This window comes from Mustelus asterias, chromosome 13 (genome assembly GCF_964213995.1).
Source record: "Mustelus asterias chromosome 13, sMusAst1.hap1.1, whole genome shotgun sequence".
NCBI lineage: Eukaryota > Metazoa > Chordata > Chondrichthyes > Carcharhiniformes > Triakidae > Mustelus > Mustelus asterias.
This window is the reverse complement of record NC_135813.1, coordinates 62,217,690-62,289,778: the sequence shown is the minus strand read 5'-3', so window position 1 is coordinate 62,289,778 and position 72,089 is coordinate 62,217,690. Positions and strand designations below refer to the sequence as shown.

The 72,089-nt window shown below is 45.5% G+C and overlaps 1 long non-coding RNA gene and 1 other non-coding gene across 2 annotated transcripts; both read left to right on the top strand.

The window, feature by feature from the left end:
* Window positions 1-26,548: 26,548 nt before the first annotated feature.
* LOC144503137 (uncharacterized) lies at window positions 26,549-40,967 on the top strand. Its single transcript, XR_013499418.1, has 3 exons — window positions 26,549-26,640; window positions 39,979-40,126; window positions 40,904-40,967. It is a non-coding gene; the product is annotated as an uncharacterized LOC144503137 (long non-coding RNA).
* Window positions 40,968-71,114: 30,147 nt separating this feature from the next.
* On the top strand, window positions 71,115-71,304 carry LOC144503253 (U2 spliceosomal RNA). The gene has a single exon (XR_013499466.1). It is a non-coding gene; the product is annotated as a U2 spliceosomal RNA (small nuclear RNA).
* Window positions 71,305-72,089: the final 785 nt, after the last annotated feature.

Genomic DNA, 72,089 nt, shown 5'->3' with positions numbered 1-72,089 from the left:
AAATTCTCACCACAGCCTTAAATGGGAGACTCCTTATTTTTAAACCGTGCACTTTAGTTCTAGATCCCAATTAGAATCACCCTCACAGCGCCAACACTATCAAAATTCCCCAGAATCTTGTACATTTGAAGAAGATCACCTCTCATTTTTTGAAAATTCAATGACTAGGCCCAAACGGCTCAAACATTCCTCATAAAAAAAACACTTTATCCCAGGGATCAGCAAGTGAACCTTAGAACCATGGAATCCCTGCAGTGCAGAAGGAGGCCATTCAGCCCATCGAGCCTGCACCAACAACAACCCCACCCAGGCCCTATTCCCATAACCCCACACATTTACCCTGCTAATCCCCCTGACACTAAGGGGCAATTTATCATGGCCAATCAACCTAATCTGCACATTTTTGGCATTTGGGAGGAAACCGGAGCACCCGGAGGAAACCCACACATCTCTGAGGCTGATGATAAGCAGCAGACTGAGCTTTTCAGTTCAGCAAGGCAATATTACTTGTTCCACAAGCCAGAGGCCCATATCACATGATTCCCATTTCTCCCACCATGACAAAGGATGTGTATCCATCTTCTGGATTCCAAAGACTGTTAAATGTCTCAGCCATTAGGAATCGAAAGGAAGGTTCCAGGGCCTTTGTCTTAGCAGATGATCCATCTCCTTCCAGCTAGCCTAGGTTATTAAATGCACATGGCCTTTGTATAGCTCTCTTTCAAATGGGCTGTACAATCCATAGGTGGCTGTTAGTGGCTCCCCTGAGATAATGAGGTGTGAGTTTTCCCAAAACTGCCAGGTAGCTTCTTTTGTTCAGGAATCAGCCATTTTAAAGTTCTTTATTCAGTTTTAAATTTTGGAAACAGCAATGAGCATATCTAAGATATTTTATAAAACTATACATTGTAAGATCTTAGTCCCTCATACAATCCTCAATCTCCACCAATATAGCACACCCAACACTATGAGCTCTTATAATGTACAGTAATATTTTAGGTGGCACCTAATCAATGCCTTATTGCAAATCCAAATACACTACCTCTACTGGTTGCCCCATTTCCACTATCTAATACATCCTCAAATAACTCTAATAAACTTGTCATTAATGATGTCCATTTCAGAAAACCACATTGACTCTCCTAATTGTACTATGATTTTCTATATATATCCTGCTACTACCTCGTTAATGGATTCAAGCACTTTGCAATGACAGATGTTAAGCTAGCTAGCCTATAATTTCCAGCTGTCTGTCTCCCTCTTTTCTTGAATAGAGGTGTTACATTTGCAGTTTTCCAGTTTGCTGGGACCTTTCCAGAACCTGACAAATTTTAGAAGGTTACAACCAATGCCTTTGTTATCTCTGCAGCCAATTCTTTTCAGACCCCAGGATGCAGGTCATGCGGTCCAGGGGACTTGTGAGCCTTTAGTCCTATTGGTTTGCCCAATACATTTTCTCTAGTGATCGTGATTGTTTACAGATCCTCCCTCCCTTTTGCTTCTTGAATTTAGACTATTCTTGAGATGCTTTTTGTGTCTTCTACTGTGAAGCTGAGTAGAAAATACTTGTTCAACGTCTCTGCCATTTCATGGTTTCCCATTAATAATTCCACAGTCTCACCTGGAATATAAAACTATTCTCAGTAATGGGGACCATGAAACAATCCTCGATTGTGATTAAACCCCATCTGGTTCACTAATTTTCTTTAGGGAAGGAAATCTGCTATCTTACCAGGTCTGGACTACATGTGACTCCAGATCCACATCAATGCGGTTGACTCTTAAATGACTCTGAAATGGTCTAGCAACCAGTCAATTCAAGGGCGATTATGGATGAATAGTAAATGCCGGCCTTGCCGGTGCCACCTCTGAGGAACTTTTTTTGGCTACTCTTTCGCTTTTAATATATTTGTAGAAGCTTTTACTGTCTGTTTTTATAGTTCCTGCTGGTTTTCTCTCATCTTCTAATTTCTCCCTCTTTATTATAGTTTTTGTTATTTTGTTGTTGGCTTCTCAAATGGTCTATCACTTGCCTTCATGGCCTTTTATGCCTTTCTTTCAACTTGATAACATTGTTAACTTCCTCTTAATTCATCACAGATAGTGTTCAAAGAGTTTTTCTCATTGGAATATACTGTAACATTTTTGTAATCCAGCATGGGTGGTGTTGGTTAATGGAGAGTTCCATTCACCAATGACATATAATGCAACACTTGTACAAGATTGCACATGATCTGTACTGCAAGATTCGTAGCCTTTTCAAAACATCTGTAACTGCCCCTTTTCTCTTTTAATATCATAAAAACTCGATTGCGCTTCTCACTTTAGCCTCTCTCTGGTCTATTGGATGCCATCATGGCAGGATGTGGTTTTTACTTCACAACAATGCTCAACACAAAACCAAACACAAATTACAACGGTAGTTGCCAACAAGGACTACAAGTGCCTCTACAGGGCACTTGGCTAGGCATACCAAGGTGACCTGACAGGGCTCAGAAATCTCCTGGTTGCGGGTAATTTCTCAGTGGCTTCTGGTTGGTAAAGTGACGATTTGCATCATGGAATATCAGAAATTCTGGGTAATAAGACATTCCAGTAGGTACAAAGAACAAAGAACAAAGAACAATACAGCACAGGAACAGGCCCTTCGGCCCTCCAAGCCCGCGCCGCTCCCCGGTCCAGGATTGAATCCTGAATCCAGGATCCCCGCCCAATTTTCCAGCCTATCTACATACCAATATCCTATCCACCGAGCTGTCCCTCACAGCTATGATGCTTTGTTCATTACAACCTATTAACTCACCCCCACCCCCCTATTCCAGACCATGTGATCCCCAGGGAGAGGCGAAAACCCAGAGTGAAAAACCCCAGGGCCAATATGGGGAAAAAAAAAATCTGGGAAATTCCTCTCCGACCGCCTGAGGCGATCGAAACGAGTCCAGGAGATCACAATGGCCCTGATCGGAAAATGCTTCCCAACCCTAGTCATTTCCACTTCCATGAACACCATATGAATTCCCTGCCCCCGAGACAGGTTCCCAACTATCCGCAGTCTCGCTCTGTACTGGCACCAGCAAGATGATCATAGAATGAAGCCTTGAAACGAGAAACAAGGAACAATTAGCCCGCGCCGCTCCCTGGTCCAAACTAGACCACTCTTTTGTATCCCTCCATTCCCACTCCGGTCATATAGCTGTCTAGATAAGTCTTAAACGTTCCCAGTGTGTCCGCCTCCACCACCTTGCCCGGCAACACATTCCAGGCCCCCACGACCCTCTGTGTGAAATATGTCCTTCTGATATCTGTGTTAAACCTCCCCCCCTTCAAAGAACAAAGAACAAAGAACAGTACAGCACAGGAAACAGGCCTTCGGCCCTCCAAGCCTGTGCCGCTCCTTGGTCCAACTAGACCAATCGTTTGTATCCCTCCATTCCCAGGCTGCTCATGTGACTATCCAGGTAAGTCTTAAACGATGTCAGCGTGCCTGCCTCCACCACCCTACTTGGCAGCGCATTCCAGGCCCCCACCACCCTCTGTGTAAAAAACGTCCCTCTGATGTCTGAGTTATACTTCGCCCCTCTCAGCTTGAGCCCGTGACCCCTCGTGATCGTCACCTCCGACCTGGGAAAAAGCTTCCCACTGTTCACCCTATCTATACCCTTCATAATCTTGTATACCTCTATTAGATCTCCCCTCATTCTCCGTCTTTCCAAGGAGAACAACCCCAGTCTACCCAATCTCTCCTCATAGCTAAGACCCTCCATACCAGGCAACATCCTGGTAAACCTTCTCTGCACTCTCTCCAATGCCTCCACGTCCTTCTGGTAGTGCGGCGACCAGAACTGGACGCAGTACTCCAAATGCGGCCTAACCAGCGTTCTATACAGCTGCATCATCAGACTCCAGCTTTTATACTCTATACCCCGTCCTATAAAGGCAAGCATACCATATGCCTTCTTCACCACCTTCTCCACCTGTGTTGCCACCTTCAAGGATTTGTGGACTTGCACACCTAGGTCCCTCTGTGTTTCTATACTCCTGATGACTCTGCCATTTATTGCATAACTCCTCCCTACATTATTTCTTCCAAAATGCATCACTTCGCATTTATCCGGATTAAATTCCATCTGCCACCTCTCCGCCCAATTTTCCAGCCTATCTATATCCTGCTGTATTGCCCGACAATGCTCTTCGCTATCCGCAATTCCAGCCATCTTTGTGTCATCCGCAAACTTGCTGATTACACCAGTTACACCTTCTTCCAAATCATTTATATATATCACAAATAGCAGAGGTCCCAGTACAGAGCCCTGCGGAACACCACTGGTCACAGACCTCCAGCCGGAAAAAGACCCTTCGACCACTACCCTCTGTCTCCTATGGCCAAGCCAGTTCTCCACCCATCGAGCCACTTCTCCTTGTATCCCATGAGCCTTAACCTTCTTAACCAACCTGCCATGTGGGACTTTGTCAAATGCCTTACTGAAATCCATATAGACGACATCCACGGCCCTTCCTTCATCAACCGTTTTTGTCACTTCCTCAAAAAACTCCACCAAATTTGTAAGGCACGACCTCCCTCTTACAAAACCATGCTGTCTGTCACTAATGAGATTGTTCCGTTCTAAATGCACATACATCCTGTCTCTAAGAATCCTCTCCAACAACTTCCCTACCACGGACGTCAAGCTCACCGGCCTATAATTTCCTGGGTTATCCCTGCTACCCTTCTTAAACAACGGGACCACATTCGCTATCCTCCAATCCTCAGGGACCTCACCCGTGTCCAAAGAAGCGACAAAGATTTCCGTCAGAGGCCCAGCAATTTCATCTCTCGTCTCCCTGAGCAGTCGAGGATAGATGCCATCAGGCCCTGGGGCTTTGTCAGTTTTAATGTTCCCTAAAAAACCTAACACTTCCTCTCTCGTAATGGAGATTTTCTCTAACGGGTCAACACCTCCCTCCGAGACACTCCCGGTTAACACGCCCCTCTCCTTCGTGAATACCGATGCAAAGTATTCATTTAGGATCTCCCCTATTCCCTTGGGTTCTAAGCATAATTCCCCTCCTTTGTCCCTGAGAGGTCCGATTTTCTCCCTGACAACTCTTTTGTTCCTAACGTATGAATAGAATGCCTTAGGATTCTCCTTAATCCTGCCTGCCAAGAACATCTCGTGCCCTCTTTTTGCCCTTCTAACTCCCCGTTTGAGATCTTTCCTACTCTCTCTGTATTCCTGTACAGTGCTGAATAAAGTGAGGTATGCTGCATCTTTGTTCAGAGTGATGAAATAGCTCCTTAAATGTCTGCTGCTGTTTCTCTATCATCTTACGTTTTAACTTCTTTTCCCATTCCGCTTTAGCTGACTCCATCTTCATACTCTTGCAATTGTCTTTATTTAAGTTTAAGGCTCTAGTTTCAGACCAACATTTGTCACCCTCAAACTGACTGTGGAATTCTATCACGTTATGATCACTCTTACCTCGAGAATCCTTTACTCTGAGATAATTAATTAACCTTATCCTGTTACTCATTACCAGGTCTAAAATAGCCTGTTTCCTGGTTGGTTGTCAAACTTAATTATTTTAAGAAATTGTCCAGAAAACAGTCTGTGTACACATCTTCCAGTTATCTTTGCCAATTTGGTTTGTCGAATCTATATGAAGAAAAATCATCTATGATTATTGCAGTACATCTCTTACAAACCTCCATTATTTGCTGATATAGTGTAGTTACCGTTAGGGCATTTATAAATTATTCCCACCAGTGACCTATTTTCTTTGCTCTTTCTTGTCTCCACCCAAACAGGTTCTACATCTTGATCTTCTGAACGAAGATAATTTCTCACTACTGTACTGATCTCATCCTTTATTAACAGAGCCACCCCACCACCTTTCTTCCTCTCCTGCTGACATGTCAAATACCCTTAAATGTTCAATTCCCAGCCTTGGTCATATTGTAACCACATCTGTATCATAGCAGATTCTCTTTGTGCTAGCAATTCATCCATCTTGTAATGAATACAGTGTGTGATCAGATAAAGAACTTTTAAAGTTTATTTATTAGTATCACAAGTAGGCTTATATTAACACTGCAATGAAGTTACTGTGAAAATCCCCTAGTTGCCACACGCCGACGCCTGTTCGGGTACACTGAGGGAGAATTTAGCATGGCCAATGCGCGTAACCAGCACGTCTTTTGGACTGTGGAAGGAAACCAGAGCACCCGGAGGAAACCCATGCAGACACGGGGAGAATGTGCAAACTCCACACAGTGACCCAAGCCGGGAATTGAACCCAGGTCCCTGGTGCTGTGAGGCAGCAGCGCTAACCACTGTGCCACCGTGTCGCCCGTTCTGCCTTTTACCATTTTTCCCTACTCTGACCTTCTTTGCTGGTGCACTCTCATGTTTGTACTTTGTCCCTTCCTGTCACGTGCTGACCATCATCTCACTACACCCACACTATTGACTTGTCTTTTCTCTTTAACTTTCCAAATCTCCCATCTCCCCCTATTGTTTAGTCTAAAGCCCTCTCTACAACCCTAATATGATTGGCAGACGCACTGGTCCCAGCACGGTTCAGGTGCAGACTGTCCAAGCGATCAGTTGAATTGAAACACCAATACAAAGTGGAGCAAGAGTCCTGAAACACTTCACTGACAATCAGAATCTGTTTATCAAATGGGAGTAAGTTGTCATCTTTTCTTTCATAAGCTATTGGGAAAGGTAATTAACCTATTTTGAACTCTGCTAATTATATCAGATACTAGTAAACCTCCTGTAGTTTTGTATGTGGGGAGTCAAAGCCTCCAGATGATCCAAGGTTAAAGGTTGGCTAATTAAAGTATCATTTGCATGCTGACATCATTTAGAAGTCATATGTTCAGTTCTTAATTTTAACTTTCTATTACAAATTGTGTTGTCTTTGTTTATAATGGAAACTACCTGTGTGAGCTTGTTCCATTCGAGTGAAAAACCTTGCCCCCTGTCCCCCTCTCCCTAGTTTACCTCTACTCCCTGCTGGAATTTTAACTCTAGAGATTTGAGAAATCTCCAGAGCAAGGACAAACAGACAGTCAGGGCATCAGAGGGCATCCGGCCACCGATTAATTCAAACAGCCTGAAATATAATATAATAACCCTAAGTACAATATATAGGCATTTCAACTTTATTTATTGGTGTCGCAAGTAGGCTGATATTAACACCGCAATGAAGTTACTGTGAAAATCCCCTAGTCACCACTGTTCGGGTGCACTGAGGGAGAATTTAGCACGGCCAATGCACCTAACCAGCACGTCTTTCAGACTGTGGGAGGAAACCGGAGCACCCAGAGGAAACCCACGCAGACACAGGGAGAATGTGAAGACTTCGCACAGTGGCCCAAGCAGGGAATTGAACCCGGGTTCCTAGCACTGTGAGGCAGCAGTGCTAACCACTGTGAGGCAGCAGTGCTAACCACTGTGAGGCAGCAGTGCTAACCACTGTGAGGCAGCAGTGCTAACCACTGTGAGGCAGCAGTGCTAACCACTGTGAGGCAGCAGTGCTAACCACTGTGAGGCAGCAGTGCTAACCACTGTGAGGCAGCAGTGCTAACCACTGTGAGGCAGCAGTGCTAACCACTGTGAGGCAGCAGTGCTAACCACTGTGAGGCAGCAGTGCTAACCACTGTGAGGCAGCAGTGCTAACCACTGTGAGGCAGCAGTGCTAACCACTGTGAGGCAGCAGTGCTAACCACTGTGAGGCAGCAGTGCTAACCACTGTGAGGCAGCAGTGCTAACCACTGTGAGGCAGCAGTGCTAACCACTGTGAGGCAGCAGTGCTAACCACTGTGAGGCAGCAGTGCTAACCACTGTGAGGCAGCAGCGCTAACCACTGTGAGGCAGCAGCGCTAACCACTGTGAGGCAGCAGTGCTAACCACTGTGAGGCAGCAGTGCTAACCGCTGTGAGGCAGCAGCACTAACCGCTGTGAGGCAGCAGCACTAACCACTGTGAGGCAGCAGCACTAACCGCTGTGAGGCAGCAGCACTAACCACTGTGAGGCAGCAGTGCTAACCACTGTGCCACCGTGCTGCAATATCATTTGTTGGGGTATTTTGCTTAAGTTACAGATTAAAAAGTTTTTTGGCAGTTCGGACAGCTCTGAAAGCTGCATCACAGCCAATGAATTGAGGGGGAAAAGTCAATGGAAACCATGTGACAATGGCATGATGATAGGAAAGCAAATGGTGCAGACAGGAAGTGTGTGCTTACTAAGCTTTAGTATTATAGATTGATTGCACTCTTCTGTGCTTCATACCTTCACTTAACTCTACTTAAGTCTCAGTAAGCTGAAAGACTCTGGCCCTTGTATAACATTCACCTATTTGAACAGAATGTGTAGCATCATGCATTTAATCCAGGAAAACTGGATTACTTCCAATTGAGATAATTGTTAATCCTCCAGACACACAACTCGGTGAAAGACAGATTATCGTTGAGAATACAGCTTGCGAATCGTAGGAGGGAAGGTCACTTACAGGAACTGCAATCGAGCGAGGACGTTGTTAAAAAAGAAACTTCTCTCCCTCCTCATTTCTTTGCTGGATTGCTATTCCTGTGACTGAATGGAGAAATATATGGCCTTTCTTTTCACATCTACTCAAAAATGTTCACTCCTGCGAAGGAAATGTTTGTGTCAGAAATTTGGCAAACACTGCACAAGGCAAAATCGCAGTTATTTCATTCAATCACAATAAAAGAATCACAAGCGTAGCACTGAACTCATTCACCATACATATAAAAATCTGAGGTAGTATTTCAGTCCTTATTACTGTGGCCTTACCGTGTCTGATTTTCACTCTGTCTTGCACTCATGACCCATGTTTTTCCTTCTGAATCGCTGGGCCTGCCACTTGATCAGCTTTCATAAAAAATGAAGGCCTGAAACTGTGACCTGATCAATAAAAGACTACATCTTTGTGCTCACCAGGTTTGATCCTGATCTGTGGTATCCCAGTTGGAATAACGATGGGGGCACCACAATTCGCTGGAGACCTAGTATGTTATGGAAAGGAAAGTGACCCAAGGCGCGTGCTGTTGGATCCTCTACATAGAAATAATAGAAACCGTACAATGCAGAAAGAGGCCATTTGGCCCATCGAGTCTGCACTGACCACAATCCCACCCAGGCCCTACCCCTACATCCCTACATATTTACCCGCTAATCCCTCTAACCTACGCATCTCAGGACACTAAGGGGCAATTTTAGCATGGCCAATCAACCTAACCTGCACATCTTTGGACTGTGGGAGGAAACCGGAGCACCCGCACGCAGACACGAGGAGAATGTGCAAACTCCACACAGACAGTGGCCCAAGCTGGGAATCGAACCCAGGTCCCTGGAGCTGTGAAGCAGCAGTGCTAACCACTGTGCTACCTTGGAGCTCGGTCTGCAGTGCTAACCACTGTGCCAACTTGGTTGATCATGACAGAAATGCCTCGATTGTTGCAATGACTTTCCGGTGATGACTATTGAACTTCACTTGGGTGAATGCAAGTGAAACTCCACTCCCAGCAAGGAGAGAAGGGAAAGGTAGAAAATTAGAAAAAAAAATTCCCATATATTTCCTCTGTCCACTCTTGGACAATCTCCATTTCAAGCTGCTAGTGAGAGCAAGGCATGACTCTGGGTTGACAGCACAGACCTGTCCTTTCAGCATATTTACTGGATCTGAAATGTGAAACACGCAGTTCCAATATCTACCCAAGCAATCCAGCATTACCTAACTGGAATATTCTATTTGACGGATCACCCAGTGCCTTTGGCATGAATGTTTTGTGTTGTAAATTTCCCAGATGGTTCAGTTGGCGAAAATAATGGAGATGGGTTTTCACATTGGGCACAGTCAGTGATCTAGTCCAAATTGTGCTCAGAGAAGTGTCTTTTTGCTCAGGTTTCTGTTTACGTTTCAAGTTTATTTATTAATGTCACAAGTAGGCTGACACTAACACTGCAATGAAGTTACTGTGAAAATCTCCTAGTCACCACACTACGGCACCTGTTCGGGTACACTGAAGGAGAAATTAGCATGGACATTGCTGCTAACCAGCACATCTTTCGGACTGTTGGAGGATACTGGAGCACCAGGAGGAAACCCACACAGACATGGGGAGAATGTGCAGACTCCGCACAGACAGTGACCCAGGCCAGGAATCGAATCTGGGTCCCTGGTGCAATGAGGCAGCAGTGCTAACCACTGTGCCACCCCAAAACCTGTTGTCCTGCACAAATCTATTTGCATATTGCCAAATGTAAAATCGGCCATGAGTTAAGGTTTTAGAACGTAAGTTTAAAATAAAAATGATGATTTAGAAGTATTCCTTGATATATTTCAGAGTGATGACCTGGTGCAGTTTTATTAATATAGCTGAACATTGATTTATCACAAGGGTAAGCATTTTTGATCAAAGTGTCTAGTCCATCAGCTGTGAATAGCCCAGTTTGAAACAACTGAAATAACTTTTTAAAACTACACAAAAGCATTTCCAGCGTACAAGAATTAGGGAAATTTTAGTTAAAATGCAATTTACCCCTATTAGTCCTTTTGTGCCCAAAAAGAAACTTAAAGAGAATCCTCAAAAGCCCACAAATAGGTATAGTTAGCAGGCACTCGCAGTGGTGTTTATAATTTGATGGGGGTGCAGGGAGATGGTGACCAGCTTTTTAGGTTAGCCCAGCTTCCAGGGCAACGGTTTTCAAACTAATACAAAATATCATAGAAACTCACTTTGTCCTGAATATAATTTGCACTTGAAGCTCCTCAAAACCTGGAGCTGGTTTGGCCAAATTTAGCTGAATTGTGCTGCAAAGATCAGCATGAACCAGCAGAAACTCATCCAAGCGTCCCAGAAGGTTCCCTTCACATTTCCTGCACTTTATTGAGTTGGCTGATCTCTGCTGAGGTAACGGTTGGTACTCTCTCTCTCAATCTAAGGAGTGGAAAAGTCATCAAGAGCTTTTGATTGCTTTCCAAGAAGTCTTTCAGGTCAACATAATGTGTGAACATGATGCCATGCATCATTGAAAAGCCTCCCAACACTGCATTCACTTGTGAGGAGTATCCACTTAAGAACTCTTCCATGTAACAACTCTGTAACCAGTTCATTCTGGTGACGCTGCACATGGGCAGGGATGCAAATCTGGTGCAATTACCATTGCTGCCACATGCCTGGTAGTCTATGTTTTCTTTTATTTGTTCACAAGGTGTGGGTGTTGCTGATTGCCCTACCCTAGTTACCCTTAATCATGTACTGGTGAATTGCCACCTTGAATCATTGCAAGCCATGTGTTGTAGGTGTTCCCATGGTGTTGTTAGTTGGAGAGCTCCAGAATTTTAATCAAAAGCCATGATGAAGGAGCTGCGATATATTTCCAAGTCAGGATAGCGTGTAACATGCTCCAGGTGGTAGAGGTGGTGAGGTTGGAAGGTACAGCAACATTCCTCTCACAGACTTGAATGCCACTTTAAATACAGTTAGCAACCATAAATAAACTTGTTATAATGAGTGTAGACTGTCTTGAAGCTTTCGGGGGATAGAGTTCCAGAAGCCTGCAAAATCCTTCTAACTTCAGCCAGGCTTCAGCTGTAAACTAACTGCTTTCTTGCAAAAGCTTTTTTCACTCTGCACATAAAGCACATCATCACATGACCCTGTCAATCACTCTAATCCAAATTCCCAGGGGAACCCAAGTAATCAAAAGTCCATTAACTCTACTTAGCATAACCACTTGCCAGGCTGAAATTAGTAATTATCCTGCTCTCCCAAAATCTGAGCTGAGTTCCCTCCAGACAAACTGACTGCCTGTAGCATAAAGCTGAATTTTTAAACATTCCCCTTAAAAAAAAAATATATATATATAAATTGCACCACTATCTTCACAGTCAGCAAGCACAGGAGTGATAGGGGAACAGGACTTGGTCCGAGTTAAAACCTGAGCAGAAAGGTTTTGGATGACCTCAAGTTTACAGAGAGTAGAATGCGGGAGGACAGCCAGGATAGTCAAATACAGAGCTAACAGAAGCAAGAATGAGGTTTTCATTCAGAGCTAAGCTGAAGCAGAGGCGAAGTCAGGTTACGTTGCAGAGGTGGAATTAGGTGGTATTAGTGATGATGTGAAAATGAGGTTGAAGCTCATTTTGGGGTCATATGTGACACCAAGGCTGGAACGTACTGGCTTAATCGCCGACTGTTGCCAGGGAGAGGGGTGGAGTTGATAGCGAATGAACAGATTGGGACGGGGCCGAAAATAATGGCTTCAGTCCCTCCAGTATTTAATTGGAGGAAATTTCTGTTCATGCAGCACCGAAGGTTGGATAAGAAGTGCGATAATTTAGCAACAATGAAGGAGTTGAGGGGATGGGGGTGGGATAAATCTTGTCATCGCCAGCATGTATCTGGAAATTAATGCTGTGCTTTTGTATAATGTTGCCAAGGGGCAGTACGAAGATGGGAAATAGAATGTGGCCAAGATTACATCCTTTGGGAACACCAGAGATAACAGTGTGGGAGCAGCAAGAGAAACTGTTGCCAGTGAGTCTTTAGCTCTCATGTGCTGGACTCATCCATCTTCAGGGCTCCTTGGAGGCCTCCTCTTTATGTTGAAGTCAAAGGAATTGAATACTGGGCAATATTTAAAAGCAGGGGTCAGATGTGACTGGGTTTCCTTTACATCTACAGCCCTTTTCCATTTCAACTCCATTGTTTTTAATGATTGAACTAGTGCGTGACCCATTTTAAGTTTATTAGTTTACTTATTATTATCACAAGTAGGCCTACATTAACACTGCAATGAAGTTACTGTGAAAATCCCCTAGTCGCCACACTCCGGCTCCTGTTCGGGTACACTGAGGGAGAATTTAGCATGGCCAATGCACCTATCCAGCATGTCTTTCGGACTGTGGGAGGAAACCCACACAGACACGGGAGAATGTGCAAACTCCATACAGACAGTGACCCAAGCTGGGAATCAAACCCAGGTCCCTGGTGCTGTGAGTCAGCAGTGCTAACCACTGTGCCACCCTGAGTCACCATGCCACTCTTAAGCAGCTCTTATGATTTTGGCAGCTTACAACCATAGAAATCAAACTCAGCAATACCCTGCCTGATTTTTTTTTAATGCTTGTTGCAAAATGTGTAATGCATAACTTTTGCTTCTGGCATCACTCATACCAGGACTTTGGTCTCAGACAAATTCCACAGTTAAAAGATTTAACCTTGCTGAATAATTCACAGCTTCGTGATTCTACATTATTCAAGTCCATTACTTGGAGGTGTTTGAAAGTTGTGGACAAGGAAAATGATTTATTTATTACAGCAAAATTATGTAGTGGGGCATCTGCATTTGTGTTCAGTGTATCTGGATCGCTATACAAATTATGCATACATTGCATTCCACCTATTTTATACAGTAGCATCGACCTGGAGAGCACATACGATTTACTGCAACCTTGCATATGGATATATAAGGCAGTCTATAATGTACACTAAGCACTGTATCACTCTGCACTTAAAATTAACTTGCTAATGTTTCCTATCTGTATTTATACATTCTTCAGTTACCTAGGCACTCTGGTGTTTGCAGAAGAGGTTGTCTTTGCTCTTTATATAATTATAAGTTGGATCCTTTGGTGCTTTGTGACTACTCAGTTGTCAATTCGTTATCTAACAGAGCAGTTCCATAACTCATGAATCACTAAGTTGATTCCATACACTGAAAATGAAGATATATGAGGTAGTCCTGTAGTATAAATTAAAAGCAGTCTCTCCTCTCTATGTATATGCCTTGAATGGGTATCGCAATTATAAAGATGGGTTTAATTGTAAGGAAGACACTGCAAGATCCAACTATATATCTGATTGTTCATTGGTGAGTATAGATAATCCAAAAGGATCTGCAATCGACAATCCAAATCTATCTTACTTGACTCAGCATTCTGGAAAACCTCGAGTCAGTATTGAGTTCAGGAATAAGTGATTCACCACAAAGAGTTCTGAAAAAGGCTCAGATGTTAATGGAGGCTGCTTGTGTCTTATCGGGAACTGACTGATCACACTAATTCTGATGATATCATCAAGCACAAACCTAACTCTTGAGTTTGAATCAATGCCTTAAAAGCATTCAGATGTTTTTCTTATTCTTCATATGATCACCTTCATCAATCAGCGCACATTTATCATGTTAATGTAGCTTTCGTTTTCTCATTTTGGACAGCTGTTGCATTGAACAGTAGATACAACTTCTGGTACAGGGAGTTAAGGTGCAATTCAGACACCAAATAAGCAATGGAGGGAAGTGTTTGTCATCATTTGAATAACAATTGGAAGTTTTGATTGCAGATACTAGGAAATGTACAATATCTAATATTCAATATACAATATACTACAGTACATATGCACTGTGCTAGTATATACTGTATACTATCGTCCAAAAGTGTGCAAGTTAGGTGCATTGACCATGCTAAATTGCCTCTTGGTGTCCCAAGATGTGTTGGTTAGGGAGATTAGCGGAGTAAATACATGGGGTTACGGGGATAGGGCCTGGGTAAGATAAAAAGGTGGGCCAGTGCAGACTCGGTGGGCTGAATGGCCTTCTTCTGTCCTGTAGGGATTCTATGATGATTCATTGCACCATTTTCCTCTGGTCATATAATCAGACCTGGGACAAGTGTGATTATATGTTAGAGTTCGACCAATCCCAGGCCTCGAGGGTAGGATGTTGGTCACTGATCTTGCCATTGGTTTATTGTTGTACCTTTGCAGCTTTAAGTAACCATTCAGGTTGGTTTCTCACTTTTCTGACTGGTAATTGTAACTCTGCAAGCAGCCATCACGTTGAGCAGCGCACAATCCTGCAGTTGTCCTCATTCTGGGTCTATTTCAATACATCAGGGAGGAACAGAGTTACCTGGGCACTTTGACCCAGGAGGCAGTCACATCCCTTAGATTAGGCATTAGTTTAGATTTCATCAACAGTCAGAGGTGGGTAGATGTGACCCTGAGTCTGGCAGATATAGGGACCGAGGATGCAGTGAATCTCAGCCTTTTACCTGGTCATGTATAAGGCACTTGCTGCTTGTAGGGATGAGAAGAAAGCTTGCAGGGAGGATGGGCAGTTTGGCCACAACACCATGGTACAGAAGGCCATTCAGGTGAAGGGAGTAAAATAGATGTGGTAGTGATAGATATTATAATCAGGCAGATAGACACTGGGAGTCCCATGGTTGTGCTTCCTGTCCTGTGCTTGGGTTAAGGATATCTGATTGTGACTGGGAATGGACACAGAATGGGGGAAAGTGATCCATGTGAGATAGTCGATGTAAGAACTAAGCAAAGATGGAATGAAAAATGAGGTTCAACTGAGGGAGGAGCAAGGGTCCAAGTTACAAGCAAAACCTAAACGTTTCTGAGCCACATGCAAATTGGCATAGGGTCAAAAGGAGCAGAGAGTTGAATGTGTGCTGCAAAGAGTGGTTGGAAATCAGTGGCTTCACATCAAGGGATACTGGCATTGGTCTTAGCTGACAGTTGTAGTATGTTTAAAACCTTCTCCTTCACCTCCTGAGTTGCCTCTATGACTTCAAGTAACCTTTTTGAGAGTGTAATTGTTCTGCCTATCTGAAGGTTGCCAGCCTGTCTGATGACCATCATGCATGCTGACAGAACCTGCTCCAAATGACTAACTCTTTTGCCAGAAGCTCCTGTCTAAGTGGCCTAACACTTCATGCCTGTAAGCTTTCCTAAAGTACCACCAGACAATTTGCTATTGAGAAATAAATGTGAAATAGTCCATTCACCAACTTGCAATTTAAGTTTGATTGTACACAGTGCACAATATATTAATATAATGTATGCTATAGATTGTATATAACATAATATGCAATATATGTTGCTTTAGAATACACAATGCAATATGCAATGTAACTACATTATACTTACTGAGTGTCAATGGGTAGAGCATTGTGTTTCATATAGCTTACTGATCAATATTGGCTAGAAATTACTATTGGCTGTGTTCTCATACAAGTATCAAATATGCCGGCATCAAACCCCTTAATCTGCTATTTAATTCTCCGTTAATGCCTCCAACCAAAACACAAATGAAAGCTTAAAGCTTAATTTGATAAGATGTCACTGCTGACCATTATTTCCAGGATTTTACGGTTTACCCCACGGAAAATTGCCAAACATTAGATTGCGTGATGTTCACACAGCCGTGGGCTCACCCCAGTTTAATTCCCTGGTGGAATTGAATTGGAACTATGAAACCTTTCTCTGACCCCTGTAGTTAATCAATCAAATTAAAATTCCAGGATTATCAGTGCGATGTGGCTTGAACTGGGTTAGTTAGATTCCAAAGGTAACATTCCAAGCTACTGATGGGAGTGGAGGCAGAATTGCACAAGACATTTGACTAGCGATATCTATGCTCAAAGATGCACCCCAATAATTGGTAAGCCTTTTTAAGTGGTTCAAGTTAACAGGATGCTCTGAGTAATGTTTTACATAAAAATAATTTTGCTTCCTCCCTTCCCTAGCCCATCCAGTTAGTTGGTACAGATTCCTTTGAACACTATCGTTACGTCTTTCATTAGTCATCTGATGCTTAATTATCATTGGCAATATTGTAATAGTTACAATATTAGAATCTAGAGATGTTTCCACTTGTGCAGGAGTCCAAAGCTGAGAATATAAATAGGCTTGTCACCAATAAATCCAACCTAGAGACACTGGGCAGAATTCTCCCGTCCTGTTCGCCGCGGGAATCATGGCGGACAGAACAGAAAATCCGGCGGACTATGTAAAGGTCCATTGACCTCAGGTGGGAATTTCCAATCTTGCGACGCACGCGGCCAGAAAATCCCACTCATTACTTACCAGAGAATAGTTAAGAGTACGGAATTGAGGATCACATGGAGTAGTTGAGGCGAATATCATGTATGCATTTAATGGGAAGCTGGATATGTACTTGAGAGAGAAAAGGATCATAGAATATGCTAATAAGGATGGATGAAACAGGGTGTGAGGAGGCTCATGTGGAGCATAAACACTGGCACAGAGCTGTCTGTTTCTGAAATGTAAATTCTATGTAGTAATATGACTAGAAATACGCTTCACAGTATTGTTGGTGAACTGTGTGACCAGTTAGAGGCCCAGCGATATCTCTGTACTTTGTCTCAGGCGAATCTTCCTTCTACCTTTAACTTCTGCCTTGTATCGCCAAACCAATTCCTAATCCAGCTAGCTAATTTCCCATCAGTTCCAGAGGCCGCAGCCTTGTTGAAGGTTTTGCATATGGAAATGTACTGAATGTTGTCTGAAGAGCTGAGAAAAATTACACCCACTGGCTGCCTTTTATTCTTTAATTTATGGATTAATAAATGCTCAAAGAATTCCGGTAGAATTATGAAGGGCAACCTATTTATAAAGTTGTGCTGACTCATGCCTGCCGAGGCCTCCGTACTGTTTATATGAGCATTGTTATCATTGTGCATCTGCTGGCATGAGGGTGAGGAGTTCTCAGGCCACCTTCCTTCATAGGTTACAGCAAAGTTATTTATGCAGCTTCTTATTCTCAAAATCATAAAAGCTTTTTCATGGTTTGGGAACATTGGAACCACCTTCACTGTCAACCCTGTCTTCTGTGGCTCTCTCCAGAATCTGCTCCTGCCTGTGTCTCAAGGCTGTGATTTATGAGTGCTCGGCCATGGTATCAGAATAGAACATCATTCTCTCTCCTTGTTTTAAATTAAGAAGGCACAAGGGAGCGTTATTTGGAGTCATAGAGTCATAGAGAGGTACAGCATGGAAACAGGTCCTTTGGCCCAACTCGTCCATGCCGACCAGGTTTCCTAAACTGAACTAGTCCCATGTGCCTGTGTTTGGCCCGTATCCCTCTAAACCTTTCCCATCCATGTGCCTGTCCAAATGTATTTTAAATGTAATTGTACTCACCAATACCACCTCCTTTGGCAGTTCATTCCAGATACACACCACCCTCTGTGTGAAAAGGTTGCCCCTCAGGTCTCTTTCAAACCTTTCCCCTCTCACCTTAAACCTATGCCCTCTAGTTTTGGACTCCCCTACCCTGGGGAAAAGACTATTCACCTTATCCATGCCCCTCATAATTTTATAAACCTCTATAAAGTCACTCCTCATCCTCCACAAGTCCCAAGCACAAATGATTACAGTTATAGAGCTGTATCAATCCTGTAGTTGTTCCCTTTTTTTTTAACATAGTCTCCATGTGCTAACTCTACAGGTTGGACTGTTTGACATCAGGAGATCACCATATAGTGAATCACTGTCCCATCATTGCATAATGGAACGTTCTTAAATGTGACCCTCAAGAGTGACCCTCAGATTCCAGCATGTTTCAGATTCCAGCAGCCGCAGTATTTTGCTTTTAACTCGTATAACGGGATTGGGTTCTCGAAGCATAGGATTGAAAAGCAACAAAGCTATGTTAAACTTATGTAAACACTGTTAGACCACCCTTGGAGAACTTTGTACAGTTCAAATCTCCATACTGTAAAAACGATGTATGCAGTGAAGAAAATATAAAACGTTTGTGAGGGTGATAGCAGAATTCAGCTCTCAGGAAATAGGCCAGGGCTCTTTTCTCTGGATTAATGGTCACCTGATAGAGGTTTTTAACACCATAAAAAGCCTCAGTAGGGTAAACATAGAGAAGGTGTTTTCACTTATGGGAATGTTCAAAATATAGAATAGTTCCTAATAAATCCAATAAGGAATTCAGAGTAAACTTCTAATATAAAGGTAAGGAAATACTGTTGCAACTATACAAGGCATTGGTGAGGCTGCACCTGGAGTATTGTGCACAGTTTTGGTCCCCTTATTTGAGGAAAGGTGTAGTGGCATTGGAGGCAGTTCAGAGGAGGTTCACTAGATTGATTCCAGAGATGAGGGGTTTGTTGTATGAAGAGAGATTGAACAGTTTAGGCCGACACTCTCTGGTATTTAGAATAATGAGGGGAGATCAAATTGAGGTATTCAAGATGATAAAAGGTATGGATAAAGTAGACGTGGAGCGGATGCTTCCTCTTGTGGGGCATTCTAGGACGAGAGGTCATAGTCTTAGGATAAGGGATAGCAAATTTAAAACAGAGTTGAGGGGAAACTACTTCTCCCAAAGGGTTGTGAATCTGTGGTTAGAATGTGGAACTATTGTCACGTGGAGTGGTTGAGGCCAATAGCATAGCGGGACATTCTTAAGAATGAACCTACCTATCTTACTCTTAAATATAGAGGTAACAGCAAGAAGGAGACAGTGGTGGAAGGACTTGCCAATGTTGGAGGCTCATGTGGAGCACAGACAATGGCATTGACCATGTAAGAAAGGGATGACTTGGATTAATGGTGCTCAACAAAAGGTTATTGACACTATTGTCAGATTGTGTGTATGCCTGGCATGGAGGTGGGATAAGGAAATCTGTGATTGAATATCTTAACCTATGACTGGCAAGGTTGAAACAAGTGCTTCCTGGACAATTATCCTTCGCAGAAAGTTTCCAGTAACATGAATTCCCTATGCGGAGTTAATGTAGACACGGTGACACAGTGGTTAGCACTGCTGCCTCACAGCAGCAGGGACCTGGGTTCGATTGTGGCTTTGGGTAACTGTCAGTGTGGAGTTTGCACGTTCTCCCCGTGTCTGCGTGGGTTTCCTCCGGGTGCGCCGGTTTCCTCCCACAGTCCAAAAATGCGCATGTTAGGTTGATTGGCCATGCTAAATTGAGCCTTAGTGTCAGGGGGAGCTAGCAGGGTAAATGCATGGGGTTATGGGGATAGGGCCTGGGTGGGATTGTTGGCGGTGCAGACTCGATGGGCCGAATAGCCTCCTTCTGCACTGTGAGGATTCTATGAACCTTTTAGCTCAATATCTTTTGATATTGAAACTTAATTCATTAGTCCTTTCGTCAGAGCCACTGGGACCCGCATGGCCGGCTGGAACTGGAAAGAAATGTGCGAGAGGGTTTGCTTGGAATTGCTTTTGTAGTCACGGAGCTGTAAGAAATGGGGCAGCTCAGTGGCACAGTGGTTAGCACTGCGGCCCCACAGCGCCAGAGACACAGGTTCGATTCCCGGCTTGGATGACTGTCTGTGTGGAGTTTGCACATTCTCTCCGTGTCTGCGTGGGTTTCCTCCGGGTGCTCCGGTTTCCTCCCACAGTCCAAAGATGTGCGGGTTAGGTGGATTGGCCATGCTAAATTACTGCTTAATGTCAGGGGCACTAGCTAGGGTAAATGCAGAGGGTTCTGGGGTAGGGGCTGGGTGGGATTGTGGTCGGTGCAGACTTGATGGGCCGAATGGCCTCCTTCTGCACTGTAGGGATTCTATGATTCCATGAAATGTGTCCCTGCTGTTGAGTAAGATGTGCGGTGGTGATTTAGGCAAATTGGGTTAATCCTTTTGCTGGGAAGTGAGAGAAGTGAGTAGAAAGAGTTAATTCTTTCTGCTGGGGATCACTCTGTGTTGCGACCAGGTGGATGAAAGGGTTGCTCTGCCTTCTGGGAGTAAGGGTTAATGCTTACTAGCTACGGATAGACAGCTGGATGAAAGAGTTAATCCTCTCTGCTGGGAAGAGGCTTTCTGGTGACTCCCTGATACTGGGAAGAGGCGAGGGAATGCCTTAAACCCTGCAGCCTGGAACAGCCCGTGCACCAGTTGGTTCTAGCTCATTAAAGGGAGGGTTAATACCCTGAGTCATGTCTGACTACTGCTGCTGCCACAGGAATGCATCTCCCTCTTGATGAGGTTTTCTAGCTGAAGGATAAGCAGAACGATGTTGTGACTATGTACTGCTGCTGATATGCAATCCGATAGCGAGGCCTCGAGACAGCTAAAAGAAGCAGTCTGTGTGTAATGTAATTACAGTGCTGACGAGGGCTCTGATGCAGGATTAGGTGCTATATACAGTACAGAAACTGCTCGACACTTCAGTAGCACTCCTGAGGCATAGGTGGGCGAAGATGCTGCCTGTGCCGGCCAGAAGGATGCTTAACTTGTTTTAAAATATCTTTTAGTATCAGGATCGCAGTGAGGAAATTGCTATCGGCAGGAGCAGTTTTGATCATCCTGCCACCTAGAAAGCATGTGGTGACTGGATTCTTGTAGAATTGTTCTATTTTAATAAGTCGGCTACAGAGGATTATTTTTCAAAAGCTTTTCTCTTCCTCCCTCCCACCCCTTGCAGGGCAGTGCCATGCTGTGTCTCTATCCACATTCCCGACCTCTCTTGGCATTTCAAGGTAAGAGCTGTCTTCACTGAGGTGGGTTTGAGCCTTTAAAGCATAAGCCCTTCCAGAGAGAAGAGTGCAGAATAATGAAAGCGTGCGATATTTTCAAGCCAGCTTTGTCCATTGAAACATTTGTATTTTATAGAGTCAAGATTCTCATGTTCATTATTCTGAGGGGGTGAGGGTTGGAGTGTTAAAAGGATGATATGATTTAAACATGATGCATGTACAGTGGCCCTGAAGCAGCCACGTAAGGCCAAGGGAGTTGACACTGATGGGTGGGGATTGCCATCTTTAGGTGCAGTGTCGGATGTCCCATCATGATTCCTTGTCTTCCTGGCTGGATGCTTTGCGTTATGGGTGGATGCGTGATGCCTTGCGACAGCTCAGGCTTGCTCTCAGTTGTGCTGCTGTCTGCAGCGACTGGGCTGCACCACAGGAAAATCAGCAGAGTGTTTCTCTCATCGTCAGGGGAGACTCTCCACCATTTAATCAGGGGAAAGCCGGCAGTGAATCCCCCTCAGCAGGATCCTCTCCTGCTTTTCCCCCGCTGTTTTGCTGTTGACTGTCGGCGCAAGTTGTGGTGGTCCCGCATGGGGTGGTACGTTTTTATTTTGCATTTTTTGCCCCATTCGCTGTGGAAGAAAGTTGGCTCGGTCAAAGTGTTGACCTCCAAAATCTAGGTGACAGCTGCAATACTCAGTTGACTTGGAAATGATGACAAAGGCAGATGAACTGAAAGGTGTTTCAACATGCAGCTTCTGAGCAACCATTTTGCACAGAATGGCGGCGACGTTGCAAGTGAGGGGATTAACGTCACCCCCTCCTAACCATGAAGCTGCTGCAGTGAAACTTCAGGAAGTCATGTAAGGGGGAGTTTTACGCACAATATTGTGCGCAGGCTGTCTGTGAGTTGTCAAACAAAACCCACACAGTTGCCAGGGATAGCCGGGTGCATGCAGTTACCTCCCTTTACTGACAAATATCGTTTCCCTTCCAGCTGCTACATTGAGAAGCATCAGGTACTTTTATTCCACCAGCCGCCCTCTCATATATGCGGAAATGTGTCTGTGTCTGTGCCTCTTCATAATTTCTTCTGAATCACACATGGGTAGAAAATCCAAGTTTAAACTGTGCAGATTTCAGCTGCCCTTTGTCATTTTATCAGCTGTAGTTCTGGAGAGATACATGTGATATATGGTATTAGTGCTGGAGGCAGTATTTTGGCATAATCCGCACCCTGTCCTCATGTGGGTGACATTGCAGGGTCAGGGACAGCCTTGGCTTTCAGCATTTTACTTTCAAAGTCTGTCGGAGCAAAGTAAATCCTAAACTAACCGCTCAAGAAATGCTTCAGAAATCATTAGAATCACGTAAAATATTTCCCCTCGATAATTGTGAAGTAGGAAGAGATGTGCTGAAAGGGTTAACCCATCTGTTACAAAAACTGCGGGCCAATCTTTTCTGGAGCTGGGAAGAGGTGGGCTTAAAGGTGTGAATTTTCTATGAAATGTATTTCCCGGGCTGCTTATTCTAACCCTTAGGTTTAAAGCAGATAAATCCAGTATCGTGGAGGACAGAGAGGTGCTGGCAAATGTAGACAACTTTCCTTTTATTTTGTTTAGTGTTTAAAATAAGGCAGCTGAATATGGCAGAATCAGACCGACAGCGACCTGATCCTCCAGTATTTTCCTGTAAAATACATGCCAGCTCAGACACTCCAATGCAGTATTCACAGAATGCTGCATCATCCACTGTGTTGCCTTTTCAGCAAAGCATTAAAACAAAACCTGATCTGGCACTTCTCACACTGTTATTAGCACAAGAAATTTATTAGGCCCCTGGCCTACAAGGGTTAACACTGCCTCAAATTTAAAACACTCATCCTGGTGTTCAAATCCTCCCCTCGCCCATGGCCACACCCCTTTTTATCATTGTCACCACCTTCAGTCCTACAATCCTCAAGATCTCTGCGCTCCTCCAGTCCTGGCCTCTTGTGCCACCCCGATTTCCATCCCCCCACCATTGGTGGCCATACGCCTTCAGCTCTGAAATTCTCTCCCCAAACTTCTCCAGTTCTCTTTAAGATGCTCCTTAAAATCTCTCTCTTTGCCCCAAGCTTTTAGTCACCTGTCCAAATATTTCTGAATGTAGCTTGGCGTCAGATTTTGTTCGGTAATACTCCCTTGAGGAAGCTTGAACCTCGAGATGTATTCCGACATTGAAGACACTCGAAGGGGTGCTGCTATGGCAGTGTCTTGCAAGGCATTTTGTTTATTCAGTGTTGCGAGCTACCTTGCAATGAAGCCATTGTGCATTTTGTTTTATGACTTGCAGTTCTCAATAGAAGTTATATTCTGATGAAAGCTGCTTTTGAAATGTGGCAGGTGAAAAAAAGAACTTGATACCCGTAGTACCATTTGCCTGAAGCCAACAAATTCATAGAATCATAGAATGGCTACAGTGCAGAAGAAGGCCATTTGCACCAACAACAATCTCTCCCAGGCCCTATCCCTGTAACCCCATGCATTTACCCTGCTAATCCCCGACACTAAGGGGCAATTTAACATGGCCAGTCCACCTAACCCGCACATCTTTGGACTGTGGGAGGAAACCAGAGCACCCAGAGGAAACCCACGTAGACACGGGGAGAATGTGCAAACTCCACACTGACAGTCACCTGAAGCAGGAATTGAACCTGGATCCCTAACCATTGTGCCACTGTGCCGCAATTCTTCGGAATGTGTGTTTGCTGTTGTTTTGTAAGTAAAACCTGCACTAATCAGCGCAGCAGAGATTCTTGCAGCTTGTGACGTGTCATCCAAAATGATGATGCAGGGCGTCAAGGCACACTACGTCAGCCTGAAAACGTGGAGTGCCATTCCTGTTAAACGTCCATATCTGCCATCTATTGATGTGCTGCACAGCAAGCTGTCAACTATCATTCTCCATTTACCAGCCAGGATCAAGACCACTGACAAGGGTCAATTAGCCTAGCGAGCTGAGAATGCCATGCCGCCAGTGAACACCTTTCTGAGTTAAGTGGGTGTGGCAGGCTGCGGCCTCCATCATTGCTGTGTCGATCCAAATAACCGAATGGGAAATGAAGTGTTTGCATAGATCCTGCTGTCCATTTTTAGTGATGTTCCCTTGACGGTCAATTAATATTGCTTGTTTTCCGTTGTAAGTTGCAGAATAATTGAGGACAAATGTTTTATAAATATTGTCAGGAAAAATTGTCAGAATGACCATGGTATTTTAATTTTGTGTTTATTTTTAATTTACTTTTCCAATTTGATGTCACCTATTACGTCACTGTCTGACCGTAAGCCTAAAGAAGGAGGCCTGTAATCTGACTGCGGCACAGAGAGTTTATCACAGCCTACAAGCTATTTTAATAGCGAGGAACTAGATTATTGAATAACTTTTATGTTCCTATAGCAACAGTCAGCTGCTGTCAGACCAGGACCTTAATGTTAAGCACAGCAAAGAATGCTGAAATTATTAATTTTGTTTTAAACTTTGAAAATTGTTAAAAGCGAGGCATTGCTGATATAATGTGATGACTAATACCGCACAGGAGTTTTAACGTAATGATGTGCTTTATTCAATTGGATAGATATTAGGAAGACTTTGTGACTTGTGTATTGACTTGATTCTGAGCATGCTTCCTCTAAGCAGATTCCTTGAAGATGGAGATTGGAAGAACAGCGCAATAATAATGAACAAGTAAAATTTAAAAATTGCCAATGATAAAAGAAAACACACAATCCAGTGAAGATGTTAATCTTAATAATAAAAAAGGAAGGATTGTTGAGATACTGAAAGGTCAGAACGAATAAAACATGAATCATCTTCGTCATTTGTCTCCCATAGTGCAGGTCATGATGAATCAGGCATTATGGTGTTTTACATTATGGCCCTGCTAGGCCTAAAATTAATATCCACTCTTACTGGTGCCAGAGGAGTCCTTCCCCCCTGTTATAGGGCATCTCTCTATTCGCCTGCCCCTCCCCCAGCTATGGTCTTTGTCCTTTTCCGCAACAGACTTTCTTTAGCTCTGCTACCCAATATGTTTGGTCTCATTCTCCTCCTGCAAGCGTGGTGTATTTCTGCCCTTCTGCCTCCCCTGTCTGATGCGCTATCAATCAAGTCAAGACGAGTTGTGAGCAAGACAAATAGGCTTTTATTAGCAAGAACTTGGAGCCATCCCTGTCGGAGATCTGGTCTGTACTGAAGGCTAGAGGGAGGAGCCACCACCTTTATACTCAGATCAGGGGGGAGGAGTCTTGGGCGGAACCGACAGGGATGTGCCACACATACAGGTAACAGATAACAGTGGTTTACCGCATTGTTACCCAAATGGAATGTGGCCTTTGCTCTGTGTACTTCCACGACCAGCAATATCTCTGCCTCCCTGTGCTCCCCTGCCACAGGATTTTCATCCCGTTCCATCCCAACCAGTTCTGCCCTCTCCATTAGAACAGTTTGTCCATCACTGACCCTCGCTGTCCACAACAGTTTCTGGCAGCACAGTGGCACTGCTGCTTCACAGCACCAGGGACCCAGGTTCAATTCTAGCCTCGGGTCACTGTCCGTGTGGTATTTGCACGTTCACCCCATGTCTGCGTGAGTTTCCTCCGGGTGTTCCAGTTTCCTTCCACACTCCAAAGATGTGCAGGTTAGGTTGATTGGCCATGATGAATTGCCCCTTAGTGTCAGGGGGATTATTATTGTAAATATGTGGAGTTACGGGGATGGGACCTGGGTGGGATTGTGATCGGTGCAGACACGTTGGGTCAAATGGCCTCCTTCTGCACTGTAGAAATTCTATGATTCTATGAATCTACCCCTGTTCATTGTTCTGCTGAAATAAATGAAACCAGTTCACTCACTGGAGATGAACGCTTGCCCATGTAGGGAATTAAATCAGTGGGTTTTAAACCTCTTTAGGTTCTTCCCCATCCAAATATTCTCATCATGCCTCTCAGTCCTCTAACTATGGATACTGTTATTGGTAAGTCTGCAAAATTGTTCATTCTCTTCTCATTTGCTTTTCTCCCTCTGTTCTCTTTGCTTTCACTTCTGTTTTTCTCTCAGTTCCCCCACAGCTTGTGTTTTGTTCTTAGGGCAACATTTTTTGGATGGTGGGGTTTGGGGACCTGTCCCTGAAGAGGCCCATTGTCCCGCAGCCAATTGACTGCTCTCTCAGGAGGACGTCCCACCTCAGACAACAGCCATTGTCCGCCACTCCAATCCCATCAGAAGCAACCTGGAGCGGGGGGCCACTGCTGGGATCATAAGCAGTCCCACCAGTCAAAGCGCCAGGGTCTGCAGGACAAGGTGGGTGCTTGGGAAGGCGGGAGAGGGTGTGTGTGTGTGTATGTGTGTGGGGGGGCGGGGGGCATGGGTGGTATGCAGTCAGGATGGCAAAACCAGCTAGTTTTAGGGAGGGAGTGATTGACCGATGAAAAAGGGGCCATTGGTGGAGACTTCCCCCTTTCCCACCGAAGAACCAGGTAGGGTGACACACACACACACACCCTCTGTTTCTGCATTATTCTAATCTTCATTCACCTCCTTATTCTTTTGTTTTTACCTGCCTTGTATGTCTCTGTCATACTTTATTTTCACCCTGTTTCTTGTGCTGTGCCTCTCTATTTTGTGGTAAGGGATGGACAACTGACTGAAGCTCACAAAGTGAGGGCCACCAGGATGGGGCCAAGGATGTCCCATAGGGAGGGGAGGCATGTCTGATAATGTCTACCCCAAAACAGCTAAAAGGTCATCCGCAACATTGTACTCACATTAGCATGGTCTGTTGATTCCAACAAAATAATGTTACACCCGATTGCTCTTGAGAGGGCATCCCACAGCTAGAATGAACCTGATATCAAACATAGTTTTCTTAATGCTGCTGTTACTCTGATAGCAACATCGGAAGCAGCAAAACCAGGAAACGTTCTCCACATTATCGCTGTAGCAAGCCTGGAGCAAGTTTGAATGGCTCCCGTTTCTGTGATGTGACAGTGACAATAAACCCTGTCGGAATGATTGGGAAAGGTCGTCTGTGTGGGTTGTAATTTGCGCTGTAACCCAACTCAGACTGTTGTTGCAGAGTGCTAAATATGTTAATTCCTCACACACCAACTTTCAGCTTTAGGGTTGGGACCTATAGACCTGCACCGAGTTCAAGGTCATAAGCTGCTTATTTTGGACAGCCTTCAAAACTGAAACTATTCAGTGACGGAGGAACACAGGGTGGAATTCTCCCACAGGAGACTAAAGGCGGGATTGTACAGCTTTGCTCGACCCGAGACCGGAAAACCCAGCCCGAGATTTCCCTTGTCTGCCACTCGCCCGCTCCGATTCTGTGGCAGGCAGGGTGGTAGAATTCCGGGGTAGGAGCGGAATTTTCCCAACCTGCCCGCCATGGGAATCGTAATGGGCGGGATACGGGCCATGCAAAGGTCCGTTGACCTCCGGCAGGATTTTCCGGTTTTGAGGCAAGCACGGCCGGAAACTCCCGGTCTAAGTGCAGTGACAGGCGGCTCCAGTGGCTCCTTTCCCGCTGGTCGGAATGGTGGGATCCTGTGCCAGATTCTGCACTTGGAACCTCATTAGTTATGCATGGGTGAGTTCCCCTCCAAATCTCCCAGCGGGCCGTCAGCTGATGGGTTTGGAGGTCCAGGTGCCATGTTTAAACACCAGTCCAGCACACTCAGATCACTCTCTCCAGCTCAGCTGTCCTCACCAGACAGTGCAGGATGTCAGCAACCCAGAGGGTAAAGGCTGGCATCCTCAAGAAGTATGTTCCTCGATTCAACCACACGCCCCCCCTCTCCCCGCCCAAGCTCATCGCCTGTGACCCGCCCATGTCACATTTGGACCTCTATCCACTGCATCCATGACCTTCCTGCATTTCCTTCCAGGAAAATATGTGGTATCCCTTGTTTGTGAGATTTTCATGCAACTTTGTCGGGGTCCAGCTTCCCTCCATCGGTCTTCCCTCTGACTCCCATTGTTAGTCTTCTCCAGGACCAGGAGACTGATGAAGAAGACTAACAGCAGAGCCCTAATCTGTCCTTGACAGCAATCTGATGTGCCTGTAAGGAACATGACTTTATGGACAGGATTTTCAGCCCCTGTAGAGGTTGGGAACTGAGCTGGATGGGGTTTAACTAACTTACTGGAGTTTTGTTTAATTAAATTTCAGGAGTTTTTCTTTAACTCTCTGGAGTTTTAGTTTAACTAATTTGCTGGAGTTTTCGGTTAACCTACTGTTTAATTTATTTAGAATCATAGAATCCTACAGTGAAGAAAGAGGCCATTTGGCTCATTGAGTCTGAACTGACCATAATCTCACCCCATAACCCCATGTATTTACCCTCGCTTGGCCCCCTGACACTAAGGGGCAATTTAGATGGCCAATCCATCTAACCTGCACACCTTTGGACTGTGGGAGGAAACCCACGCAGATACGGGGAAAATGTGCAAATTCCACACAGACAGTGTCCCAAGCCAGGAATCGAACCCGGGTCCCTGGCGCTGTGAGGCAGCAGTGCTAACCACTGTGCCCCCATGCTGCCCCCACTGGACTGCGCCCAATTTCCTGGTGACTTTTGATGAGGTAACAGAGAGAGTTGATGAGGGTGATGCTGTAGATGTGGTGTACATGGACTTCCAAAAGGCTTTTTTGATACAGCACCACACAAGAGGCTCGTAAGCAAAGTTAGAGCTGATGGAGAAAAAGGGACAGTCGCAACATGGATATAGAATTGGCCGAGTGACGGGAAACAGAGTAGTGGTCAATGGATGTTTTTTGGGCTGGAGGAAGGTTTGTAGTGAAGTTCCCCAGCAATGTTGAGACTGTTGCTTTTCCTGACGCATATTAATCATCTAGACCTAGTACAAGTCCGCAAATGGTATGAGACTTGGAAGCATTGTGAGCTGTGAGGAAGCTAGTGTAGAACTTCAAAAAGACATTGACAAGCTGGTGGATTGGGCTGACTGTTGGCAGATGAAGTTCAAGATGGAGAAATGAGAAGTGATTTATTTTGGTAGGTAGAACACGGAGAGAAAATAATTCTAATGGGCTGCAAGAGCAGAGAGACAGAGATGTATACATGCATAAGCCATTGAAGGTGGCAGGAGTGGGTTTCCTCCGGGTGCTCCAGTTTCCTCCCACACTCTGAAAGACATGCGGTTAGGTGCATTGGCCATGCTAAATTCTCCATCAGTGTACCCGAACAGGTGCCGGAGTGTGGCAACTAGGGGATTTTCACAGTAACTTCATTGCAGTTAATGTAAGCCATTTGTGGCACTAATAAATACATTTTTGAAAAAAAAAACTTTAAAAAGAAACAGGTTGCGAGCACGGTTAATAAAGTATACAGTATCCTTGGTTTTATTAATAAGGGCTTAGAGTACAAGAAACTTCTGGTATGAAGGGATTGGAGAAGTTAGGACTGTTGCCCTTAGGGAAAAGCAGTTTGAGAGGGAATTAGACTGTTATCTGAAAAGGGTGAATGTGCAGGGCTATGAGGAGCAGATGAGAGAATGGCAGTAAGTGAGTTGCTCATTTGGAGATCAGATGGGCCGAATGGCCTCTTTCGGCACTGTAACAATTCTGTGACTCAGTGGGCCCGAAAATCAAATTCACAAACTACCATGGTGGGATTCGCACTCTTGTCTCTGGATTATTAGTCCAGGCCTCTGGATTACTTGCCCAGTAACATAATCACTCAACTCCCATACTCATTTGAGTGACTCCTTTGGTCAATGTTGAGACTGCCAATATATTACACATATTATACTCTTGTTACAATGAGACACCAGAGCACATTGGTTCAGCTCAATGTTTTATTTCAGTTGTCATATTTGATTTGCTACAATTTTTTGTGGCAATGTGTGCAACCGTCTAACCTGAATGGTACAATATTAATTCAGGGACCCGAGTTCGATTCCGGCCTTGGGTCACTATCTGCGGAGTCTGCACATTCTCCCCGTGTCTGCGTGGGTTTCCTCCGGGTGCTCTAGTTTCTCCCACAGTCTGAAAGATGTGCTGGTTAGGTGCATTGGCCATGCTAAATTCTCCCTCAGTGTAACCGAACAGGCGCCGGAGTGTGGCGACTAGAGGATTTTCACAGTAACTTCATTGCAGTGGTAATGTAAGCCTACTTGTGACACTAATAAATGAATTTTAAACTTTTAAAACAGTACGCAAGGAAATTCTACAACAGAGAGGGAATCTTACCTCAGAATTCTTTTTCAAGAGGGAACTTGGCTGCTCAGACCTTTGCAATGGGGGAATGGGTTCAGCGTGACTTCTTTTTAAGGTTGTACCTCTGCCCTGCTCCAGCCAATGTGCATTTTAAATTGTTTTAGGCTATCGACTTGCTCAAAGCAGAGGAATTGACACTCGACACCAGAGAGAAGCTGTGTTTATTGCTTCAATTTCTCACCATATTTCGATGCCTCACTTTAATCTGGGGAGTGTTCTAAATCATTCCGAACAAATTTAATTTGTCTGCTGACCTTGTGGGGAAGATCTGTGGGAGTGCTGAGTCACACAGTTGTGAAGCCGACAGATGGTTGGCTTTGCCTAATTGTCAGTGGAAATTGCGTTCTGTTCATTTTGACTGCCAAAGGCGATTGATGGGTGAGGGAAGCAGGTAATGATTTTTTTTTGGACAGTCAAGAAAGGATCTGCTTAGAATACAGCTGAAGTTGAAGAATTTTGTTTTTTTCCCCTTGTAGGTTTACCTGGAATAAGTTGTGATTTGAAATAGCTTGCCAAGAGATTCCTTTCTGCTTATTTCATTTCATAAATTAGGATTATTACATGGTGGTATACACTTATCTCGCAGTATCGTGTTACTGCCAGGATTTGGCCCATGCCAATCTCTCTCTCTCACTCTGTCTCAGGGCTTACTGTACCTGGTGAATAAATAATCTGCAGTTTATTGGATTGCCCTTTTAATTTCTGTCACGTTGAGTCCTGGACGTTGCTGTAAGTTAAAGATCCAAATAGCACGACACACATTACAAGCCACCTGGGACACGTGGAATTATGGGAAAGACCATAAGATATAGGAGCAACATTGGGCAATTTGGCCCATTGGATCTGCTCTGCCAACAACTGTGTATCTCATTAACCGATCAGGTTGTGAATGAACAGAATCTGAACCTGGAAGTAGTTAGAATGGTGAATTCAGAGTTAAATCGTGCACCAAAAGTGAAATAAAGGGAGTGAAAGAAAAGTCTGATTAAGAGAAAGAGGAAAAAGACAGGAACATAGAACATAGAAAGCCACAGCACAAACAGGCCCTTCGGCCCACAAGTTGCGCCGATCACATCCCCACCTCTAGGCCTATCTATAGCCCTCAATTGTGCTGGAAGATTACTTTTTGTCTGGGTAAGTCCCTTTTGAGTTGTTAAATTGATGTGAGTTTGCATTTTGGGATAAAATGGAAAAAATCATTATCTCTAACTTGGTGCGCCAAGGGACATCTTGAAAGGAAGACATAAAAGCTAAAGATCTGAAACAAAAACAGAAAATGCTGGAAAATCTCAGCAGGTCTTGTAGCATCTGTGGAGAGAGAAACAGGATAAAGGTTTCAACATGGCTGTTCTTCGGAAGAATCATCTTCCTTGTTGAAAGTACTGTATGTTCAACATGTCTGACAAAGAGATTTGGGGTGGAATTTTCCCATCCCACCCACCATGGGAATCGCGGGACAGGACCATGCAAAGTTCCGTTGACCTCAGGGGGGATTTTCCAGTCCTGGGGCCAACACGATTGGAAAATCCCATCCTATACGTCTTGTCTGGTTTGACGTTAAGTGCTTATTGATAACCTTAACTATGTACACACGTACAAGACATAGCCCAAGCTATGAGCTAACTCCATGCTGGCTTCTGCACCAGATCGCTGTCCAGTCCACAACTAACTTGTTTCAGGTCATGTGCCTCTTTATATCAAACTGTGGGTGGTACGGTTACCCAGTCCCACATTAACCCTTGCTATGGATTAATGTATTTACATTACAATTGTGCTTCCCCTTCGCCCTGACTCTCCAGTCTGTGACTTTATAAATTCAGTTGGTATGAAGGCTTGACAATTCTTTCAGATATTGTTCTTTCATCTGCTTTGCTCGGAGATCCCCGGTTTGTCCCACTCTTTCTGGAGAGAGTGTTCACTCTGTTATGGTAGAACCTGGTTTTTCTGATTCTGTGTGGTCTGCTGCGATCTTTGTGAGAACCGTAGGTGTCTCCCTGTTGTTTGGATTTCCTCATCAGTGAGCTCACCTTGCTGTTTGGCTTTTATTGCAGCACCGTCCTTCCGTGTGTCTCTCTGTCTCACTGAGGTGTGCTTTGGCGCGTCGATGGTTGCTATTTCCTTGGCACCAGCATTGTCTTGCAGCTTTGTATGTTGGCTGGAGGTTGCAGTGTCTGTGCTGTGGTGTTTACAGGTCTTGTGACAACACCCATTGGAGCCATGGGTTGGGCTTCATTCTTCTGTTGCTGGTCATTTTCCTGTGTCTCTTCCATTTGAGGTACAGTGGTGATTATCTGAAGGTTCGGTTGGTCTGATCAAGTCATCTGCCAGAGAAACTGAACAAGCCAGCTCTGCGAAGAGAGAAGGCAAGTCAGAGCTGAAGTCCCAGTCAAAAATCTCTTTCCTGGTGGGCCTCTCGAGAACTTACAGATCCATGTAGCTCAAGACAGAGGTTATCTTGAGATAGAGTCATAGAGTTTTACAGCATGGAAACAGGCCCTTCGGCCCAACTTATCCATGCTGCCCAGTTTGTACCATTAAGCTAGTCCCAATTGCCCACATTTGGCCCATATCCCTCTATACCCATCTTACCCATGTAACTGTCTGAATGCTTTTTAAAAGACAAAATTGTACCAGTCTCTACTACTACCTCTGGCAGCTTGTTCCAGACACTCACCATCCTCTATGTGAAAAAGATTGCCCCTCTGGACCCTTCTCCCCTCTCACCTTAAACCCTCGAGTTTTCACATCTTCTGCCATTTTAAGAAGGTGAAGAACAACACAGGCATCCCTGCTCATGAAAGAAAAGGATTGGTTTTGAATGGTGTAAATGAGTTTGAATACCTGTTTAGCACCATAGGATCGTGCCTATGACCGGAAGTTAGACTCTTCCAGGCCTGTAGAGTGTTGGGTGTGTCATTCGTAGCCAGAGGTCTCTGCCACAGTTTCTTATCCAAGAGGACCATAACACGGGCTTCCGCGTCCACTTTGAAGTCAGTGAGGTGACATTTTGCTGAGATTTCCACATTTCAAAAAGAGAATCCTGAATCCTTGACATCACCCAAGAAGTACGCACAGTTGGGTCTCTTCCTGGTGTGGTACCTCCGTCTCATGGATTGCCTTGGGATCCTCTGCCTGTCAGGGTGTCCTGGCTTTGCATAACTTTCCAAAGTGTCCCAGGCAGCTGCGGTTGAAGCACTGCGCTGAGATTGTTGGATATTTCTCTCGCCTGTGGGGGTGTTTGACTCCACAGTATTGACATGGTTCCCCACCCTCTTGTGATCGGTTTTGGTATTACCTTCCCTGGCCTGGAGCATTCTGCCCCTTTGTTCCTTTCTTGCTGGATAGTTGGGGTTGCTCTGACCCATGGCTTGCTTTTGATAGCCTCAAATGGCAAAATTTAGACAGTCTATTTGCTCGATCTGCTCAAGAGTCAGATTTTCCTTGGCGGAAAGGGTATTGGCAGCTACTCCAACAACCATTCTGTCCCTCATGAGCTCTGATTTAAGGTTACCATAGCTACCGCCCCCAGCCAATCTGTATAATTTGTTTATAAAGGCGTGAACTGGTTTTCCAAGCTGCTGGGCAGGCTTGTTGCATTTTGTTCTCTCTAAACTTTTGTTGCTTCTTGTATTAATATTTGTTTTGAAGGATTTCAGAACTTCCTCAAAATTTATCTGAGAATTGGTTTATTCTCTGCCTCACTATAATATCGATGTGGAGATGCCGGCGTTGGACTGGGGTAAACACAGTAAGAAGTTTAACAACACCAGGTTAAAGTCCAACAGGTTTATTTGGTAGCAAAAGCCACACAAGCTTTCGGAGCTCTAAGCCCCTTCTTCAGGTGAGTGGGAATTCTGTTCACAAACAGAGCTTATAAAGACACAGACTCAATTTACATGAATAATGGTTGGAATGCGAATACTTACAACTAATCAAGTCTTTAAGAAACGAAACAATGTGAGTGGAGAGAGCATCAAGACAGGCTAAAAAGATGTGTATTGTCTCCAGACAAGACAGCCAGTGAAACTCTGCAGGTCCACGCAACTGTGGGAGTTACAAATAGTGTGACATGAACCCAATATCCCGGTTGAGGCCTCAACCGGGATATTGGGTTCATGTCACACTATTTGTAACTCCCACAGTTGCGTGGACCTGCAGAGTTTCACTGGCTGTCTTGTCTGGAGACAATACACATCTTTTTAGCCTGTCTTGATGCTCTCTCCACTCACATTGTTTCGTTTCTTAAAGACTTGATTAGTTGTAAGTATTCACATTCCAACCATTATTCATGTAAATTGAGTCTGTGTCTTTATAAGCTCTGTTTGTGAACAGAATTCCTACTCACCTGAAGAAGGGGCTTAGAGCTCCGAAAGCTTGTGTGGCTTTTGCTACCAAATAAACCTGTTGGACTTTAACCTGGTGTTGTTAAACTTCTTACTCACTATAATATCATCAGCTATCGGGCCCACTGAATAAAGTTGGGTATTCATTTGTTCAGATTCTGGGTGGGGTTCTAAGGGCGGGATTTTACGGCCTTGTTTGAGCGAGAACGGAAATTCCTGCCCAAGGTCAGGGGGCATTTCCATTGTCCGCTCCTCGTCCGCTCTGATTCCGTGGTGGGCGAAGTGGTAGAATTAAAGTGTAAGTGTCGAAGTCGCGTGAAAAATGGAGTAAATCCTGCTGGTTGTTTCAGCAGGATTTTCAAAATGAATCTCCCACACTCCACGTCACAGAGAGTCCTGGTGTGAATATCATTAAAAATCAGTGGGTGGGGCCTATCTGCGCTGAAGAGTCCGGCAGCAGAGTGCTGAGCGGGCCACTGCGCCGATCTCCGCGCTGACAGAGCAGCGCACGTGCAGTAGCCCCGCACTGTGGGCCTTCCGATTGCTGGCCAGCCCAAACGCTCGCTAGCCTTATGACCCCCCCGCCCTTTCACTGGCCATGGGACCCCCACACCCTGATCGCTGGCCAGCCTTGACCCCCCCCCCTCCCCGACAGTCCCGATTCCCACCCTCCCCCATCAGAGGCCCCTACCACCCCCCCCGCCTCCTGACAGGCCGACACCCACCCACCCCAATGGCCAGCCCCAATCACTGACCTTGCTTCCTTTGTCACTGCCGAGTGCAGACTGGCAGCGGGACCCCCCACTCCCACCGATTTCACCCCAGAGGCCATGTCCCCATTAGGCCCCCCCCCATAGACCCCGCCCCTTGGAGCTGCTGATTCCCCGTGGGCTGTGCCAGGGGGCCAGGCTGGCACTGCCAAGCTGGCAATGGCCAGGGGGCACCCCCATCCTTTCGCCTGACCTCCTGGCCTCCCCTCACTCCAGCGGGTCGGGCCGCCAGCTCCCCGCAAGTGGGAACCTATTGTAAACCTCGCTGGAGTGAAACACTCCTGGGGAGGGCGGGGGGGGGGGGGGGGGGGGGGGGGGGGGCTCCAGAGACTTCAGTCCCTGGCCCGCTAATGAGATTGAAATCATCATTATGATAATTTATGCAGCTCTGCCCTAATTTCTGCGACAGAGCTGACAGCGCCAGAAATCAGGCGGCCAGAGACATGCAGGGATTGTGCCGCCTAGCAAGAAACCCGCTAGACGGCCTCTGCTTGAGTCTCCCCCTCTGTTGCCCCGTCTGTCTTTTTATCGAATCCTGAAGCCATCATCTATCTTCAGAATTTTTTCACCAAGGTCCCTGGCTTGGTCTGGCCCTTGGATTAGTCCAAATTGGGTAACAGTTTTAACAACACCAGGTTAAAGTCCAACAGGTTTATTTGGTAGCAAATACCATTAGCTTTCGGAGCGCTGCTCCTTCGTCAGATGGAGTGGAAATGTGCTCTCAAACAGGGCACAGAGACACAAAATCAAGTTACAGAATACTGATTAGAATGCGAATCCCTACAGCCAACCAGTTCTTAAAGATACAGACAACGTGAGTGGAAATTTGGTCAGATAATGTTGGTTTGTTGTCCATGGTTGTTTTAAAGTTCGGAATGGTACAGCTTTGACGGTTGTGCAGGTTTTAAAGATGCCAACACAGCAGCCATTTCTTGGAAGAGTTTTCCTTTATTGGTGGGCTCCCGCAGCGAGGGCACTTCCGACCACTTTGGGGTTTTATATTTTTTTTTGCAGTGATTTGTTATTTCAGCGATGTGGGGCCTTCCCTGTGATATTGTAGGTGTTATGGGCATTTAGCAATCGATTCCTGGCTTTGCCTGAGATTTTTAAACCAGTTGCTTCATTTTTGTTTTTCTTTCTGGCAATGGGTTCAGCTGCCATGTGGTATTGCCCCGGATCTGAACCCGGGGTGGCCGGGGTGGAAACGAGCAGCACTGAAGCTTTTTAAACCAGTCCTGGCTTAGATCTGAATGTTGCATTCATTCCTTCAAAGTCCTTTGACTCTGTGAGCATTCACAATGGAGTTCCATGAGACCTTGTGGAGCCTTCAGCTGCACAATTGGGGTTTTTTCTTCTCCCTTTTTGCACCCAGTTCTGCAGAGGAGCTTCCCTCCGGTAATCTCTGTCTGTTTCTTCAATTCAGGTGCTTTCAGTCAGATCAAAATGCTGCTCTTCTCATTTTCCAACTTTTGAATTTCTGCTCCAGCTTCTCTGAGGTTCTGCGTTTTTCCATTCGCTGCCACCATGTTATATGTTCAGTAGGTCTCACAAAGAGGTTCTGAGTCTTGTACGGTTTAACATTAAACGTTTATTGATAACACATAACTATGAACATATACAAGATGTAGTCCAAGCTATGGGCTAACTCCATGTTTGCTTCTACACAGGTCTCTGTCCAGTCTACAGCTGGCTCCAGTCTCAGCTCACGTGGTTTATTACATCACACTGTGGCCAGTAATGTTTCACAGTCCCATGTTAACCCTAGCTATGCACGATACCCTTATATTACAGAAAGGAAGACCATTTGAGCAGGTGATTGAGCATGTGATGCCTCACAGCGCCAGGGACCCGGGTTCAATTCCGGCTTTGGATCACTGTCTGTGTGGAGTTTGCAAGTTCTCCCCGTGTCTGCGTGGGTTTCCTCCGGGTGCTCCGGTTTCCTCCCACAGTCCAAAGATGTGTGGGTTAGGTTAATTGACGATGGTAAGTTGATCCTTAGTATTAAGGGTAAATACGTGCGGTTACGGGGATAGGGCCTGGGTAGGATTGTTGTCAGTGCAGGCTCGATGGGCCAAATGGTCTCCTTCTGTACTGTAGGGATTCTATGATCCTCTGAATTAATGACTGTTTTCTCTAATTCTGGAGTGGGAATCAGTACAATGGGATGGAAAAGTGATCCCTTAACTCTACTGATCCAACATTGTACTAGAATTATCCTCTCAAAATATCATCAATGTTAGACACATCCCAAATCATTATTTCTATATAAGTGGTGATCTGGACGCCAATAGGTTATCACAGAGGTGGAGAGTGCATTGAGAAGAGTATTTTGTTTGCTGTAATTGAAAATTGATTTTATTTTGTCTGACAATCTGTTTAATATTTTTCTGTCCAGACATATCTTGCTATTTTAAGTCAGTCCTACTGCTATTTTTTGCGTTGAGAACATGAGATTCTTAAATCCTTTTATCGCAATGTTATGAGTTTGAAGAGGCCTCATTGGTGGCACTTGAAATGAGGCATTGTAGAAGACATTTGTTTCCAACCCATAGACATCTGCTCACCACAGTATACGAGCTAAAGATGTACTTTTCTAAGTGTGCTTCAGAAGTTTGTATTTCTTCCTGTAGGTTGTCCTTCCTCCTTTTGGGAAGATAAATCAACTACTGGGCGGCATGTTGGCACAGTGGTTAGCACTGCTGCCTCACAGCTCCAGGGACCCAGGTTCAATTCTAGCCTCGGGTGACTATCTGTGTGGAGTTTGCACGTTCTCCCCTTGTCTGCGTGGGTTTCCTCCCACACTCCAAAGATGTGCGAGTTAGGTTGATTGGCCATGCTAAATTGCCCCTTAGTGTCAGGGAGATTAGCAGGATAAATACATGGGGTTATGGGGATAGGGCCTGGGTGGGATTGTTGTCAGTGCAGACTCGATGGGCCGAATGGCTGCTTTCTCCACTGTTGGGATTCTATGGTTCTATGATTCTATTCTTTATTGGTTGAAGACCTGCAGTTACTTCCACCAGATCAAGAGTCATAACAGAGTCATCACTGGCTAGAATTCCTTTGACGTGGAGATGCTGACATTGGACTGGGGGACTGCTTCCTTAATGCAGCATCTACTGCTACAGTAGTCAGGTAGCAGATCATCATTGCTTCAAGAAGGTTGCTGACACTTTGTCCAGGAGGACAGCACCATTCATACCCTTCCCAATGGAGCCAGAGAAACAGAGCTATCCAGTTCTGTGGGCCAGCAGTGCTCTCACTGGTGCAATTGATGGAATGCCTCCAATGTTCAAAGCTGCATTTGCTGAATCCCTCAGTCTTATAAATAAAAAAGAAACAACTTGCATTTACTTTTCACAATTCCAGAATGCCCCAAAGCACTTCACACGCAACATGGAACTCTTCACTTGTTCCCGGTAATACAATAGCTTACAGGCAGCCCACAAACAACAACTCGATAAATGAGCAATGAAGCTATTTTGGTGAGGTGGCTGAGAGGTAAATATTCACCAGAGAAAACCTTCCTGTTCTTCTTTGAAATAGTGTATGGGATCTTTTACGTGCCCCTAAGAGGGCAACTGGAGCTTCAGTTTACCCTGACAGCTGAAAGATCCTTTCAGAGTCCAATATTCCTTCAGTAGGGGATCGGTTAGCTCAGTTGGCTGGTGGTTCGTGGTGTGGAGTCACACCAACAGTTCGGGTTCAATTCCCGTTCTGGCTGAGGTTATTCATGAAAGCCCTGCCTTCTCAACCCTGTCCCTCGCTTGGGGTGTGGTGACCCTCAGGTTAAATCACCACCAGTCAGCTTGCCTCCTCAAAGGAGAGTGCAGGCTATGGTCATCTGGGACTCTGGCAACTTTAGTCCTTCAGCACTGCACAAAAAGGTTAGCTTAGGTTAAATGCTCAAGACCTGGACTGAAGCTCGGCCACAACTCTCTGGCTCAAGGGTGTGTTACCACAGATGCCTTTATGAACAGGATAAACTTTCATTTCATTATTCTGAAGCTAATGTATGATGCTGAACACCTTCAAGCACATGACAAGAGCTGTCATAACACTTCCATCATGCAAACCGACTGTATTAGCACTTATGGCTTTGATTATACATTCAGATGTTCATTTGTGATCATAGCTGTTGACAATAGGAAGGCTGCTGCAAACACTATTTTTAGTGGATATAATGAGATCCGCAAAAGCACTCTAAAGCCTAGTTTCAGACATCTGACTAAGTCTAGTGCGGCTCTGCCATACAAATTAATGAGGGTCTTCGCAATCTTTACAGCTTGATGACATAACGTGGAGGGAAAGAAAGGTTTGCAGCTTCTGGAAGCTGAAGGAGATGCAGTGATGATCGATGGTGGGAAATAAATCAAAGCCTCCTTCTCCACACCACACCGTGTTGTGGAAGAACATGGATCCAATATATGAAAGTTAGTATTGAATTTGCTTCCAGCAATTTCATAATGTTGCAGCTGTAAATAGATTTAGTGTAACTGTTCCATTGGCTGACAGGAGGAGGCGATGGCCTAGTGGTATTATTGCTAGACTAGTAATCCAGAAACGCAGCTGGGGATCCGAGTTCAAATCCCACCACAGCAGATGGTGGAATTCGAATTCAATAACAAAAGAAAAATATCTGGAATTAAGAATCTACTGATGACTATGAAACCATTGTCGGAAAAACCCGTCTGCTTCACTAAGGTCCTTTAGGGAAGGAAATCTGCCGTCCTTATCCGGTCTGGCCTACTCCAGAGCCACAGCAATGTGGCTGAGTCTCAGTTGCCCTCGGGAACTAGGAATGGGCAATAAATGCTGGCCAGCCAGCAATGCCCATGAATTAAAAAAACTTATAGATGTGTTATCTATTCCTTTCCAATTGTCGCGTCAGATCATAAATACATATACTTACCTACAAACGTACAAATTAGCAGCAGAAGCAGGCCATTCGGCCCTTTGAGCCTGCTCCGCCATTCAATAAGATCATGGCTAAATTGATTGTAACATAAACTCCACGTTCTGCACGTTTTACAATTCAAATTATTTTATTCACCTGTATATTTGTCTAATTGCAACAGATTTAATTTTTCCAATTTATAGCCCCTTATATGTCTTTCAAATACAGCTTGTATGGCATGGTATGTGCTCTGACTGAAGGCTGGTCCTTGGCTCATCTGCTCTGCCTTATCCTGAGTCACTTTTCCTGAGAGATTTTGGCAGTGGTGGTTTGCCATTGTCTTCCACTCTCAAGGGCAGAGCAAGGAGGCAGATCCCAAGTTTGAAGATCCCTCATGCAAACTTTGAAGAGGTCTTAAGAATGCAGATTTGGTGCTACCGTCTAGAGAAACAATGACATCCGTGGCTGCTTCTTACAAGGTTGGCCAGTTCTTGGAGGTGTTGCTGCTCAGCATTGTCACTGATGGAATAGTCTCAGGCTATCCTGTTCCAAGATCTGTTGCTCAATTAGAGCTTCCAGTCCAGAAACCATCATTGTTTTTAGCACCTTCTCCTCGATGCTCTAGAAATTTCTGCATGTCTTGGGAAACATATTGCAGTATCGAGGGGATGTGGGTAGTGAATTTGTTGCACTCTCTATCACCTCAGTGATATCCATGTCAGACACTTCCACCTCCTCCGTATAACTTTGATGCTCCATAATCATTGGTCTTTTGAGGATTGCCTCCTGCACTCTGATATTTAACTCGGCTTCTCGACTGTGGACTGTAGTTTCTCCACGCTCCTCGGAGGAATGGCACTCAGCTTCTCTTCCACTCCCAGGTCCTCATTCCCAAGAGTGCGACGTGCTTCAACTAGCATACGTCTTCCTGACTCACTATTTGCTCCCTCCTGACTGGGTGTTTGAGATGGTACTTGCAAGTGTATATGATATGAAAGAGTTAGTAAAGCGACAGGAATTGCAAATGTAGAGGTCGCAGTGATTGTGTCTCGAGATGTCACTGGTTTCTCCCTCACAGCAACCATGTGAATCGCAAGAGCCTGTGTAGTGGTGTACACAGTGATATTTGCTGTTAGAAATCTAGCAGATATGTAACTTAGATTGATAGATGCTTGTTCACTAAGTATTTTTAAAGGATGTTTAGAACGCAGGTGGATAAATGGAGTTCAGATACAGATCAGTCAGCATCTAATTGGCTCAAGGGACTGAATGGCCGACTCCTGTTCCAAAGGGAAAGTGAAGCATTTATCTGGAGCTTTGCCCTGAAGACACGAACATTCTGCTGTAACCTTCTCTTTTCCTGCTGCAGCCTCTCCTGTTTGACTTCTATTGTTCTGAGAGCTTGTAATTCAAGGGAGTTTTACTCATGGTGTTTCCCTCCCATTTGGAGTCCTCTCAGTGATTGCATCCTACCGTTGCCTTTGTGGGAGGGAAGACATTGTTGAAAGAATGTAAGTGACACTGAGGTCCATTTTTCCTCCCGACATGTACCTCATGGTGCAGCTACATTATTCCTTTAAAAGATGTCCCTGAAGATCATCAAAAGGCCTGATAGCAGGTTATGTAACCTGACAGAGTTTAAATGTTGAATGAGTATTGCAGAGGTTGATCTTTGCATTAGCTTCCCCGACAGATCTAGAATCATAGAATCCTTATAGTGCAGAAGGAAGCCATTTGGACAGTTAGTGAGATTTTGCAAGCCCAGGCAAGTCGTGGGGGTTACAGATAGTGTGACATGAACCCAAGATCCTGGTTGAGGCCGTCCTCATGTGTGCGGAACTTGGCTATCAGTCTCTGCTCAGCGACTCTGCGCTGTCGTGTGTGTCCTGAGTGGAGACAATACACATCTCTTTAACCTGTGCTTAACCCTCTCTCCACTCACGTTGTCTGTACCTTTAAGACTTGATTAGCTGTAAAGACTCTCATTCCAACCATTATTTTGTAAATTGAGTTTGTGTCTTTATATGCCCTGTTTGTGAACAGGACTCCCACTCACCTGTTGAAGGGGCAGCGCTCCGAAAGCTAATGGCTTGTGCTACCAAATAAACCTGTTGGACTTTAATCTGGTGTTGTGAGACCTCTTATGAAGTTCCTTTAGACATCTTTTAACCTCTGCTGTTTAAAAATGGATATACTCTCTTTAACTTGCTGTCACCTTTTAAAGCTGTGCCAGCACTAAGTCTCTCTCCCCAATAGTTCGACCCTATAGGGAATAGGGTTACCATTGCAAACCTGGGAGGAAAGTTCAGCAGGACCATGGTGGAGTCAGGAGCCTGTGGTTTTCCTGTTCCCACCGGCCCTTTAACAGGATAATCCAGCCCTTAGTCTCACGTTCAATACTTAATTATGACATAAAAGGCTTCTTTTGCCCTAAAGGCTCTACCATTATTGCCCACCTGTGATTGAGAGTTCAGATTCAGCGATTAGCTTTCAAATTGTATTTTAATTCATGTAATTAAGATTCAGATATTTTATGGCGGGTCTTACCACATGCAAGTGCCCCATCAGGAAATCCGCCAACAGATTGTGTCCTCCAAAATTCTCATAAGTTATCAGATAATGCAATTCATTCCCACAAAAGTATTTAAACTCTTTTGAGTAGATTCAATTTCTATCGCTTTCTAGGTATTTTAATATTAGTATCTAATGCGAGTTTTTTGCTTCTGTGTAATTTTCTACTTCCCAGTAAATGTATCTGTTGGTTTTAGCCTGATCATAACAATTTCTCAGCATTATGTTAGCGCATGACGTCACAAGTTAAAAAGTAATTGATATTCCATTCAATCAATATATTTTTGTCAGCTAATGATATTAAGGGATATAGAACAAAAGTGGATAAATGGAGTTGAGGTACAACTCAGCGATGATCTAATTAAATGGCAGGGCAAGCTCAAGGGGCTGAATGGCCTACTCATGTTCTTATGTTCCTCGACAGGTAGTCTATCGGAGGTTGTGGCAGCTTACGTAAACTGTTTCCGTAACTTTTTGTCAGCTGAGTCATCATGTAGGATTTATGAGATATTCAAGTTTGTAGAAACAACAATGCTTCTGGTCTGTGCAAAGATAACCTCATGGATTCTCATAGAAAGAATCATAGAAACCCTACAGTGCAGAAAGAGGCCATTTGGCCCATCGAGTCTGCACCGACCACAATCCCACCCAGGCCCTACCCCCATATCCCTACACATTTACCCGCTAATCCCTCTAACCCACGCATCTCAGGACACTAAGGGGCAATTTAGAATGGCCAATCAACCTAACCCGCACATCTTTGGACTGTGGGAGGAAACCGGAGCACCCGGAGGAAACCCACGCAGACACGAGGAGAATGTGCAAACTCCACACAGACAGTGACCCAAGCCGGGAATCGAACCCAGGTCCCTGGAGCTGTGAAGCAGCAGTGCTAACCATTGTGCTACCGTGCCGCCTGTTTGACATTGATTTTGACCATCATCTTAAAAGCAATGGTTGTGGACCTTTGTGAACCCGAGTGTGTACCTGTGGTGGAACGCCACTAGTGTCGATGGGTTCACCATATACCTATATGCTTTTAACAGAAGGACACCTAGCCCTAGAGGATGAAGCCACTCTGTGAAACCTCATTGGCCAACTCATCATTGTACATTGCTTGAGAGAGACACCAATTCTTAAAGGGTATTTTGTGAGAGGGGAGAACATGATGAATCATTCATCATGGGTGAGGAAGAGGCAGTGAAGTTGGCAGCAGGAAGTTTAGTGCAACCAGATGTCCTGCTGAGTCACTTTGCAATGCTGACTTCATTTGGCCACCAGTGAATTTGAGCATCTGTCATGATTAGTGACTGATGAACACATCATCTTGCTTACTGCACAATGCAACAGAATTTATTCTGGGTGATGTGTAAGGCAGCAAGTGACACCAGTAGAACTGCAAGTAGGTCTTCAAGAAAGCTCTTGAGAACATTGCAAATGGTGGCGCACTGTTTAGCATTGCTGCCTCACAGTGCCAGGACCTGGGTTCAATTCCATCCTCAGGTGACTATCTGTGTGGAGTTTGCACGTTCTTCCCATGTCTGCATGGGTTTCTTCCAGGTGCTCCGGTTTCCTCCCACAGTCCAAAGATATGTTCTGCAAGGGACGAGTGTTAGGTTGATTGGGTTAGGTTGATTGGCCATGCTAAATTGCCCCTTAGTGGGTACTAGCAGGGTAAATACGTCGGGTTACAGAGATAGGGCCTGGGTGGAATTATTGTCGGTGCAGATGGGCCGATTGGCCTCCTTCTGCACTGTAGGGATTCTATGAATATTCTACATCTCATTCCTGTAGGGCACTAATGCAAAGGGATAAGCTACCAGGAACAGTGAGAGAAGCTAATGTGGTACAGTATAGCGAGATGACCATCACCTCCTCGTGGGTAATTAGGGATGGGAAATAAATGAGGCCTACAATCCGTAAAAGAACTATAAAAATAGATATCTTCATGCTCGTCCCTTGGAGAACGCTAATCAGTGGAAGAATTTGCTGAGTGATTAACAAGCTGACAGACTATGATGTGAATGCTCCTTCCATGACCCTGACTTTCTTCATACTAGGAGCATTTATCTTGCCAATATACTGTTAACTGAAGTGTTTTGGCCAGTTATGCAGAATATATTAAGAGACTCATCCCAGTAACAGCCAGATCTTTAGAGATGCCATTGGAGCGAAATGCCTTGGAGGGTGTGACATTAAAGCGCATAATATTATATCTGTATATGAATATTGTTTCAGACAGGAGGGAGGGTCGCTGCAGCATTGTCTCCTTTGCATTCATTCAGTAAAAAAGAGAGAAAATAAAGATTTGCAGGGCAAAGGCCACAGAGAAAATAGACATTGTTTCAGGCGGGTTCCAGAGCCTGAATGAAAGTCCAATGAGGTCTTGCTTGACAGTCTGAAAACCAATGCAGGTTAATTCACTTCTCCGGTGCTGATGGCTAGGTTGGCACGCAGAGATGAATCAGTCTTGTAGGCGCTGGTACAAATGTTCCAGTAGAAACAGTGTAGATGTAGCCAGGTATTCAATCTGGACATGGCTCCTTTTCTGTGAAACTGCTAATTAAATGGTAAAATGGCAGTTTGAGTTTGCAACCCAGCAAGGCAATATAATTGGGTCCAAAAGCTAGAGGCCCATGACTCGCCACATTGTCATTGACAATGGGTCCTCGAGATGGCTATTGAAAGGAAGGTTATGGGCCATTTTTCCCAGCAGGTGAGATGGCCAAGCTGGGTTATGACATGCAGATGGCCTTTGTATAGCTCTCTTAGCATTTGTTCTGTGCAGCCCACAATGTGTCTGTGGTGAACCATAGATGGTTACCACTATGGGTACTTGTACATCTGTTACTCTTGTTACTGTTGGGGTTAGGGTTGGGGTGTTCCACCTGTTAGCATTGTTCTGTGGTACACTCCGTTTGGCTCCGCCTTCTTACAGGAGTATAAAGGTCACTGCTACTTCCTAGTAGCCCTTAGTCTGGGACAGTATTGTTAAGCAGTATGCTCTATTCTTGTTGTGAATAAAAGCCTTTATTCCCGGGTACGTCCTAGCCTCCCGTGTGAATCAATCGAGCATCAATTTTATTCACAACAAAATAGCGAAAATTTTGTTCGAAGAAAAATGGAGCAGATGCTGAAACCCGATCGGCTAACCTTGGATCCACGTGCCGCGGGAGCGTCGAACACTTTCGACCATTGGTTGAAGTGTTTCAAGGATTACATCAACGCCTCAACAGCAGTCCAGACCGACGCCAACAAATTGCGGGTCCTCCACGCAAGGATGAGCGACACTGTGTATGCAACAATCCGTGATTCCCAAAATTACAAAGAGGCCATCATAGAACCATAGAAAATTACAGCTCAGAAACAGGCCTTTTGGCCCTTCTTGTCTGTGCCGAACCATTTTATGCCTAGTCCCACTGACCTGCACTTGGACCATATCCCTCCACACCCCTCTCATCCATGAACCCGTCCAAGTTTTTCTTAAATGTTAAAAGTGACCATTTACCACTTTATCCGGCAGCTCATTCCACACTCCCACCACTCTCTGCGTGAAGAAGCCCCCCCTAATATTCCCTTTAAACATTTCTCCTTTCACCCTTAACCCTTGCCCTCTGGTTTTTTTCTCCCCTAGCCTCAGTGGAAAAAGCCTGCTTGCATTCACTCTATCTATACCCATCAAAATCTTATACACCTCTATCAAATCTCCCCTCAATCTTCTACGCTCCAGGGAATAAAGTCCCAACCTATTCAATCTCTCTCTGTAACTCAGCTTCTCAAGTCCCGGCAACATCCTTGTGAACCTTCTCTGCACTCTTTCAATCTTATTTACATCCTTCCTGTAACTAGGTGACCAAAACTGTACACAATACTCCAAATTCGGCCTCACCAATGCCTTATATAACTTTACCATAACACTCCAACTTCTTTACTCGACACTCCGATTTATAAAGGCCAATGTACCAAAGGCACTCTTTACGACCCTATCCACCTGTGACGTCACTTTTAGGGAATTCTGTACCTGTATTCCCAGATCCCTCTGTTCAACTGCACTCTTCAGAGTCCTACCATTTACCCTGTACGTTCTTCTTTGGTTTGTCCTTCCAAAGTGCAATATCTCACACTTGTCTGTGTTAAATTCCATTTGCCATTTTTCAGCCAATTTTTCTAGTTGGTCCAAATCCCTCTGCAAGCTTTGAAAACCTTCCTCACTGTCCACTACACCTCCAATCTTTGTATCATCAGCAAACTTGCTGATCCAATTTACCACATTATCATCCAGATCATTGATATAGATGACAAACAACAATGGACCCAACACCGATCCCTGCGGCACACCACTAGTCACAGGCCTCCACTCAGAGAAGCAATCCTCCACAACCACTCTCTGGCTTCTTCCATTGAGCCAGTGTCTTATCCAATTTACCTCCTCCCCATGTATACCTAGCGACTGAACCTTCCTAACTAACCTCCCATGAGGGACCTTGTCAAAGGCCTTGCTGAAATCCAGGTAGACAACATCCACCGCCTTCCCTTCATCCACTTTCCTGGTAACCTCCTCGAAAAACTCTAATATCATAGAAATCATAGAAACCCTACAGTGCAGAAGGAGGCCATTCGGCCCATCAAGTCTGCACCGACCACAATCCCACCCGGGCCCTATCCCCACATATTTTACCCGCTAATCCCTCTCACCTACACATCCCAGGACACTAAGGGGCAATTTTAGCATGGCCAATCAGCCTAACCCGCACATCTTTGGACTGTGGGAGGAAACCGGAGCACCCGGAGGAAACCCACGCAGACACGAGGAGAATGTGCAAACTCCACACAGACAGTGACCCAAGCCGGGAATCGAACCCAGGTCCCTGGAGCTGTGAAGCAGCAGTGCTAACCACTGTGCTACCGTGCCGCCCTAATAGATTGGTCAAACATGACCTACCACGCACAAAGCCATGTTGACTCTCCCTAATAAGTCCCTGTCTATCCAAATATTTGTAGATCCTATCCCTTATCACACCTTCCAATAACTTGCCCACCACCGACGTCAAACTTACTGGCCGATAATTTCCCGGATTTCTTTTGGAACCTTTTTTAAACAACGGAACAACATGAGCCACCCTCCAATCATCCAGCACCTCCCCCGTGAATACTGACATTTTAAATATGTCTGCCAGGGCCCCTGCAAGTTCAACACTAGCTTCCCTCAAGGTCCGTGGGAATACCCTGTCCGGTCCTGGGCCCATCAAATTACTCAAGAAGCTGTACCATAAACAGCCGAACGAAATTCATGCTTGTCACCTATTAGCCACTCGACAGCGGCAGCCCGGCGAAACTATAGGACAGTACCTGCGCGAACTTCAACAGCTAGCCAGAGCCTGCAATTGCAAGAAGGTTTCGGCTACTCAATACACCAACGATCTTATCCGAGATGCGTTCGTGGTGGGAATCGGCTCATCCTATATTCGCCTGTGGCTGCTAGAGCAGGGTAACTTGGACCTGGCTAAGACGGTAGAATTGGCCGATGCAATGGAAACGGCCTCCAGAAGTCTTGAAACCTACCCCACCGACCACGTGGGAACAGCGTGGCAAGTACAGCCACCGCCTCAACTGTACCCGGCGGCTCCTCGGAACTGCGCGATAATGCTCTCAACTTCAGACCTGACGGCTGCGGCAGCTCCTGGAGGCCCACGGTGCTATTTCTGCGGATTGGCGAAGCACCCTCGTCTGAGATGTCCGGCCAGGACGGTGTTTTGCTCCGCCTGTGGGAAGAAAGGGCACTATGCAAAAGTGCGCCGAAGAAGACCCCTTCCAAGCCCAGCAGTGCTGCGTGTGACTCCCCAGGATCCATCTCCTCGTCTTCGGCCTCGTCGATGTCTTCAACCACGTGCGATTCACGGGCGCCGCCATTTCCTATGACCTTTTTTCCTTTTTTTTTGAGGAAGTGACAAAAACGGTTGATGAAGGAAGGGCCGTGGATGTCGTCTATATGGATTTCAGTAAGGCATTTGACAAAGTCCCACATGGCAGGTTGGTTAAGAAGGTTAAGGCTCATGGGATACAAGGAGAAGTGGCTAGATGGGTGGAGAACTGGCTTGGCCATAGGAGACAGAGGGTAGTGGTCGAAGGGTCTTTTTCCGGCTGGCGGTCTGTGACCAGTGGTGTTCCGCAGGGCTCTGTACTGGGGCCTCTACTATTTGTGATATATATAAATGATTTGGAAGAAGGTGTAACTGGTGTAATCAGCAAGTTTGCGGATGACACGAAGATGGCTGGACTTGCGGATAGCAAAGACCATTGTCGGGCAATACAGCAGGATATAGATAGGCTGGAAAATTGGGCGGAGAGGTGGCAGATGGAGTTTAACCCGGATAAATGCGAAGTGATGCATTTTGGAAGAAATAATGTAGGGAGGAGTTATACAATAAATGGCAGAGTCATCAGGAGTATAGAAACACAGAGGGACCTAGGTGTGCAAGTCCACAAATCCTTGAAGGTGGCAACACAGGTGGAGAAGGTGGTGAAGAAGGCATATGGTATGCTTGCCTTTATAGGACGGGGTATAGAGTATAAAAGCTGGAGTCTGATGATGCAGCTGTATAGAACGCTGGTTAGGCCACATTTGGAGTACTGCATCCAGTTCTGGTCGCCGCACTACCAGAAGGACGTGGAGGCATTAGAGAAAGTGCAGAGAAGGTTTACCAGGATGTTGCCTGGTATGGAGGGTCTTAGCTATGAGGAGAGATTGGGTAAACTGGGGTTGTTCTCCCTGGAAAGACGGAGAATGAGGGGAGATCTAATAGAGGTGTACAAGATTATGAAGGAGATAGATAGGGTGAACAGTGGGAAGCTTTTTCCCAGGTCGGAGGTGACGATCACGAGGGGTCACGGGCTCAAGGTGAGAGGGGCGAAGTATGACTCAGATATCAGAGGGATGTTTTTTACACAGAGGGTGGTGGGGGCCTGGAATGCGCTGCCAAGTAGGGTGGTGGAGGCAGGCACGCTGACATCGTTTAAGACTTACCTGGATAGTCACATGAGCAGCCTGGGAATGGAGGGATACAAACGATTGGTCTAGTTGGACCAAGGAGCGGCACTGGCTTGGAGGGCCGAAGGGCCTGTTTCCTGTGCTGTACTGTTCTTTGTTCTTTGTCTTTGTTCTTTGATGATGCAAGCCACGTGCGACCTGCGGGTGCCGCCGTTTTCAACATCATCGACCACGTGCGATTCGTGGGCGCAGCCATTTTGGTCGACACCGGCCGCAGAAGACCAGCAGGGGTCCTCGTCGTCGGCTATCTCAGCTGCCTGTAGTTACACTCGGGATCCAACAGTGGCGTCAATCATCCTGGACCAGGCCAAGCCTCACAGACTCGACAAGTCCATGATGGACATAGAGGTAAATGGGCGCCTGACGCATTGCCTGTTTGACAGCGGGAGCACGGAGAGCTTCATCCATCCGGATACAGTGAAACGGTGCGCTCTCCGCGTGCAAACTGTCAGGCAGACAATCTCCATGGCGTCGAGGTCCCAATCTGTTATCGTTCTTGGGAGCTGTGTGGTAACCTTAGCGGTGCGGGGCACAGTTTACGAGAACTTCAGGCTCCTCGTGTTACCGCACCTTTGCGCTCCGGTACTCCTGGGGCTAGACTTTATAGTCCACCTGAAGAGTGTGACCCTGCAGTACGATGGGCCACTCCCTCCACTTTCAGTGGGAGAACAGCAGCCTCCAAATTGTCCAGCGCGCTCCACATGCAGTCTCTCGACATTCAAAATTACCCTGCCTTCCCTATTCGAAAATCTCGTGCCAGGCTGCAAGCCCATCGCGACTAAGAGCAGCCGTTACAGCGCTGAGGATCGGATCTTTATTCGATCTGAGGTTCAGCAGCTCCTCAGGGAAGGGATCATTCAACCTAGCACTAGCCCATGGAGAGCACAAGTCGTGGTGGTCAAGACTGGAGACAAGCCCCGGATGGGCATAGACTATAGTCAGACCATTAATAGGTACACGCAGCTGGACGCGTACCCTCTCCCGCGCATATCTGACATGGTCAACCAGATTGCGCAGTACCGGGTGTTCTCCACCATTGACTTGAAGTCAGCCTACCACCAGCTCCCCATTCGCCCAGAGGACCGCAAATATACAGCCTTTGAGGCGGATGGCCTTCTCTACCACTTTTTAAGAGTCCCTTTCGGCGTCACAAATGGGGTCTCGGTCTTCCAGCGTGAGATGGACCGAATGGTGGACCAAAACGGGCTACGGGCTACCTTCCCGTACCTGGACAACGTCACTATCTGCGGCCATGACCAGCAGGACCACGACGCCAACTTCCAGAAGTTTTTACGCACTGCGTCTCTCCTGAACCTGACCTACAACAAGGAGAAGTGCGTATTCAGCAAGCACCGCCTAGCAATCCTTGGATACGTGGTGGAAAACGGGGCCATCGGCCCCGATCCAGACCGTATGCGTCCCCTCCTTGAACTTCCCCTACCCACTAGCATCAAAGCACTGAGAAGATGCTTAGGCTTCTTCTCGTACTATGCACAGTGGGTTCCCAATTACGCGGACAAAGCCCGTCCGCTCATAAAATCTACCTCTTTTCCCCTGACAGCAGAGGCTCGCCCAGCCTTTGAAAGGATAAAAGCCGACATCGCGAAAGCCACGATGCACGCTGTCGATGAGTCCATCCCCTTTCAGGTGGAGAGTGATGCATCTGATTTCGCTCTGGCCGCCACACTTAACTAGGCAGGCAGGCCCGTCGCCTTTTTCTCTCGCACCCTCCAAGGCCCTGAAATTCGGCACTCCTCTGTGGAAAAAGAGGCTCAGGCCATTGTGGAGGCCGTACGGCATTGGCGCCATTATTTGGCTGGCAAACGGTTTACCCTGCTCACGGACCAGCAGTCCGTGGCCTTCATGTTCAACAACACGTTAAAGGGAAAAATTAAGAATGATAAAATTTTGAGGTGGAGAATCGAACTCTCCACCTACAACTATGATATCATGTACCGTCCGGGGAAGCTCAATGTGCCCTCAGATGCCCTGTCGCATGGAACGTGTGCCAGTGTGCAGGAGGACCGGTTACAGGCCCTCCACAATGATCTCTGCCATCCGGGGATCACTCGGCTCTTCCATTTTGTAAAGGCTCGGAATCTGCCCTACTCCATAGAGGATGTCAGGTCGATAACTCGAAGCTGCCAGGTATGTGCAGAGTGCAAGCCGCACTTCTATCGGCCTGACAGGGCACACCTCATTAAGGCCACTCGCCCTTTTGAACGACTGAGTGTCGACTTCAAGGGCCTCCTTCCTTTGACAGATCGGAATGTGTATTTCCTCAACGTGGTTGACGAATACTCCCGATTCCCCTTTGCCATCCCCTGTTCTGACATGTCCTCTGCCACGGTCATCAAAGCCCTGCGGAGTCTTTTTACCCTGTTCGGCTACCCCAGTTATATCCACAGTGATAGGGGTTCGTCGTTTATGAGCGACGACTTGAGGCAATACGTGCTCTCTAAAGGAATTGCCTCAAGTAGGACTACGAGTTATAACCCCAGGGGTAACAGACAGGTTGAGAGAGAAAACGCTACAGTCTGGAAGGCTGTTTTACTGGCGTTAAGGTCTAGGGGTCTTCCAGTCTCCCGTTGGCAAGAGGTACTTTCTGATGCGCTCCATTCAATCCGGTCCCTCCTGTATACGGCAACCAACGCTACCCCACATGAGCGGATGTTTACCTTCCCTAGGAAGTCTTCCTCTGGGACCTCACTGCCGTCTTGGTTGACGTACTCAGGACCTGTCCTCCTGCGGCGGCATGTTAGGGCCCGCAAGTCCGAAACTTTGGTTGAACAGGTCCATCTCCTCCACGCCAACCCTCAATATGCCTATGTGGCATATCCTGACGGGCGAGAGGACACGGTCTCTATCAGAGATCTGGCGCCTGCAGGGGACCTGGAAACCCCCATCACTCCCACACCCCTGGTTAGGATTCCTTTGCCCATTCTCTCCCCTCCTGACACGGCGCGGGCAGCATTGGGACCTCAACTTAATCTTCTTACTCCCGTGTACAGCTTGCCTGAGTCCAGGAGATTGTCGCCACCTCGCGGTCCACAGGCATGTGAGGAACTGGAGGAGTCACTGGACACCACCTTGGAGAGAGGGTCGTCACCACGGTCACCAGAACCGGCACTGGAGCCAGTGCTGCGGAGGTCGCAGAGACGGTGCGGCCCTCCGATACGGCTGAACTTGTGAACATATGGACAGTTCGTATTGTCTCCTTACCCCACCGGCCTTTGTTTTTTAAAGGAGGGGTGAATGTGGTGAACCATAGATGGTTACCACTATGGGTACTTGTACATATGTTACTCTTGTTACTGTTGGAGTTAGGGTTGGGGTGTTCCACCTGTTAGCATTGTTCTGTGGTACACTCCGTTTGGCTCCGTCTTCTTACAGGAGTATAAAGGTCACTGCTACTTCCTAGTAGCCCTTAGTCTGGGACAGTATTGTTAAGCAGTATGCTCTATTCTTGTTGTGAATAAAAGCCTTTATTCCCGGGTACGTCCTAGCCTCCCGAGTGAATTAATCGCGCATCAGTGTCGTTAGTGGTTCTCCAGAGATAATGAGGTGCAAGTTTCTTTAATAATGTCAGCTACCCTTTTTGTTCTGGGACCACAGACATAGAAAGGTCTTTATCCAGATTTCAAAATGGCTGAAATGGCCATGGGGGCATCGATATTTTTTAAAATGTGAGTTCTTAGCCCCCTCACAATATCAGGGAGCATATTGCAACACCTCTCTGACAGTCACCCGTTGATGGGTTCAATATTCTCCTGGAATCGTACACATATCACGAATCATTTTGCTTCAAGAAAAGCTAGATGGAAATTGGACTATTAAGGGAAATGTTTGAGATACATTGATAACTTAAAAATAAAGTTTGGAGACGGAAAGCAGAAACACTGAGGAAAAGTACTGGTCACAAGTAGAGAGATGCAGGATCCTAGCAAGAGATGTGTGTGACAGCCTGCTACACATTTCAGTTCAACTGGTCCCTATGTTCTTTGTGATCAGAGTTTATCTTCAATGCTGTCAGTGTGATCTGAAGCCACACCAGTGAAACACATATTATATCAATTGAAAATGGTGGTCTGGTACATGTGACCATTTGTGTTTCGCTATTTTTGTGAGGTGTAATGAATGTATGAATGAGATAATACCACATGTAAATCAAAAAGCTGCTTTATTATAAAATTGAGAAGTAAGTGTAGAGACTAATATGTATGTCAGTCCAGGTATCAGCAGGGGCTCAATGGTAAAAAGTAAAGTTTATTTATTAGTCACAAATGAGGCTTACATTAACACTGCAATGAAGTTACTGTGAAAATCCCCAAGATGGTAGAACTCTCAGCTCTGAATCTGAAGCTTCTATCTCACTCTAGGGACTTCAGTCGGATTTGAACAGACATTCTCGAGTACGGACAGAGGGATGTACTATCTTTCAGATGAGAGCCATGATGTCGAGATACCGGCGTTGGACTGGTGTGGACACAGTAAGAAGTCTCACAACACCAGGCTAAAGTCCAACAGGTTTATTTGGTTGCACGAGCTTTCAGAGCGCTGCCCCTTCACCAGGTGAGCGGAGAGTTGGGTTCACAAACAGGGCATATATAGACACAAACTCAATTACAAGATAATGGTTGAAATGAGAGTCTTAACAGGTAATCAAGTCTTTACAGGTGCAGACAATGTGAGTGGAGAGAGGGTTAAGCACAGGTTAAAGAGATGTGAATTGTCTCCAGCCAGGACAGTTAGTGAGATTTTGCAAGCCCAGGCAAGTTGTGGGAGTTACAGATAGTGTGACATGGACCCAAGATCCTGGTTGAGGCCATCCTCACGTGTGCGGAACTTGGCTATCAGTCTCTGCTCAGCGACACTGCGCTGTCGTATGCCTTGAAGGCCGCCTTGGAGAACGCTTACCCAAAGATCAGAGGCTGAATGCCCATGACTGCTGAAGTGTTCCCCAACAGGAAGGGAGCACTCTTTCCTGGTGATTGTTGAGCGGTGTCCATTCATCTGTGGTCGGAGCGTCTGCACGGTCTCCCCAATGTACCATGCCTCGGGACATCCTTTCCTGCAGCGTATCAGGTAGACAACGTTGGCCGAGTTGCAAGAGTATGTACCGTGTACCTGGTGGATGGTGTTCTCCCGTGAGATGATGGCATCCGTGTCGATGATCCAGCACGTCTTGCAGAGGTTGCTATGGCAGGGTCGTGTGGTGTCATAGTCACTGTTTTCCTGAAGGCTGGGTAGTTTGCTGCGAACCGAAGAGGAAAGAGTGGAATTGGACTCCTCCAGAAGGTCGCTGCCTCGACTCAACATGTATGCCCAAGCCATCAGGAGGTGCGTCAATGCCAGATTCATGGGCCGCACTCACTAGATAGCCCCGAACATCACCCAAACACAACGCAACGCCATCCACGCTCTCAAGACCAACCGCAACATTGTCATCAAACCAGCAGACAAAGGAGGGGCCACCGTCATACTGAACAGAACGGATTACTGCAAAGAAGTGTACCAACAACTGAACAACGAGGAACACTACAGACACCCGCAGATCCGACCAAAGAACACACCTGTCAACTCAATAGACTGATCAAGACCTTTGATCCGGACCTTCAGAACACCCTCTGTGCTCTCATCCCACGTACTCCCCCACGTTGGAGATCTCTACTGCCTCCCTAAGATACACAAGGCCAACACACCCGGCCATCCCATTGTATCAGGCAATGGGACCCTGTGTGAAAACCTCTGGGTTTCCTCTGGGTGCTCTGGTTTCATCCCATAATCCAAAGGTGTATGGTTTAAGTGGATAGGTCATGCTAAATTGCCCCTTAGTGTCCAAAAATGTGTGGGTTAGGATTATCCATGGTAAATTTGCGGGGTGACGGGGATTGGACAGAGGGGAGGGCCTGAGTGGGATTATTTTTTGGAGAGTCGGTGCAGACTCGATGGGCCGGATGGCCTCTTTCTGCAATGTAGGGGTTCAGTGGTAACCTTCACAGACTTGTGTACACACACATACTACTACAGGTCTCTATGTTGCTGCACTCTCTTTAACATTGTATCATTCAGTTCACATTGGTTCTCTTCGTAAGTCTGTTACTATCTGTCCCATGAGAGTTTCATATTATCTTTGAACATTTTGAAATATTGTCCTGCATGTTGAATTCCAGGCAAATAATTTATACCAAAAAGAGCAGTGATCCCAGAACCTATCCCTGAGGAACACCATTGTACTCTGGCCTGAAAAACAACCATTCGCCACTACTCTGCTTCCATCCCTTAAGTATCCATAATGCCCTTTTCCAAATGACAATTTATTTTATCTTAGCTCATTTACTATAAGAGTTTTTTTTCCCTGTAAGATCCTCGATGGGCCGAGTGGCTTAATTCTGCTCCTATGTCTTATGGTCTTATGATGGCCAGAACTTCCGCAATATGATGCCACCCATCCAGCTTGGATGGTTTTTCCACTTAAATTCTGCCAATCTTTTATCCTATCCAATATTGCTATTGCCTCATCATTGTTACTTTAATAACATTAATAACTATTTAGTATGTCAACCATGCTCTTTGCCCGCACAAGAAGATCTCTTTTTTCAACCCCTAATCAATCCCACCTTTTTTTTTTTGCCTACCTTTTACTATTTGTGTGTTTATAAAAGAATTTTGGGTTCCGTTTATGTTCAACTTCTCATCGGTTCTCGTAGTCTGGACTAAATCTTACCAAGAAATGGCAGCGTTGTTTCTAGTGAGAAAACCAGCGTGTTTCTATCCACAGAAACCGGTCGGTTTTCTCTCCAGATTTTACCACACTGCCAAAAAAAGTCAAGGGGGTGTGATTCATTTACACAAATTCACCATAGACTGCTTTGCGTTTGCAGACTGTCTGATCCCTCCTATTTCTGATTTCTTTGTTCTAGCGCTATTGTGCAGCTTGTTTGGCCTCTCTAATTTTTGAACCCCTCCCCCCCAACTCCCCTCCTCCAAATTAGATTAAACCCTCCCCACAGTACTGGTTAAGTTTACAGCCAGGATCTTGGTCCCAACTCTGTTGAGGTCACCCTGTTCACCACCCATACCCAGGTCTGATGTCAACGCACTAAGAATTGAAGTCTTCTCTCATGCACCACATCTCCAGCTACTCATGAACCTGATTTATCCCACTATTTATAAACTCAATCGCATGTGGCACTGCCTTTGAGATCCTGTTTCTCAATTTCCTCTCCAGTTCCTGACTGCAGAACTTCAATCCTTTTCCATCCTCAGAGAAATCATCTTAGAATCCCTATAGTGCAGAAGGAGGCCATTCGGCCCATCGAGCCTGCACTGACAACAATCCCACCTAGGCCTTATCCCCGTAACTCCACATATTTACCCCGCTAATCCCTCTAACCTACGCATCCCATAAGGGGCACTTTAATATGGCCAATGCACCTAACCTGCACATCTTTGGATTGTGGGAGGGAACCGGAGCACCCGGAAGAAACCCATGCAGACATGGGGAGAATGTGCAAACTCCACACAAACAGTCACCCAAGCCGGGAATCGAACCCAGGTCCCTGGAGCTGTGAGGCAGTAGTGCTAGTTACTATGCCACCGTGCCGCCCCAATCTTTCATCCTGTTTCATTGGTCCCCACATGGAGCACAACTTCTAGCTGTCTCCCTTCCTACTTCATAATATTATGCACCCTCTCAAGAATGTCCTTTATCCTAACACCAGTGAGGCAGCATCCACTGTAAGATGCCTGGCCTCATTTGTAGGGATGCCTGTTCATCCCCCTATTGCATCTCCGATGACCATTGCATTTCTACACTTCTTGCACTTATTAGTGCAATAATTTGCCCCACTGATGTGGATATGTTCTAGAACATTCCCCCTGTGTGTCATCATCCTCTCTGGTACTCACAGCATGAAATTTGACAAGGAACTATTCAATGAATAGCATGACACTAGGAAGTTCTAAGGAACAGAGAAACTTTGACATGTTTGTCCACAGATCTCTGAAGGTGAATGGGCATGTTAATAGAGTGGTGAAAATGGCATATGGGTCACTTGCCTTTATCAATCAAGGCATAAATTACAAAAGCAAGGAAATCATGTTGGAGTTCTATAGAACTCTGGTGAGGCCACAGCTGGAGTACTGTGTGCAGTTCTGGTCGCCATATTATCGGAAGGATGTAATTGCACTGGAGGGGGTGCAGAGGAGATTCATCAGGATGCTGCCTGGAATGGAATATTTAAGTTATGAAGAAAGGTTGGGTAGGCTTGGGTCATTTTTGTTGGAGCAGAGAAAACTGAGGGGCGACCTGATCGTGGTGTACAAGATTATGAGGGGCATGGACAGAGTGGATGAGGAGCAGCTGTTCCCCTTAGTTGAAGAGTCAGTCAAGGTGAGGGGCAGGAGGCTTAGGGGGGATGTGAGGAAAATCTTTTTTACTCAGAGGGTGGTGACAGTCTGGAATGAGCTGCCAGGGAGGGTGGTGGAGGAGGGTTGCCTCACATCCTTTAAAAAGTACCTGGATGAGCACTTGGCACATCATAACATTCAGGGCTATGGGTCAAGTGCTAGTAAATGAGATTTGGTGAGAGATCAGGTGTTTCTGCACTTTATATAGGGGAATTTCACAATGACTTCATTGCAGTGTTAATGTAAGCCTTACTTGTGATTAATAAATAAACTTTACTTCTCTAATGTGTCGGTGCGGATTCAATGGGCTGAAGGGCCTCTTCTGCGTTGTATGATTCTATGATTCTATGAAAACTAGATACTGAAAGCCACAGTCCAAAAAAGGACAGTTTCAGGGAAGAATTTAATTTTTTTCCCTATATGAATAATGCTGTGAATGACAACTAAAACTATTTTGTTATGTATTGTAAAATATTGTTTGTTACATGATATAATACCCCCGTCATAATATGATGGAGCATAAACTCCATCTTATTAAACCTGCTACATTCAGCAGTGCTTTTCTCAGTGGTGCATAATCTAAACGAATAACACATTATGTCGAGTATCTGCCTGTATCCTGAAATGTTGTCAGTAGAGTCACATGATAGCTAATATATTATTGATTCACATCAGTGCAACATGGCTCACAGCCAGATTTTATTTTAAGTATTAATACTGTGGCAGCTTTTTCACAAAAATGTTCAGGAAGAAATTCATTTTAATTTCTCTGTGTGAAATGGTTTCACTTTATCGATCTTTGTAAGCCATTAGTCAGTATTTAGCAATCTGCCCGGATCATTATGAGTACATCCAACAACTGACATTGGAAAAGTAATGGATTACATTGAATCTAAAAGCATTTGTGTTGGCTCATATTCAGAACTTGAAAATTTAGGATCTTATTCCGGAGACCCAATTTCTTGAGAAATAAATACAGGTAAGGGTGATCAGAGAGGGTAAGGAGGGGAAACAGGTCTAATAGGATTCTGCACCAAATCATATCTTCAAACATAATGGAATCTAGTGATACCGGTGAATGATTTTCTATTGAACTAACAGGGTTGCAGTGCCTGCATCTACATTCACCTCTGTTTCTCTCACCACTTATCAGATAATGATTTACGATCAAGACTTTCCTCCCAAAGGATTTAAACCATTCCCTGTTTCTCATGAAGCGCTAGATTGGAGGAGATGCAGAATGAGTTACCCCTCTCTCGTACAATGACAGATTACTGTGGATGCTGGAATCTAAAACAAAAACAGAAAATGCTGGAAAATCTCAGCAGCTCTGATAGCATCTGTGGAGAGAGAATAGAGATAATGGGGGAGATTTTACCATTTTTTTCCGAGCGATGGGCAGACTTGAAACTTGGAGAGTTTCAGATCCATTTTTTGGGTGAGTTTTCAGGCCCCCCCCCCCTCCCCCATACGCACTGTGCCTGTAAAATTCTGAGTGAGCCTGTTGCTCGCTGCGGAAAGCTGTGGGCGGGGCTTAATGCACCGAAAGCCTGCAGAGGGAGGTAGAGCGCATGTGCAGGCCTCTGATGGTGCACATGCGCATTAGCAGTAGCAGGGATCCGACAGAAAAGGGAGAGATGTCAGGCCCCTGCTAGTGCAGGCAGCCTGAAGTAGCTTCCCCCCTACAATCACAGGGGCCCGCAGCCCAAGATACTGCTCCACTGACACCGCTCCCCCCCCCCCCCCCCCCCCAACTGCCCAGACCGATCACGGATCTCCTCCCTCTCCCACCGATCGCGGCCCCACCGTCCTCACCCCACCGATCACTGCAGAGTGGCAGCAGGCCCCCTTCCCCCATTAGCCCTGCCCCATTAGCTCCTCCCCATTAGCCCCTCCCCATTAGCTCCACCTCCCATTAACCCCACCCCATTGACCCCTTTCCTGGCGAGGTCATAAAGGGGGGCGGACCCAGTTGATTGAGTGCCGGGCTCACTAAGCAAATGTTAATCAACATTTAAATAAATTTCCATTCATTAACCTGTCTCCTACCCATTTCCAGTGAGAGGCTGACCGCGCCCGAAATCTGGCGCTTGTAAAATGGCGCCGGTCGTGAAAACCAGTGCCAATCGCCCCACTTTACCACCGTGTCATTCCTGAAAATGGGCGCAACGCAATGGTTAAAATTGCCCCCAATGTTTTGAGTCTGGATGACCCTTCATCAGAGCTCAGAAACAAGTGTGTTTGTCTGGTCTGAAGGTATTAATACTGCTCTCAGGGGCTTTCAGCTCTTGGCGTGGAGTGATGCGCAATCACTTTGCCTTCTGTTAACCAATGCCAACTTTGAGCATCTCCAGCTCAAGTATTTGTGGGTTGTTGTTTCTCTTCCCACACCGAGTGACGCACAAGGCAGACTTTCCATAGCGAGGTATTTCCTGGAACCGGTTGCTAGCTGGAGGGGCGCCTCTCCACATCAAGCATGGCTGAAGAGGAGTCTCTCCTGCCAGTACCACCTGCCATTGGCAAATCCATTTTTAGATTGACGCTCAACCTTTTTGGCTGTGCTGTGAACGCATCTTCCTGACCATCAAGTCCTGGGATGGGAGGTAAAAGCTGGAGCTTCTGGCTCAGAGGCTGGGATGCTACCCCCTGCGCCCCTCTACCCTCACAGCATGACTATGCTATGAGCTAAATACAAGCCTTCATTTGTGCTATTCCTCTGAGGACTAGCAGTTAAGGTATGGCACAAATTTGATGCATGATTAAGATCCCGCTGTTCTGTTGCATCAAATGCAGCACAGGTTAGATGATGAGCATTTCTCAAAGCTTAGCCCTAATTTTTCTGAGCAGTACCTTTTGTTGTTTCACCATTGTTGTTGGCATCTGTCATGAGTTGTCCATGTGCCTCCTCTCAGCTGGCATTGCCGGTTTTGTGTCACATATAACAACCTGCAGATGGTATGCTATATGGATTCAGGATTGATGAGGAACTCCATTGAGACAGCCCAGCCTTTAAAGTGTATTTATTAGTGTCACAAGTAGGCTTACATTAACACTGCAATGAAGTTACTGTGAAACTCCCCCAGTCACCACACTCCAGCGCCTGTTCGGGTACACTGAGGGAGAATTCAGCACGGCCATTGCATCTAATCAGCACGTCTTTCGGACTGAGGGAAGAAACCGGAGCACCCGGAGGAAACCCACGCAGACACGGAGAGAATGTCCGAACTCCACACAGACAGTGACCCAAGCCGGGAATCGAACCTGGGTCCCTGGCGCTGTGAGGCAGCAGTGCTAACCACTGTACCACCGTACCTTTACGTTGGACCTTTGCAGTCAGCTGAGGTAGGAGACTTTTACCCACAAGTCAGGGTAGGATTTCAACCCGCTTCGAACAAACCTTAAATGTTCCTGTCATTTCAGAGCATTAATTGTGAATGTAATGATGGTATTGTTAGTGTGACATCGCTTTTCTTAACCACCGAGGGAATGGGGAAAAATGCTGCACATTCTCCAAATGTGGTAATCCAGAAGGAAGTTTATGAAGATTCTCATAGAATCATAGAGTCATAGAGGTTTACAGCATGGAAACAGGCCCTTTGGCCCAACCTGTCCATGCCGCCCTTTTTTTTTAAACCCCGAAGCTCGTCCCAATTGCCCACATTTGGCCCATATCCCTCCATACCCATCTTACCCATGTAACTATCTAAGCACTTTTTAAAATACAAAATTCTACCCGCCTCTACTACTACCTCTGGTAGCTTGTTCCAGGCACTCACCACCCTCTGTGTGAAAAAATTGCCCCTCTGGACCCTTTTGTATCTCTCCCCTTTCACCTTAAACCTATACCCTCTAGTTTTAGACTCCCCTACCTTTGAGAAAAGATATTGACTATCTAGCTGATCTGCGCCCCTCATTATTTTATAGACCTCTATAAGATCAGCCTTCTACGCTCCAGAGAAAAAAGTCCCAGTCTATCCAGCCTCTCCTTATAACTCAAACCATCAAGTCCCGGTAGCATCCTAGTAAATCTTTTCTGCACTCTTTCTAGTTTAATAATATCCTTTCTATAATAGGGTGACCAGAACTGTACACAGTATTCCAAGTGTGGCCTTACCAATGTCTTGTACAACTTCAACAAGACGTCCCAACTCCTATATTCAATGTTCTGACCAATGAAACCAAGCATGCCGAATGCCTCTGTCCACCTGTGACTCCACTTTCAAGGAGCTATGAATCTGTACCCCTAGATCTCTTTGTTCTGTAACTCTCCCCAACACCCTACCATTAACTGAGTAAGTCCTGCCCTGGTTCAATCTACCAAAATGCATCACTTTGCATTTATCTAAATTAAACTTCATCTGCCGTTCGTCAGTCCGCTGGCCCAATTGATCAAGATCCCATTGCAGTCTGAGATAACGTTCTTCACTGTCCACTATGCCACCAATCTTGCTGTCATCGACAAACTTACTAACCATGCCTCCCATATTCTCATCCAAATCATTAATATAAATGACAAATAACAGTGGACCCAGCACTGATCCCTGAGGCACAGCGCTGGTCACAGGCCTCCAGTTTGAAAAACAACCCTCTACAACCACCCTCTGTCTTATGTCATCAAGCCAATTTTGTATCCATTGAGCTATCTCAGCCTGGATCCCGTGAGATTTAACCTTATGCAACAACCTATCATGCGGTACCTTGTCAAAGGCCTTGCTAAAGTCCATGTAGACAACATCAACTGCACTGCCCTCATCTACCTTCTTGGTTACCCCTTCAAAAAACTCAATCAAATTTGTGAGACATGATATTCCACTCACAAAGCCATACTGACTATCCCTGATCAATTGTAACCTTGGTCAGTCTGAGAAGATTCCATCCAATTATCTGTATCTTATACATGGAGGATATACAAGTGAGCAGGAGCATACCACCGTATTGCCTCATTGGAACATGGTCAGACAAAGAAGGCAAGCTTGGCAGCTATTAATGGAGGCTAACACTGATAATGGGAGTGTATTGCTATTGGATTTTGTTCATATTGTGAACTGTGAGGTTAAAGCTCCATAGGATTTAGTTATCCAAACCTTCATCACAATTTTAAACTGAAAAACAAGTAAATATCTCAGCATGAGCTTCTCACACTAATTGCTTCTATGTTACTTTAGTTAGCCTCTCACGCTACTCTCATTCCACCCCCTGGCCACTACCACTCTGGGGCAGCATGGCGGCACAGTGGTTAGCACTGCTGCCTCACAGAGCCAGGGACCTGGGTTCGATTCCTGGCTTGGGTCACTGTCTGTATGGAGTTTGCACGTTCTCCCCGTGTCTGCATGGGTTTCCTCTGAGTGCTCCAGTTTCCTCCCAAAGATGTGGGTTAGGTTCATTGGCCATGCTAGAACCGCTTCTACACGCGAACCATTCCAAAGGATTATTTTTCGGAGGGATTGGCAGGGTAAATATGTGGGGTTACGGGATAGGGTTGAATTGTTGTCGGTGCAGGCTCGATGGGCCGAATGGTCTCCTTCTGTACTGTAGGGATTCTGTGATTCTATTCTATGCTAACCCCTTGATGCCTGTGAGGGCAAACCCTGCCCTCTGCACCCCAACCCAATCTCCCACATTTCTCAGACCATCTCCTACATTTCTTGTTATCTCAAGAAAGTTCCAATCTCTCAGAAAGCGCTCACCACCCATCCTCCTGTCACCACCCCCTTCCCCGCCCCCGCACCCCCTCGCTGCCTGAAACCCCTCTCATCTACTTTGTTTTTCTGTTAACTTCCCATTCTGTTACTCACTCTGCAGTCTTCTTCGTTTCTCTGCTTCAGTTGTACAAAACTCCAGATCTCTCTCATTTCCTCAGGAACCTCAACCTCCCCTCATGTCTTATGCCTACCAGTTCCTTTAGTCTCTCAAACTCCCTCAGTCTTCCAGTCTCCCTCATTCTCCCTTGGTCTCTCTCAGTTTGCCGTGCATTTCCGCAGTCTCTCTTGCCCCATTGTGCAGACCCGCAGTTTCTGAATCTCTTGGGCAATATCTCTCTGTTTTTAACGAGATCATTCTCTTCATATATTTAAAAATACTGAATACATTTTGGAATGTCATTTTGTTTTGAAAGGCTGCCAGAAGCTTACAGCTTTGAAGGTGGAATTGAAGACGGCAATTGTCCATTGAAGAATTCCTCCAAGGCAATGTTGTAGCAGTGCTGATATTGTAGCCAGGTGTGGAGACTGGGCCGTGCCACACTCGTTCTTCACTGGCTAGCTTTACTGCTGTACCTTGGTAAAGCTGCCAGTTGAAGAGCTGTTGTGGGCGGCCATTTTACCACTGACGACATTTGGAAAGGATGGAATGTACCATATAAAGTGGAGAGAAGCTCTGTCACGTTCTGTTCACTGCGGACAAACAGTTTGAAGATACAGTCTGATCGTTGGGAACTTGTTTAAAGAGAAACCTTGCTATATGAAGAGGCTGCCCTGCCATTAGAACCACTTCTACACGCGAACCATTCCAAAGGATTATTTTTATTGAAGCAATAGTTTGGAAGGCTCTCAATACACTGTGATTGGCAGAATGGGCCACACTTGCAAAGTGCTCATTTTTCTATTGAAAATGAACTGGAGGCCATTTGGCCCATCGAGCCTGCACTGACAACAATCCCACCCAGGCCCCATCCCTGCAACCCCCCACATTTACCCCACTAATCCCTCTAACCTACACATCCCAGAACACTAAGGGGAAATTTATCATGGCCAATGCACCTAATCTGTACATGTCTACTGTAAGTCTGCAAAAGGATGCTGGAGCTTTCAAAGCTGTCATATTTCTATCCCTCTGATTCTTATTTCAGTATTTTTCTGTATTTGTTAATTTTGATGGACATTAATGCCCTACCCGAGGCAGGCTTGAAGAGAGCACACTGCTGATTTTCCACCTCTGTCTGATTAATGCTAGGGCAAGAAGACTCATGGATGACTTTGCTGCCTCACCATCAATTGATGCACTTACGTGGGGAAGTGATGTTGTGGACAGGGTATTTATCACCTGGAAAGTGAACCCTGTGGTTGCTTGCGCACTCGTGTAGGGATTGGGAGGCCCCTGGTTCAAAGACACTCAGTGGGTGCCCACTGAGGGATGGCCCACTGAGAGCCAGCTGCCTGTCCTTACTATTGAGCCCACTGCCCCCCTTCCACCCCTCTGGTGCCCCCCAATCCCATTTTTATTCACCTGGGTCCCTCAGTGACTCTGTGCCTCGGTGAGTGCATTGTCAGCAGCTACCACTCTCGCTGTCACTGCCTGGAATCTGAGTGGTTGGCAGCTCTTGGGGGTGGGATTTTTACTCCAGGGTCTTTAATCCTGACGAAGGCCTGTCTCTGGCCACTTAACTAACCATAGAGAAATCATAGAATCATACAGTGCAGAAGGAGGCCATTTGGCCCATCGAGCTTGCACTGACAACAATCCCACCCAGGCCCCATCCCTGCAACCGCCCACATTTACCCCACTAATCCCTCTAACTTACGCATCCCAGGACACTAAGAGGAAATGTATCATGGCCAATGCACCTAACCTGTACATCTTTGGACTGCGGGAGGAAATCGGAGCACCCGGAGGAAACCCACGCAGACATGGGGAGAACGTGCAAACTCCACACAGACAGTGACCCAAGCCGGGAATCGAACCCGGGTCCCTGGAGCTGGGAGGCTGCAGTGATAACCACTGTGCCACCGTGCCTCCTGATTCAGCATTTGATTTGGCCTACCCAAAGGAGGTGATGCAGCATGCTGCTGATTCTCCAGATGGTGGACAAGACCCCCACTGCCTCGATTATATACTGCCCTGTTCCTGTGTACCAATAATGAAAGGTTTCCTGCTCTCTATAACTATTGGATTTCTTGTGCTATGTATTGGATCAGAATATTGCTCACTCACCTAAAAATTAAGGATAGGTGGGAGAAGGAGGATTGCCCACTCTGGTCTACATTGTGACCAGGTTGGGGAGGCTGGAATCCCTACCTTATACGCCAACCCACCCCCTGCCTCAGAACCCGCCAGGAGAGATAAAATTCTGGCCTTTGAAAAATACTAGTTTATGAGAGAGAAGGTGGAGTAATTTAATATGGATTAGGGAAGGCCAAGCTTGGCTATATATTAAAGCCAGAAGATTGTGGGAGAACGTCAATACTGAGGGAAACTTGGAGATCAACAGGTGGAAAACCAGGGAACAGATGAATTAGTAACAGCAGGTTATTAAAGGCCAGAAACTTTTTTTTATTCATTCATGGGACATGTGCATCGCTGGCTGGCCAGCATTTATTGCCCATCCCTAGTTGCCTTTGAGAAGGTGGTGGTGAGCTGCCTCCTTGAATCGCTGCAGTCCATGTGTTGTGGACGACTGGTGCATTACTGATAAATTATCAAAGAAATGTTACTGAGTAATAAGTGATTGCAGGCTGTGCTTTTGTACAGTATCCATGAGTGGTAGAACGGTCTATGCTTTCACTCTGATGGACCAACAGGGTACAGCAGTAAAGAAAGAATAGTTTTGGAGAGTTAAAACCATAGAATAATACAACATAGTTTAAAGTTTTAAAGCTTAAAGTTTATCAGTGTCACAAGTAAGCTTACATTAACACTGCAATGAAGTTACTGTGAAAATCCCCTAGTCGTCACACTCCAGCCCCTGTTCGGGTAGATTGAGAGAGAATTTAGCACCTAACCGGCATGTCTTTTGGAGTGTGGGAGGAAACCGGAGCACCCGGAGGAAATCCACGCAGACACAGAGAGAACATGCACAGATTGTGCCCCAAGCTGGGAATCAAACCCGGGTCCCTGGCGCTGTGAGGCAGCAGTGCTAACCACTGTGCCCCCGTGCTGCAGGAGGGAACCACTGAGGCTGCATCCACTCTTTTGACAAGCAATGCAGTTAGCCCCGTTTCCTTGTTCTGTCTCCATATTTAGCCCCGTTTCCTTGTTCTGTCTCCAAGTTTATCTCCTTCAAATAGCCAGTTCTCTTTTCAGAGTAAGGGAAATGGAGAAAGAGCGAGCATTTCAGACATCAAGACAGTGACAGAAATCTCTTGAGTTCTCATTTTATGATCCTTTGCAAAGACATGTTTTTTAATATAATTGGACTTCCATCTGGAGTAAGCTTGCAAATTGTGCATCTGGTACATCAGATTTCAGATAGCACGTTCTGGGGATTGCATTTCAATAAAAACTATCAGCAAAATACTGTGGACACGAGGAATCTGAAATAAGTGCAGGGAGTGTTGTGAATACTCAGCCACTCTGCCTGGATCTGTGGAAAGAGAAACTCAGTGAATATATCAGAGTGTGAGCTTTCAACATTTCAATAGCCCCATCAAAAAAAAGTACCATAATCGTATAGTGTTTCCCCAAGCAGGGAATTAGGTAACTGAAGGAAACTAGGAGCAGGAGTAAGCAATTCAGCCCTTTGATCCTGCTTCGCCATTCAATATGATCATGGCTGATCCGGATACATATTTAATATAATTGACAGAAGAACCAGGGGGATGGCGGGGCAGGGGTGCTGGTTGGTGTTTGAGATTAGACACTTCTTAATGAGTTGTTTACTAAAAAAGGTAAAGTCCTCAGGACCATGTGGAAAGAACAGGGAAGTAGGACTAATCGAATAGCTGTGTCAATGTGACAAATGTGTTATAGATTCTAACATACGCTGGGACTGTGAATAGCTCAGAACATCCTGTTTGGATTTATGCATTGGGGACCTGAGCACATACTAATGTTATTTGCGTATTAATGAAGTTGAACGGTATACAGGTGCTGGATATTAATAGAGGTTCCACGAACACGCATAAAGCTATACCTATTGAAACTGTGGAGTGCTTGAGCTTGGTAGTGAAAGCTTGGAAACTCTGTGAATTAATGTAAGACATTCCTACCCATTACCAACTGGCTTTCCAGAATAAAACAATTAGGACCAATATCATGCAATGCTAAACTATGGTGAATCCGACAATCAACTTGCCAGAACTACTATGTGCACAAGGCAAGCCCGTTTGCTTACAGATTGTTCAAACTGGTGTGGGATAACCAGCTTCCAACTCTATTCCATTTATTTAGCATTGTAGTATTTTAATATATTTATCTGTACTCACATTGGTACCACGTGAATGGCAGTGTCTCTGAGGAATCTGTACTGGGGCTTCAGCTTTTCACCATATTTATCAATGACTTTAATGAAAGAATGGAAAGTTGTTTATCCAATTTTACAGGCAACCCCAAGTTAGGAGATATATTAAACAATGAAGATGGGAGCAGAGAATTGCAAAGGGATCTTGAAAATTTAAGTTGAGTGAACAAAACTGGAGTTCAATGTGGAAAAGGTCATTTAAGGTCATCCACATGTGACCAAAGAAAGATAAACCAGAGTATTTTCTACACGGTGAGAAGTTAGGAACTGTTCAGGAATAGAGAGATTTAGCAATCCATGTACAGAAATCAGGAAACGTTTGTGGATTAGCACAAATAATAATTTAAAAGACCAATGGAACATCAGCCCTTATCTCGAAAGATCTGGAGTACGAAGGGAGAGAATTAAAAGAGCCATAGAGTCATTCAGTGCAGAAAAGACCCTTCGGCCCGTTGAGTCTGCACCGACAATAACTACCGCTAAAGTCACGCTATTCGCATTTTCCAGCACTTGTCCCATACCCCTGAATGCTATGATGTTTCAAGTGCTCACCCAAATATTTTTTGAAGGTTGTAAGGTTCCTGGCCTCCACTATCTCCCCAGGCAGCACATTCCAGATTCCCACCATCCTGTGACTGAAAGACTTTTTTCTCAAATCCCCTCTGAATCTCCTGCCCCTCACCCTAAAACTATGCCCCCTCATGATTGACCCCTCAACCAAGGGGAACAGCTGCTCCCTCCTCACCCTCTCCATACCCCTCATAATCTTATGCACCTCAATCACGTCCCCCCTCAGCCTTCTCTGCTCTAAAGAAAACAATCCAAGCTATCCAGTCTTTCTTTATAGCTCAAATGCTCCATCCCAGGCAACAAATTGGTTAAACTCATCTGTACCCCCTCTAGTGCTATCACATCCTTTCCATGGTGAGGTGACCAGAACTGCACACAGTATTCCAGCTGTGATCTAGCCAACATTCTATACAGCTCCAACATTACCTCCTTGTTCTTATATTCTATACCACAACTGTTAAAAGCAAGTGTCTATTTGCCTTCTTGACTATCCTATTCACCTCCTCTGCCACCTTCAGGGATCCGTGAATAATTACCCCAAGTTCCTCTGAACTTCCCAGTGTCCTGCCTTCCATTAAATGCTTCCTTGTTGATAGGGTTAATAGACAGAAACAATTTCCTTTAATGGGTGAGTCTGGAAGAATGGGGCATTTGCTTCAAATTAGACAACAGCAAAATAATCTCCCACTGCATTGATCAGCTTTATTTTTAGCTCAAATAACACAGACCAAAGCTGATGTCAGGATAAGCCCTTTCTCACACAAGGGGTAGTGGACATATCTACACACTCCCTCATAAAACTAATGAAGTTGGGGTTAACAGTTGAAAATTTCATTACTGAGATTGATGGGTTTATGCTCGGAATTGATATTAAGGTTTATGGAACTAAGGCAATGGAGTCATAGAATCATAGAAGTTTTACAGCACAGAAAGAGGCCCTTCAGCCCATTGTGCCTGTGTCCGCCATCAAGCACCTATCTATTCAAATCCCATTTTCCAGCATTGGTCTGTAGCCTTGTATGCTACGGCGTTTCAAGTGCTCATCTAAATGCTTCTTCAATGTTGTGAGGGTTCCCACCTCTACCACCCTTTCAGGCAGTGAGTTCCAGATTCCCACCATAATGAATAACATTAAGATACAGATCAGCCATGATCAAATTGGATGTCTCAGCAGGTTAGAGGGACTAAACGGTCTACTCCTGTTGTTATGTTCCTAAGATATTACAAATAGATTCTTAAGTTGTGCTGTAGTTGCCAGTGTTCTCTGCTGCTCCCTATCTACAACACACAATGACTGTGATGTTAATGGCTGTTCTCAGCTGCACTGATTAAACCTCATCTGAATTTGTCAAAGGAAGCTTCAGGTGGCCTTTGTGTTATAGCGGATGTAAAAATAAAGCTGATCTATTCAGTGGGCATTTCTTTTTCTGTTTTTTTGGAATCATCTGAAGCACATCCTTCCAGATTAGATGTTTCTTTGTTCTGATCTTTTTTCTCCTGTAACACATTCTGCTATCTTCACTCTTGCTACTATTAGCACTCTTTAGTCCTTAGTGGCACCATTAACACTCCCATTTATTTTATGTCTATGACACCTTTGTCAATGTCTGTATTGGTCCGGTCTGTATTGGTCCGACCTATCCCTGTCTTTCTGTTCTGCTCTACCTCCTCCCCCCCCACAACCACGATATAATTCATTCCATTTCTACCCCTCTTCAGTTCTGTACAAGGATCATATGGACTCGAAACATGGCTTCTCAGCCTTTTGGCTAAGATCAAGTGTAGTATCGACATGCTGTACTTGGTTGAAGTCATTAGGTTACATTGTGGCTTCATTTGAAGCAATTTTTAAAAGCGGCATCTCGGCCTTTTGGCTAACATGCAAATGAGATCAAGCCTTGGAGGAGGTGCAATGCCTACTCCAATCAGCTTGGATCATGTAGATCAAGCCCAAGACAGGAGGTGAGAGCCCTGTCCTGTCAGCTTGGATCGGGAATGTCTCACTTGATGAGACTCTGAATTGGACTTGATTGGACTGAATTGGATAAATAAATTTTTTAAAAATTCTGTTTGTCTCTCTCCACAGATGCTGCCAGACCTGCTGAGTTTATCCAGCATTTTCTGTGTTAGTGTTAGATACTCAATGCTTGGCAAAGCCATGTTAGAATTGCCCTAACCCCAGACATCAACCCACATCCCAAACCACTCTTGTTGTTTGCCTAGGGTTTTTTTTAGCGTGTGCGCTAATCACCATGGTGGGTAATAACTTCCACAGTGGCTAAATAAAGCTCTCGAAACCCCCTGCTGAATTTTATCAGGGGGCGGTCTTCAGTGATGTGAGTCATTGAATGGGGTGTACCACAGTTGCACTCTGTATTCTCTGCAAGGCCCCACGGTATGTTTTGTTTATATAGCGCGCAAGAAACAATACTGTATACTAATACATGTGACAATAATAAATCAAATTAAATCACTTGTGCTGTTTTGCTGCACAAAGGCCTTAACCAGTGTGGAAATGGTGAGGAGTGCCCAGTGTTGGTGTGGTAGGTTGAAGCTAGGTGAGCGGGCTATGGATCTGTAATGAGGGAGTGGTGTTCAATGGTTGGTTCCATTCCTACTGCCACTGGGCCTCTGCTGTTATTCCCTGGCCTGATGGTGTAATGGGAGGCAAGCAGCAAGTGAATTGGTCTGGTCATTGTGTAGCGGCAGGCTTGGATTAATGTA